A 72089-nucleotide genomic window follows, 5' to 3' on the forward strand; every position below is an offset into this window, starting at 1 on the left:
TGCCAACATGGTGAACAGCTTGCAGAGAAAAATCAATTTATTCAACAGGAAAATAATTTAGCAGGTATTAAAAATATTGCACCCTTAATGTGTAGGGTTTCCATGGATAGAAATGAGCAGGTTGAAAATTCTAGTAAAAAAAAAAAAAAAAGAAAAACATGAGGAAAGAAGAAAGCAAACAGAAGATTGTCTACAAAGACACAGCTTTTATTCAAAAGCATAATGCTTATTTTATGATTTGGTTCAGAAACCATTCTAGGATAAAGAACCAATTTACAAGGAAGCAAAATAACCTTTATGTTAATTACTAACAGAGCTTTTCCCAGATAGTATTGTGCTCAGAAAGTATATTTACTAGTAGAAAAGTAACATTTTATCATATGCAAACTTGTGTTACAGAAGCATTTTTAATACTTGGTTTTCTAATAAAATAGAATAAAACCCACATAGAGAAATTTTGTTAGTGACATAGTTTTATTTCATGTGGCCACGAATTAATAAAACTAAAAATGAATCTGGTGATAGTTTAGTAAATACTCATTTATTTACTAAATGATCACTCAGCAAACATTTATTGAGTATCAGATGCCAAACACTATTGTAGGGCCAGATATCATAGTGAACAAAACATTGTCAAACAGGGGACAGACAATAAACAAGATAAATAAGTAAAATATATATGTGAATAAATGATGTGTTCTAAGAAGAAATTATAAAACATGGAAAGACCCTATGAAATGTGAAGTTAGGCACTGAAATTTTAGATGAGTGGCCAGGGGACTCACTAAAAAGATGACTTTCGAACAAAATTATGATGGAAGTGAGAGAGGTAACTATGTCAATATAATAGGGAAGATCATTCTAAGCTGTGAGAGTGGAAGTACAGGGGACTTGTATTTAAAGTGTGTCTGATACGTTTGAGAAAGAGTAAGGAAGCCAGAGTTGCTGATATCCTAAGAGGGAGACATGAAAGCTGAGAGGTTATGTGGAACCACCACATGGAGAGTGGTATAGTGACGATATTAGGTTTTACTCTGAATTAGAAAGCCATGGAAATTTTTGGTGTAGAGGAGTGACCTAATCTGATTATAATTGAAAAGGATCATTCTGGCCACTGTGTTGATAATGAGCTGTAGTAGAACAAAGTTAGAAACAGAGAGTCCAACTGGTTGATTTTTTAAATATTCAGGTAAGAGACGATGGTGGCTTGGAATTGCGTGACAGCAGTAGATGTGATGAGAATGTTCAGATTCTGGATATATTTAAAGGTAGAGCCAAGTATATTTCCCTGTGGACTTGGGTGTGAGGTTCAAGAGAAAAGGCGTAGTCAGGGATGGAATCAGGTTTTTGGACTGAGTAACTAGAAACAGAAGATTGTCATTTCCTGAGATGGCAACACACTGCTGGAGAAGTTGGCTCAGTTTCAGACGCGTTACCTTTTAGAAACCTATTAGACATCCAGATGCAGAGATCCAGGGGGCAGTTGGAGGTCGGAGAGAACTGTGGGTTACATGTATAAGTATGTGTATCATCAGTAGACAGATGGAAATCTACAGCCTGATGACTGAATAAGATGAAGGGAGGAGAAACCAGCAGAAGAAATTGAGTAGGAGAGGACAAAGTAGGAGGAAGGCTAGTAAACCAGTCAAGCAGGCTGGCAACCAAGTGAAGTCAGTACTTCAAGAAGTAGAGAGATTCAGCTCTGAGACTGGGTATCTAGGTGTGCAATTTTTGAGGACCTCTGTGTTTGCTTCTTTTCCATGCCACCTTTGGGTTAGCCGGTGTTCAACTGTAGCTGGTTATGTCTGATGACTCACTGAATATGTATAAGTACCTGAGCACCAGGCTTGATAACAGTGGATAAGTGAGTTGGCTAACTAAGAAATTTTGCTACTAGGACTGTTTGGATTAAGGCATTTCATACTACTGAACACAAATTTATTAAGTTCCTATTATTTTCAAGATGCTTGGAAACCAGAAAGATGAAAGAGATGTAACCACTATTCTTCAGAAACTCACATTCTAATGGAATTTATTAAAGATGATACACAGATAAATATAAAATGTAATGGATTTGAATCTCATTTGACAAAATTCACGTGGACAATAAGTGTAAATGTGTTTATTTTTTCTGTAATTTTACAACTATATAACTATACAGTTCTACAACTATAATTCTAAAATTCTACAACTTAATTTTGTATTTTGGATTCCCATTTGATCAAGTGATGAAAATAAAATCTTAATCAAGTCAGGACCATTTCCTTTCTTCCAGGGGTTTTGTCATAAACCTAGGGTTTGTAGATAAAAATGCCTCAATGTCAAAGAACAAGGGGAAGGTATTTGTCCTTACTCATGAGCCCGTCCTGTCTGCATCCTCTGAGATGAAGATGTCCCCATCTAATCCTCAGTCACTGACCAATGCAGGTTGCCCTCGCATTTTCTCATGCTCCCTCCTGTAGGAATTCTCCAGGTCTGGCACTCTCTCTATCTTTGTGTTACTTATCCAGTCACTCAGAGGCACAGAAAACAACCAGCTGCCCTCCCTCACTTCTGGAGATTGTAAGAAATTCTGGCAGGCTGTTCCAGGCTCTCTCATCTCAGACATGGCACTTGAGCCTGTCTTTTGCTTCCACATGCTGCTGGGGACAAGGGGAGGTCTGGATATTGGGACTTGTGTGGATACTCACTGGAAAGAGGGAATAGATCTTGCTCTGAGATCTAGCACCTGCCTATGTCTCCCCAGTTTTCAAGCAAGGGTAGAAGGAAGAACACAGAGGGACACCATACATAACCTTTCTTGTTTATCCTCTAAGTATCCCTTCCTTCTTCTCAGTCCAAGTAGATTTTACTGAATCACTGAGCATGGAAAATATTGATTCTGTTTATCATGTGTTCTTCCAATTCCATTGTTTGACTTTTTAAACCTTAAGCTTTGTAAAGTCCAATGGCCTTTTGACCAATAAGGAATTTCAAAGGTCCTTTCAAAAGTTATTTCTTCTCTTTGCTCTTTATTTCTGACGTTGGTTATATCCATTCCCTGAAATATTAATGTGGAATGTTGTAGCTGCCTTATCTGGAAAAATAAGGTCATGGACTATAAAGAGCTACAGTTCATATCTCAAAGTATTATCCTACCATCTTTTTCCAACTAGTAAATACCTGCATTCTTGAAAAAAAATTTTTTTTTTTTAAATTTCAAAGTCCCCTCCATGCTAAGAAGGTGAGACCTTACTTGAGATTGTTTCTTCAGAATCTTACCTCCTACATTCAAATAGACAAGGATACTATTTTCACCAGGCCCTTCACGATTGGGTGGTAAGATTTGAAGTTGAGTGAAGTTTTCACCTCACTCTATTCTGGTCTTGTGAGATAATATGAAAAACATATATTGGTCTCTACCTTGGGTTCTTGGCACAGAGTTCCTAAAACCCTTGTAATTGCCTAAGTGATAAAAACACTGGGAGCATCTCTTATTCTAACATTTGTTCTTTGACCCTATCCCTAACACAGGGCTCCTAAAATCCTTGTAAATTCACAAGTGACAAGAGCACTAGGAGCATCTTTGTTCTCATAAGGTGACCCTGGGTGGGCTCCTGAATGGATTCTGGATAGGGCCTGCTCACCAGAAAGACCAAGCCATGATAGATGTTTGGAATTTTCAACCCCATTCCCCACTTCTCGAGAGAGAGAAGAGGAAATGAAGTTAATGATCAATTATACCTACATGAGGTAGCTGACATAAAATTCCTAATGCTATGGGAGTTCAGATCAGAGAGCTTCTGGGTTGGTGAACACATCCACACCGGGAGTGTGATGTACCCCCCCAACTCCACAGGGACAGAAGTTCCTGCACTCAGGACCCTCCCAGACCTCACCCTATGTACCTGTTCATCTGGATGTTCATCTGTATGCTTTATGATATCCTTTAATAGACTGGTAAACGTAAGTAAGTATTTTCCTGAGTTCTGTGAGATACTCAAACATATAATCAAATCCAAGGGGGAGGAGGTCATGGGATCCTTCAGTTTGTAGCCAAGTTGGACAGAAGTTGTGGGTAACCTCAGGACCTACTCTGCAGTTGTCACCAGAAGTGGAGGGCAGTCTGGTAGGACTACGCCCTTATCTTGTGGGATCTGACACTGTCTCCAGGTAAATAGTGTCAGAACTGAGCTAATTGTAGGACACTCATCTGGTGTCATAGAATTGCTTAATGTGGGAGAAAATCCCCACACATTTGGTGACCAGAAGTGACAGGAAAAAAGTGCTTTGTAGGAGGACTAAAAAAGATACACAGGAAGTGAAGGATTGGTAGTTTTTTCCAGCACAAGTCTCCATTCACGGTCTTAGGAGATTCCCTCCACACTTAAAAAATACTCTTATTCCCTTCCACCCACAGGAGCTGGACCGTGGGTGTAGGCAGAATTCCATGCCTTCCTACCACCATAGTTAGCTGAGACTCGCTTCTAAGAAAACTCACATGCTGGTCAATGATGCTTCTCAATTGTCTTTGCCTAAAATCAGCAATGATATGATCACCTGGATACCTATCCCAATCTCCAGCCATGTTTTTGTCTTCTTCTTCCAGCATCTGAGCCTCAGCTGTCTGACACAAGAAAGAAAATGACTTCTGACTAGGTTTTTGCAGGACCATAGGTTGTTCCAGTGACCTTCCCACTCTGGCTTTCTCCTGTGACCCTTCAAGTTCATCTTAGCTTTCCACATAACCAATGGTAAACAGGTTGTCTTTATAGATATAGTCCACTGCAAATTATTTGATTTTTTTTATAAGCAAGGCAAAAAGAAGAGTGTTGGTACAGTTTTTAAATACTCTCCTTAAGTTTCTCCTGCAGGACTGAGATCTGTCATGTGGGAGACCCGGTGGGGTCTCTGCTCCCACTCCCCACACAAGAACGCAGGATATGGTGAGGCCAAAAAGGAACACCCACGGAGCCATAGGTAGGGGAGTCATACCACTATATTCTCTCTGGCAGCACTATACTCTCACTGGAGGCTGGATCCACACTGTCCTCAAACCGCCATCCACGCTTGCCAGCCCAGCCGCCATCTTCTTGCTAGCCCCCATTCTTCTCTCTCTCTGCTAGTGTAGCCACAGCAGTTATATTAGTGGCCAATGGCTCACTGGTTACAGCTGACGGCCAACTAGCCACAGCTGATGGCCATGCAATCACAGTTGATGGCCATTTACTACCTGAGCCAGGCACCTGTCTATGTGAGGCCGGGAGCCTGGAAACTTCTTTCTGGGGCTCTGCCCCCACAGATCTAATCTCCCACATTTATTGGGGAGTAAAGAATTTATATAATTCACTAGCAGAAACTATTTTACAGGTGGGAAGAATCTAGTTAAAACTTTACTTCTGGAGTTGGTGCTGCAAGTTTTCCACTTCTTAGCTGTTTTCCCTTTTACTAATAATAAAAGAGCACAGTAGCAGAAAATTAAACTGGATTAAAGTTGCTAAAATAATATAATCTGAAAATCCATTTTGTTTATAGGAAAATGTCTTCTGAGCGGCCACATTGATATTTATTTCCTGTGCCTAAAAATTATTCAATTCTAGGATTATGAAATTCGAAAATTCTTTGATTCTAATTAATCAGAACATTTTCTTTTATTTTGCCCTGGAAACCCATGAAACATTATGTATTAGCTGTCAGTAGTTTTAATGCCAGTTTATTAGAGGCCCTGACTCTGTGCCTGCTGATGGTTATTGTGAAGGCTGAAAGGTTAACAAGAACGGGCTGCTACCAACGGCCTCACCAGGTGTTTTCCCTGCAGTTAATGGACTTGAGCCAATTGAAATTATCACTCTGGAAACTAGTCACAGACACTCTTAATCTTTGCTTAGAAACATTGGTAGAAAAAGAAAAATAGCTGGGATTTGTACTGTTGTTTTTCTCCACCAGCACATTTAGAACAATTAAAATATAGTTAATTTTCTATTTGTAAATGAAGGCTTGACAAATCCAAAAAGAAAGAAAGAAACCTTTTAAAATAATATGCATGTATAATATGTTCCATTAAAGTAATAACAGTCCCTTCAGTGATGCAATGTCTTATAGAACCTTTCCTCCTTTTTTCAAGGCATGTGGTTAAGGGCTATGTAGGAATTAGCATATCTAAGTTCTTCTAATTGCTGGATTTATAAATCTGAACAGTTGTAATGAAATAATCAGAATCAACCATATGGAACTGGAGCCTGTCACCATGGGCATTTGATGCGTGTTGTTTGGTGGGATTGAATATGTATTTATCCAATCTAAATCAGAGCAGATGGCAAAGCAAACAGGTAAGCACTTACTTTATCTTTCAGATACTGTGGTTCACTAATGGGCCCTATTTATTTGGGGAACTTCAGAACATCTGTAAAAATCAGATGAAAGACAAACAGAGGTGACTGAGACTTGAAGGAAGTGTGAAATTTTAGAGCTCTCATGCTGTCAGATGAAGACAGAGGGATTCTCAACCTCTGCCAATCCTTAGGAATTAAATAGAATTTAGGTAGCAGCATGTGAAATTAAATAATTAGCTAAAGAACATACAAAGGAAGGAAATGCTCTAATTGTATAAAATCCAAAACTGAGCAAGTGGGAACAAGCGTAAGAAGAATGGAGGTGGACTATGTAATGGAAGTGGAAATTATTCACGCCCACCCTAATATCAATGTGCTCATCTAGTGCCAAGACCTTGGTTTCTAAATACCATCCTCCACATAAAGGAACTAGAGTTTCTTGGAGAAATGGTTAAGGCAAGTGAAATCATTGGTGAGGCTAAATGTCCTTGTCATATCAGAAAGGAAAAAAATACACAATGGGGACATAAAAAAAAAAACAACAACAACAACAAAAAAAAAAACATAGGGGTTAGCTTGAAAGATCCAACAGACCACATTTGGGATGACTAGAACATTTCTTTAAAAAAAGAAAATAACAAATTATAACACATTGTATTTAAAAATGAGCCAGTAAAATGTCTGGGGGAAGGAATGGAGGAAAATCCCTTTGTAACAAAACAATGCTAGCTTTCATATGTAGAAGGATTGATAAAATTAGAGAATCACCGTTTTGCAAACAACAAAGTAATAATGTATTTCTACAAGAATCACCAAATGATGCTTTAAAAAATGGGGTGAAAAGACTCCCACATTCTCAAAGTTTCTCTACAGATTATTTATTGATTATGAAGGAGGAAAAAGGTATTTTTGCAACAATGACAGCATCATAACCAAGAAATCAAAGTAAGCCTCACCAGTAATGGGAAAAATGAGCATTATGTATCTTTTGATATGATACAATGGGAAGTATACAATACCACCTATAGGCATGATGTATTCCTGCAAAAATATTTAACCTGAAACTAGTCTTGAGAAAACAAACAAGTCCAGTCCAAATTGTGGAAAATTAAAACTATGGGCCCAGATTTGACAAACTTGTCCAGTCATGAAAGACAGAAAAATAAAAAAAGCAAGAAAAAGCAAAAGCAAAGTGATGATTATGTATTAAAGAAGACTAAGGAGACCTGAGGACTAAATGCAAATTGCAATCCTTGATTAGCTGCTGAAAAAATAAAGAAAAGCCACATTCACACAACTATAAAGGACACACATGGGACAACTGAAGAAATTAAAATAAAACTGTGTAATAGATAATATTATTGTGATGCTATTCAATTTTTTAGATATGAAAATGATATTGTGCTCATGTAAAAGGATGTCCTTGTTCTTATGATTGTTGAAGTATTCAGTGTAAAATGTCATTATGTTTGCAACTTCATTTCAAATATTTCAGCAAAAAAAGATAGAAATGAAAAATGTATGTATTGATAGAGATTTTAAAGCAAATGTGGCAAAATGACAAAGATTAGAACATCTAAAAGAAAGTTATATGTGTATTCATTATACTACTCTTTTAAGTTTTTGTAGGATTCTTTTTTTTTTAAATGTTGAAAAAATGATGCTCATCTCGCAGTGGCCTCATTAAGTTGTCCAGGAGGCACTGAAATCCAAAATAGATATAAAGTCTCCTGTACAAGCTATTTATGTACAAGTTCCCACTGGCACATAATAGTGCTTGGTCATCATAGGCCACCGCCAGTAGACAAAATAAAACCACAGTGTAAATAACATCAGATCAGACAGTTTAATTCCAATTCAAGTCACATCTGATTTTCTTTGTGCGCATTGTAGTAGGTGACCCAAAAATCCTCGTGAGATACAAGATACTGTATAAGACTTCTTGGTATGACATGATGGTCAGTTGGTTAAAACTGATGGTAGATTTCCCTAAGGTACAGAGTAATTTCAGAATAAAACAACACATTTTAAAAACAAAAAAATGTTGTTTAAATTGCTAAGCTGCTAAATACAAACAGATCCACCATACGGCTCTAAAACTTCTGAAAAATAAATTGTCTTTTCCTTCAACCTGGAGAGTTGAATTTGAAATAACCTGATGGTTTAGAAAATTATTTATTCATTCAACAATTTTAGTTGAACACTCTTCTAGGTGCTATAAGGCAGAGATAAACAAACATGAAACACAATGTCAGTGCTATGAAAAAAGAAAAAGAAAGCAAGCAGAGGCAAGAAGAAAAATAAAGCAGTGCAACAAAGGGACAGAAAATGATGAAGGATTACATTTTTGGTACAGTGATCAGAGAATGCCTGTCTGAGAAGGTATTGCTTGAATAGAGACAAGAAAGGTTCTGAGCGAGAGAGCCAGGTAAACATTTTCATTTGGAGCACTTCAGGAAGAGACCCTGATGATGTAGTTTGCTGGAGTGTAGCAGTACCTCAAGACGACATGCATGGCTGAAGAGGAGTGAGCAAGAGAAGAATGACGGGATTGGGGAAACTTTAACCTCTGTGGTTCCATAGTTATATTATTTTTAAAAGCATGCCACTGGTGAACATGGACTTCATGGCAAGATAAGGGACACTTTCCTCCAAGGAAATGCAGCTCATACTGGACTTAGTGAAAGAAGCATTTGTCCAGTTGCCCTCAGCACCTTTTGCAGACACGAATGTACAATTATATTCAGAGATCCTGGGTAGAGAACCAAGAAAATAATAGGCAGGAAAGTAGGTCAATGCAACATACATGGGAGATGAGTCTCATCTGAATGTTCACTGTCCAAAGCTGTAGTGGGAAGAATAACCCAACGTTATACACAATGAAGGTATAGATCACTTACTTACAAGATTATTCTCTGCTCGAACATTCCTCCTATTTAACATTTTTCACTACAATTAGTCAATTCTACATTTTTGCCTGAGAGTCTTCACTGCAAATAGAATACAAAGTATTTTTTTAAAGATACTGAATTTCTAGTAAAATGTGCAAAATTTCATGAAGTTAATGAGAATGACATTGGAGATTACTTGAATCTGAAGAACAATTATTAACAAATTAGGAAACATCCAAGTCTAGTCATTTAACCATTGAAGATGAGAGGTCAACAAGGATGATAACACAATTGCAGTTTAAAAGGAAATAATCAGAATATGAAAGGAGTTAGAGAGGCTTTGGGAAAATTGACGAATAATTTTATAAAGTGACACTCTAAGTGATGATCTACAAGTCACACAAGAAATAATAATGTGCTACAATTAGTTAGGTCAGGAAAATCACACCAAGGGAAAAATGATCCTTAAATAATGCCTTGTTCATTCTAATGTTTAGAATAGATTTGTTATTCAAATATAAATTAAATATAAGAAAAAAGTTATTTTCATTTCTCAAGACACATTCCCAATCAAATATGTTAATACCATTAACTATGTGAGCTTGGTCTGTTTTTAAATTGCCTTGACTTTAAATGGCCTTTCTTAAGTATCAATGATTCTCTGATGATTGGGCCTCTTATTTTCTCTGCTTTGTACATCATCTCTAATTCCACCGTCCCCACAATGTATCAACTTCACTCCCCAGCCTCATCTTTTTCCAGAAGGATAGACTATTTCTCAGGCTCTCATGAACTTACAAATGACAAATATAGAAATATTACATTAAAAGGAGAACTTGGTATGTGTTGTAAGAGAAGCGTTAAGAGATTAGAGATTAAGATAATAGATCATCTTTATTTGAAGGCATCAGTCAGTACTTCATAAAGGAGGATGCATCCTAGAAGAATGAGTAGCATTTCCACAGAGATGAAGAAATGAAAATATAGTGAATGTTCAGGAAATAGTATACAGTCCAATTTGGTTTTGCATAACATGCATATGGAAGAAGTTGTATTTAAGGCTAAGAATAACGTTGGGGCTAGGGTTTGGAAGCTTTGAATACCAACCCAAGTTGTTTGGACTTTTTTCTTTTTCTTTTTTTATTAGTTTCAGGTGTACAAAGCAACATAATAGTTAGACATTTATACCCCCTTATAAAGTGATAATCTCCCTCCTCCCAGCTACTACCCCTCTGGTATCTTATATAACTTTTACAATACAATTGACTATCTTCCTTATGCTATAGTCCACCTCCCATGACTACATATATATTTTTTTTTCTTATACTGTTTGGACCTTATACAATGAAGAACAAGTGAAGTGGAATTATGTAGTTGGTATTATCCCTTTTTTTTTTCAAAGAATTTGATACTGTACACTTGTTTTATAAATTCAATTTCTGCAAACCTCAAGGAGAAAGCAATTTAATTTTCTTTACAGCCATGATTTCCATTGATTATCTTAAAGGAAAACGTATATATTTTAGTCAATTCTCAATTATCTGCAGAACATGGGAGTGCTGGCAAGGATAGCCCAAATCCATGTAAAAATCACATTGTCGGATTGGGACCAGTATCTGATTTCCTAGAGTAAGAAAAATTGTTAGGAGGAGCAGGTCCATAAAGCTGTTGTTCTGGACAGCAAGCAAATAGAGAGGCTTTCTCTAGGAGGAGTTATCCTGCCACATAAATATTTCTGTTCAATCGGCTCAAGGATTTGATCCTGTGCCCCTTAAGGACTGTTTCTGTCAACAGGACCAGGGTGATTCCATATAAAATGGTACAAAATACATTACACATTTTCAATAGAAAAAATAACATGGGACACAGATGATCCATGTATAAATATTCAACAATGCAAAACATTGCAATCATACTATGTATTATCAGCAAATATCTACACTTTGGTACTTTGAATATGATTGAAGATAATAAATAAAATTATTCTAAAATTATTCAAGGCTTAGCACTTCTGCTGAATTTTATTACTGATTTATTTATTCATTAATTAAACATAACACTGGAGCACCAGCTATGCAAAAAGCATTGCTATGAACTGTGAGGAGCAATGTCCATAATTATTTCCACTTTCCCAACAGGAAACTGTTACTATTCAATGTAGTTTTATGATTTTAAAATGGGAGTTTTAAATTTGAATAGCTGTACAATCTAAATTTTTCTAGCATTGTTTTATATGTTGAGGCTCAGTTCTCAGGTAAGTTTTCCACTTATAAGCAATGTAATGTTGAGCAAGCTTATACATCTGTCTGGGGATCATTTTCTCATCTGTAAAATAAAAATAATAAAAGCACATTATTCCATAAGGTTACTGAGAAGAGTGAGATTAGGCTTATGAAATATTTGAAGTCTAGCACTTAGCAATAACTCAACAAATGTTAGTTGTAACTATTATTTGTAATTATGATCATTATAATAAAGAGTGATGCCATTATTAAAAGTATTATTAGAAGTTCTTAATGAACTTTTAAGTATTTGAATTATTCTGGAAAACATAGATTCAATATGTATGTGTTTGTCTTTTGAGGCAAAAGGGGAAAAAAAAAACTATGTTAAAAATTACAATATAATATAATGTGTTTATAGCTTCAAGCTACAGAAAGGAATGGTTATTAAATTGAAGGGAACCAGAGACTCGAATGCCTAATTATCCCTTCTTTCGGATTAGTGTTTCATGAAATCACTTTTCCTGATTATTAATGGGAACAGGTTCATCTATAAGAATGGACCAAATGAATACTGAACAGATCCACTGACAGATGCCTTGAAAAATAAGATTATTCAGATGTTCAAGCCAGACAATTGAGGCACAGAATTCATTTTATAAACTCATCATAGTTGTGCTGGCAATAAAATCTCCCACCTGATTTTTATTTTATTTTTTTTTCCTTTGGTGGTTGCTGTCAGCTATTGTAGGTGCTGTTTTTTCCTATTTATTTGATATCCATGGGGCAAATGTTTTCATTCTGCTCAGTGAACTGTACTGAAATATCTCTTTCTGAAACCCTTCATGACTGCCTTGGAAAGGATTTAGGTCTTTGAAGCAAACTTTACAGAGAACTGATACAGGAAAAAATTTGTCCACCCCTACACCGTGACCATTCTAAGTCTCCAGATAAGTATATAGTACTATCATTTTATCATTAACAAAGACAATGCCTTATACTTGGCTTTTCTTTACTTCCGTAAGGCTGCTGGTTCTGGAATGTTCTAATACATCAGAGAATGTTAAAGTTATTACTCAAGTGTAGAGAAATATTAGTTTTTTCTATTGTCTTTTTGCATTTTAAAAAGCTCTAAGTAAAGAATACATGGCACTACAGTCGGAAGGGGTAGAATGAGTTGCATATAGGCAACTATCTCTATGTAACTGTCTTTTCCAGCCTCAGCCTATTTCAGACCATCAGATAAGATAGAGTAGCTATGTCTTCTCCTGAAACTATACTCACTTGGGACTTTATCTTGACATTTCTAACAGGTAAGTGGAGGGAAAAACCAAGTGTACATTTGCAACCAGATCTGGTTATTATACTCTGTATACTTCCAGAACCATCACATGTTAAGATAGGAAGTTAAATAATACTCTCCCAAATATAAATGAAAAACAGAAATCTGTTTTACTGGTTGGGAGCAAATTATTTGGGTTTAAACAAAACCTAGATAGCAACCAACCCAGCCTCAAATTTCTATCTGAATAAACTTTAAAAAGTTAGCCAACTTCCTTGACTCCATTTACCAATCTGTAAAGTGGACATAAAAATATGTCACAGGATTGTTATGAAGATAAATATGGTAATTTATTTTAAAGTGTGTTAGCTTTTGTGATGCCTGGGATTTAGTAAGCATTCAGGACTTGTGGGTATTCTACAGCTCTCTTCATGTTTTCATGTTCCAATTGTAAAAATAGACTTTTGAGTCAGTCAGACCTAGGTTCAAAGAATAGTATGTGTAAAATATTTGCAATAGGTTTTACCTTTCTGAATCTCAGTTTATGTATCTATTTTCTCAAATGCATTTTGAGGATTAAATAAAATAATTACCATAAAGTACGTGCATATAGCCTAGAACTTAATAGTTACTCTGTAAGAGGCAGTTTCTTTCCCCATTTCCATTAAAATATATCCCAGTGAATATATAAATTTAGTCAACATATAATAATTATAAATCTAAATAATACTGTTGACAACCATGTTTCCCCGAAAATAAGACCTAGCTGGACAATCAGCTCTAATGCGTCTTTTGGAGCAAAAATTAATATAAGACCCAGTCTTATTTTATTATAATATAAGACACAGTCTTTAATATAATATAATATAATATAATATAATATAATATAATATAATATAATATAATATAATTAATATAATATAATATAACCAAGTCTTATTTAATATAAAACCGGGTCTTATATTAATTTTTGCTCCAAAAGACGCATTAGAGCTGATTGTCCGGCTATGTCTTATTTTCGGGGAAAGATGGTAGTAAAAATCTATTCCCAACTCTATTCTCCATTGCCTGTCTACACTGGAAAACCAGTTGGAAAATAATGGCTCTGGTTCTGGTCAATGAGGTATTGGCACAGTATGCTAGGGTTTTCTTAGAAGGCTTTTCCTTTTTCCTAATAAAAGGGACAGAAGAGGCTGGCATTCCCTCCCTCCTTCCTCATGCTTTAACAGAGGTCATGATTTCTGGACCTATAGTAACCACCTCGAGACCAGGGAAAGAAAGCCAATATAATGTCAGGAAAGCAACCCTGACATGACTAAATATATAAACCAAGGCTAACAACTGCTTATTCAGCATTTCTTGTTAACCAAAATAATAACTGTTTAGTTTGGAAAGGTGAATGTTTGTTGGGTTTTCTGCTACTTTTAAAGTGGTGCATCCTAATAAAGATAGTAAATCTCATATCTACAAATTAGCCCCAAGAAACCAAAAGAAAAGAAAATATATAATCTTCACCCCAGTTAACAATTTTAATTAATTAATTAATTTTATTTTGCTACATGTGTTCCTGGCCAGATGCTTCCTTATTCTTTACTAATATTTTCTAAGACTCAGAAAATAAAATGGCATGTGTAGATAGCTATTTATTTAGTTCTCCTTCCTAATCCTTACATATGAAACTTCTTGTTCTTAAACTTTAGAAAGAGGGAAAGCTAGAATCATAAAACATTGACAACATTGAATCTTGAAGTAACTCTTTGAGTTGTGTTCTATTATTATCATTCCCATTTTACAAATAAGAAAACTAAAGAATCAAGAGGCCTGAATTCCCTTAATTTGTAAGAGGTAGACACAGGTAATATGGGTTCTACATTATAGTATTTGGTCCTCATGTTTTTTATCAGTAAAATAAGATGATTTGACTATATGTAAATTTCTAAATTTCTTTTCATGTCTAACTTTACACTGTTTTCAAAATATTAACTGCCAGTTTCTCCTAGTTCTGCTGTCCCCACAACCATCAATGGGGTGACAGTTTAGCATAGTCTATGGATTTAAACATTGCCTGGGTTTCAATCCTGTCTAAGCCATAGGGATGAGTCTACAGGAGCTAAGCAGGGATGATTAGGACTGGACACTGTGGACATAACTCATTCATGTCATCACCAAGAGTTAGGGCTGACTCAACGGCACGTAACAACAACTTAGCCAATTTCACTACATGTATGACCATGGGAAATTTACTTAAGCTCTCTAAGACTAGTTTCCTCATTTGCAAAATTGTATATGAAACCACATAGGTAGTAATTTGATTTGAGGATTCACTGAGATCATCCATATAAAGTACTAATACACAGAGCCTAGTGTATAAGGCTCAACAATATTAGTCATCATCTTTGTTGTTGCTGTTATGTTAATCTCTGACAATTTGATTTCAAGCAAGCTGGTGAGGATTTTCTTATGAATTAAAATCTATTATCATGAGAAAAGTCACTGACATATTTGATAAATTACATGAATCCTTATTCATAATATCATCTTATAAAGTAGTTTTCTTAACATGCATGTTCTCTTTTCCTGGGAATGCTGAAAAATAAACTTGAAATTTATTTTACTAGGCCTATACCAAAAGAAAAGAATATCCACAAATGATACCAACAAAGCAACTTTCCTTTAATTTCCAATACCAGTCACTAACTAGATATGTGAGAAAGTGGTAAAAACAGGACAGTTTCATATCAAAGATGACATTTAAAAACTGGATTCCATCCAATTATCAGTCAGATCTTAATAACATATATCCCAAGGGACTTAAGGAATTACTGAGCTACTAAGTATTATTTATGAGTTCTTGGAGGACACAGTGTCTCTGATAGCAATAACTCATCCCCTTTCTTTTAGAAAGGGAAAGGACAATTCTAAAAGTAATAAGCCAATCACCTTGACTAGTTGACCAGTGGATTTCTAACCATGCTCTCCAGAGCAAATCTTAACTTTCCCACAGGCTTATCTACATTCCTCTTTTAACATCAATTGAGTATATATACAGAGGGTGCCAAAAAAAAAAGCATACACATTTTAAGAAAGGAAAATTGTATTAAAATTGTAATACTCAATATATACTGTTAACAAAAGATGAATACAAGTCATGTTTGACTTCTGCAATTATAAGAGGTACTCAAAGTGGTTACCATCAGTATAATTTTAATACAGTTTTTTCCCTTTCTTAAAATGTGTATACATTTTTTTGGCACCGTGTGTGTGTGTGTGTGTGTGTGTGTGTGTGTGTGTGTACATTTTATAAACTGAATTTTGTTTTTAAGAAATGGTTTAAGGGCTAAAAAGGAAACAGCAAATGAAATTTTGAATTAGTATGACTGAAAAGACACAAGAAAAAAAATCACCCAAATCGCTTAAAATCAATAAAAAATAAACATATTTTATTTCCAAGGCCTTCCATTCAAAACCTTATGTCAAAGGAGACTGAGGACTACCAGCATGTGAAGATACTGGAAATGTGATTTTAGTCTTTGTTCTTTAATTCTGCCATTCAGAGTATTAATGCTTAACTACTACTGAAGTCCACAAAACACAAAGTTGAGATTTATCTAGTTAATAACACTGAGCTAACGAGCACCCCCACCATGATCTCCCACCTACAGAGTACAGCCACCACAGAGTTTTCCAAAAACACTTTGTGAGTGACCCTTCACAACGGCATTTTTAATGCCTTGTTGAGAAAGTATCCCTGGCCCTGTGGTAGGTATGGTTAGAGGAGTATCTGAGCAGTTTGCAACATTAAATGACTTTAATATTGCTATCACCCTGGGCCTTTTAACCTCTTCCTCTACAGTATGCCAGGAAAATTCTAACATTACAGGCTTTGATGGTAAGCCACCAACAGCTCTAGCCTATAATTAGCCAACTTAATTGATTAAAATCACTCCTAGGTGCTTAAACCAACACATTAAATTCTGTAATTTTTGTGGGTATATGCTTATGAATAATTTTTGCCCAATCAAATAACACCCATCAAATCCACAGTTACACATGCTCCTGATTCATGCTAGTACAAACTGATGTGGTTCTACAGTCTTTTGGTATGTATACTCTTCCCAAGCAGGCTTTGCATGTCTTTATCTGGTCCATGTTGGGATCTAACTCTTCTTATGGACAGAGGAGACATGAAGGATAGCTAGTGGGTACCAAGAATTGGCACTTCTTTGTGAGACACCACATGCAGCAGCAATCATTAACAGTTTTATTCAAGGGGAGTCTTACTCCCTCAGATGGGGTAGGCAGTTCAGATCCCTTTGTCATCATGAGATTGAGCCTTGAATTGGCACTATAACTTACAATCAGGCCTTGTCCTTGTTCTACCCTGTGACTACAGGAAATGAGAGAATCCTTCAAAGATGCCCTTGAAGAGTTTGGATTTCCACCTATCCTCAGGGTTGTATTTTTATGACCTTGAATTTGTCCCTTGTATGATCACCAGGGCCTTCAGACACAGCCAGCTGATCCATGATCTTTATAGTCACTGTTGCTATCATAGGACCAAGAGCCACGGCACTTGATCTTCCACTCCCTTGCTTTCTACTTGCACTTAAGCCTATGCTCCATGAGTGAAATTTTAAGTACCGTAAAGATGCTATAAGTCATGGATTACTAATGTCCTATATCTACCTACCAAAAGATTATCTGTGCGTTCCTCATATGTGTGGAGCTATCCAATCCAAGAACCAATTTTTCAGGCTACCCTCTACTCCCAGATACTTTATCAGCCATGTTCCTAACAAAGAGATTGCATGTGCAATCTGATTAATTTGTGAAAAGTTTAATAAAGACAACTTACAAAAGAGTGGGCAAGATATAGGAAAACAAATAAGGGAAGATGTAGTTCCTCCAGGGTTAACAACATTTGGGAACCATTATCACTTCAAAGCCGGAAGGGGCAGGAGGGTGAGCATTTATGAGAATGTGGAGTGACTGACTAGTTGGCCACCTGAAAGGATCTGAGGCAACCATCTGCAGGGAGAGAATTGACTGTGTAAATGCCTTGGCCTCACTCTGCTCCCACTCAGATTTCTGAATCTGAAGAAGTACATGAAAAGCATCTATCATGCATAATCTAAATAGGGAAGACATTTCAACCTGTATCTTGTAGCTGAATATTAGGAGCTCAGAGTTCATTCTAAATACAACGAAAGCCACTTAAAATTTGTAAGCTAAGTAATAGCATCAGATTCAATTGATGAGTTAAAAATAATCGTCTGGATGTTCTCTAGAAAATGGATTAGATAGGGTCAAGAGAAAAAATGGCATGATGAATTTGAGATTATTGCAATGGTTCAGCAAGAGATGCTTTTCCCTTTTATTAGAAAGGTAGCGGTAGAGGTGGATATAAGGATGTGACCTGAGGCACATTTTTGGAGATATAATTAAGAGGAATTAGTGGTAAATAAAATATGGAGAATGAGGGAGAAGATGTCAAATATGAATCTCAGTCTTCTGGACTCACTAACAAGCTAGAGGGGGGTGTAATTTACTGAGATTTGTTCAATGTGAATTAGATGAAAAATAAGTTTGAAAAAAAACAAATCCCTGAAGAGAGGGAAAAAAATGTACTATGTAAAAAGTCACAGGAGCTGCATAGTTTTCTAGGAACAAAACACATTTTATTGTCGTCTATTTCAGCATTTTAGAATCTAACCACAAATAGATAAGTCGGCTTTATGGCTCCATTCTGTCAAATGGCAAATGGGAGCTTTCAGGGACATCTGCTCACCTCTTTGAGATAAATGGTATTAGTAACTGAAGACAATGAAGTTATTTGTGACAAGTGAATATAATATTGATTTTAATCTATATTCCTCTGGTAATTTTTTAAAGAAATATCATAAAAAGTTAAGTTCCAGACCCCCAATCAATTGAAAATAACAACAGAATCAATTTATTGTTAACTAACCCATTCTCAATATTTCTAACTTCTGTATTTATTTGGCTGTAGTTTATGTATTCTCCATTAGTCAAAATGTTATTAATTTTTTCCAGAATTATGTACTCCACAGATTCCAAGGGATGAAATAGAGTTTAGTTTCAATGTCTGCCATATCCTACTCTCCAAATTTCTGGACATATCATTAGTTTTCCTGGTAAGAAGCAGATCATACTTTCTTATGAGAAAAATCTTGAATGACCAATGTTTCTTCTCTTTCCCACAGTGGTTACAGTTACTTACACTGGGATATCAGAGAATGGAGATTCCCAAGCCTGATAGTCCAGCTCCACACATTTGAGGAGCTGCTATTAGGTGGGTACAATAGTAATTATGGTTTAAAAGGTTAAAAATAATTGCAAAAACTGCAATTACTTTTGCACCAACCTAATACTTCCAATAGTAGTTCCTTCTGGTACCTTCAAGTATGTAATTTTGTCAATGGCTGTTGCAGGGCCTTTAGCAGAGACTCTTGAAAACTATCACGCCAACTAGAACAAATTCTTGTTCAAGTTCTTAGCAGTAGTAGCAGGAACAATGAGTAGAGCCTGTTGTAAGCAGCTACTATAAGCCACTCCAGTTAAGAAGATGAGTACGTAGGGTATCATGGCAAAAATGTTCAGAGATTGGTATGTCTAGAAAATGCATCATTTGATAAGTACTTTGCTGCCTTGAATGTTAGAATGCTCTGAAACAATTTAAATTCCTAGCTGTAAATTTTCGGTACTAAATAATCCGTGATGCTAACCCTACCAAAAGCTGCTGTGTGAACATCACCATCATCTCCACCATTACTATTTTGTAGAGGTCCTACATGTTTTCATAGAAATACAAAAGTCAAGGGGAAGGCATGACTCAATTTATTTTAACATTCTTTAAAGTTGACTTTCCTGGAGCACATATTCCCTGAAATGGAGAGTGCCTATAGTGTTTATAATGTGTTCTTGCCAGTGAAGGTCTGAGTCAGAAGAAACTTCTAGAAGTGTTTGACAAGCTGTTTGTGTTTAAAGGTTTCCTTTTAATTATGCTGAACAACCAGAAGAATTGAAATAGAATGTTATAAATACAAGCTTTTTTTGCAAGTTCCCAAACATGATGCATGTTTAGTGTGCCTAACTTTCTACAGCAGCTATAGAAAGAAATAAAATAAACCTAGACAAGCTCTTTCAACAGCAAAGAAATACTTTTTGATGGTAAATGGCAGCAAGACAATTTGGTCTTATTTATTTATAGTGAATATATAGAATTGCTTTTAGAAAGTAAACATTTTGCCCTTAGCAAAAAAAGTATATATAATAGTATTGTTTCACAGGCACCAAGGAGTGACAGATGCTGGTAATGTGGTCAGCTGCCTGACTGGTACTCAGATTTTCATAAGTTAATAAACTCTTTATGTTTACATTTTATTCTCCCACATTCTATCCTTAGTTGTCTTTCATTTCCACTTTCTTGCTGAAACTTATAAAGGTAAACCACCTTTTAAAATATGTGAAATAGCTCTATTTTGTTGAAGAAAATACAAAGGATCAAAAAAGATTGCTATGAACAATTATATACCAACAAACTGAATTACCTAGAAGAAATGGATACATTTCTGGAAACATAAAACTTACAAAGATTGAATCATGAAGAAATGGAAAATCTTAAAAGACCAATAAGACTAAGATAATTGAATCAGTAATCAAAAACTCCCAACAAAAAAAGTCCAGAACCAGATGGTTTCACTGGTGAATTCCACCAAACTTTTAAAGAATTAATAACAATTCTTCTCAGTCTTCCAAAAAAAATTGATGAAAAGAGAGTACTTCCATACTCATTTTATAAAGCCAGCATTATTATGATGCCAACGCCAGATAACACTACATAAGAAAAGAAAAGTTTAGGCTAATCCCTAATGCACATAAATGCAAAACTAGGAAACTAATTTCAACAACACGGTAATAGAATTATACATCATGATCAAGTGACATTTATCCCGGGGATGTAATTTAATCCAACATCTGCAAATCAATAAATGTGGTAGACCACCCTAATAATGAAGGATGAAAATCATATGATCCTCTCAATAGATGCAGAAAAAGCATTTGACAAAATTCAACATCCTTTCATGATAAAAACTCTCAGCAAATTAGGTATAGAAGAAATCAACATAATAAAGGCCATATATGACAGGCCCACAGTTAACATCATACTCAATGTTAACTCAAGAACAAGGGAATTGTGCCCACTCTCACCAACTCTATTGAACGATAATATCAGAAGTCCTAACCAGAGCAATTAGGCAAGAAAAGTCACCCAAATCAGAAAGGAAGAAATAAAATTATTTGCAGATGATATGGTCTTATATATAGCAAGCCCTAAAGACTCTACTGAAAAACTGTAAAAACTTATAAATAAATTTTGTTGCAGGATACAAAATCAACATACAAAAATCAGTTGTGTTTCTATACATTAACAACAAAATATTCAAAAAATTAAGAAAACAATCCCTTTTATAATAGCATCAAAAACAATAAAATACTTAGGAACAAATTTAATCAAGGAGGTAAAAGCTCTGTATACTGAGAACTATAAGACTGATGAAAGAAATTGAAGAAGAGACAAATAAACGGAGCTTTTCCATGCTCATAGAATGGAAAACTGGATAACCACATGCAAAAGAATAAAATTGGACCCTTATCTTACACCATAAAGAAAAATAAACTCAAAGTGGATTAAAAAATTAAATATAAGACCTGAAACTATAAAACATAGGGGGAAGAAAACACAGGGGGAAGCTCCTTGACACTAGTCTTGGCAATGATTTTTTAGATTTGATACTAAAAGCACATGCAACAAAAGCAAAAATGAACAACTGGACCTCATCAAACTAAAAGTGTCTGTACAGGGAAGGAAATAATTAGCAAAATGAAAGTGCAACTGGCAGAATGGGAGAAAATATTTGCAATTCATATCCTAGAAAGGGTTAATATCCAAACTATATAAGGAACACTTACAACTCAATAGTAATAAATAAATAAATAAATAAATAAAATTAAGCAAAGAACCTGAATAGACATTTTCCTGAGGAAGACATATAAATGGCCAACAGTGATATAAAAAGATGGTCAATATCGCAAATCTTCAGGGAAATACAAATCAAAGACATAATGAGCTATTACCCCATATCTGTTAGAATGGCTATCATCAAAAGATAACATGTATTGGCAAGAATGTGGGGAAAAGGGAACCCTCGTGCACTGTTGGCAAGAATATAAATTGACACAGCCATTACGGGGAAATGTATGGAAGTTCCTCAAAAAAAATAAAAATAGAACTACTTTATGACCCAGCAATCCTACATCTGGGTACATAGCCAAAGGAAATGAAATCACCATCTCAAAGAGACATCTGCACCCCCATGATCATTGCAGCATTATTTACAAAATGCCAAGATATGGAAACGAAATGTTCATCAATGAATGGAATAAAGAAAATGTGATACATATATACTGCAGAACATTATTCAGCCTTAGCGAAGAAGGAAATCCTTTAGAAAGAACATGGATGAATCTGGAGGACATAATGCTAAGTGAATACAAATATTGCATGATCTCATTTATATGTAGAATCAAAACAAACAAACGAAAAACTCCAACTCATATTAACAGAGAGTAGAGTGGTGGTTACCAGAGGCTGGGGTGTGAGGGAATAGGGGACTTTTTAAATATATATAAAAAAGAAGGAAAGAAAGTAGAATGATGGATGAATGGACACAGTTTCTGTTTTGCTATTAAATGAAAAGAGTTCTGGCGATAGACGGTGGTGATAGTTTTACAACAATGTGAACGTACTTAATAGCAATGAACTGTGCACTTAAAATGGTTAAGGTAGTAAATTTTATGTTATATGTATTTTACTACAATAAAAATAATGGGAAAAATACTACTAAAAAGTAGGAACTATAGAATTAACAGGACTAACAACAACAGTGATGATGATGATGATACCTATGATGATAAGGAAGAAGAAGAAGAACAACAACAACATGAGCCTTCACTTTAAAGAATGGAGAGGCTCTGATCATTTAAAAAAGTGTTGGGGGGAGGGGAGCGGGGAGAAATTGCTGAAATTAGGCTCAATTGGGACTTGTTTTATTAGGATTTAACCATGTCTGATATGATAGCCGTCAGAACCCAGACACATACTCACTATTGATAATAAAAATCAAATAAATAAATGCGAGGAAAAAACGAAGAGACCTTTTAGAAGTATGTTAGAACTGTCTTCAATACAGACTCCATCGGCTCGGCTTCTTGGCATTTAACTTTCCCTGCACAACTCTACCAATAAAAGGATTGACAAATCAAATTCACAATATTAAAAAAGGAGGATATTTGTTTAGAAGAAAGCTTTTTAGGTATATGCAAATATCCATTGATAGATAAAGTAAATTTTAATGGAAGAAGAACTTTGAAATTTTGTAACTGTTGTACTCTGCGTATATTCAGTCCTTTAGAATTTGTCAGCAGTTCATCCGGCCTCCTCATCCCAATCAGTTCGAGATTGTTTTTTAGGACACAGGCAGATCCAGGTTTTGTGTGGCTTCTATAATTTAGAGAGGCCTGAGAATAACAATAAAAAGGCATCTGTCTCTGAAAATGTGTCGCTAGTGTCCCTCTCACCAGCATCATTAGCTGCATGTAAACCTGCCTCTCCCTGCTCTTCATTTTATAATCAAGGAAGAATTGTTTTCTTCTGCTTGAGTGCAGTCGAGCTCTCTCTGAAAAACTAAGAGAATACTTTCCTTTTCCAACAGATCGTAATTGACCTTCCAGACTTTTCTTTTTTCCCATCAGGGTTCTCTGACCTTAATTTAGTAGGGGACCTAATGAACCCCTTTCTGTTTCATTCATTTGGTAACAGAGGCCACAATTCACTGTTCCTTAGAATCGTATCTTCTTGTGACTGCAGAGATTCTCCTAGTATCACATCATGACTCTCTCCCAAGTTTATAAAACGAAGATCACAAGGAAGAGGTAAATCGATGTTTCTATGAGCTCCCCCACCAAGGAGAAACAAGTTCAGCTGTTTCGGAGATGATGCAAAATGAAGCAGGTTTATATTTCCACTTGGATAGCTATAAATGGCAGTAGCATATGCACAGAAATTACTCACAGAATCTAAAGCACAAAGGAGAATATAAATTCCAGAGAATATGAAGGCAAGTGCAAGCCAGATTATTACTTGCAACTTGTCTTCAGACTCTAATTGCTGTATCATAAAATATGAACGATACCAAAATAGAGACTGGGCAGAAATGAGAAAGGATAGGAAAAATTAATATTGGCAAATAATGTTGGTACTTTCATTTAGTAGAAATTATTACCTTTAAGTAAGAGAGCCACATAGGATATATTTTAGATGTTCAAATCCATTTAAAATGAATTTTAATTCAACATATATTTTTTAATCAGCATTTTCCTATAGGAAAAGCTGTCATGGGAAATCTGGCTACATATTTCCAATTTCTTAAGTTCCCCACCTAGCAATCAAGAGCATATGCTAATCAATTTTAAATTGTTGATTCCAGACTAACAATGAGTTAATATGCTATATTTGGTTGCATATTATAAGGCTGACATGGAAAGAACTTTATTCAATATTTGTTTTTGTTATTATCTCCATACCGTCTTACTAAATAGAGTACTTATGAATATGGTAATGAATAATTTGGACTCACAGTTTGCTTTTGTTAAACAAAGCATCAGAACTGTCTCAGGAGAATCTCCGATTTGAGTCTCAGCTTAAAATATCCCTGTCAGTTAGTGAGTGTTAGACTCCAAGTTTCCTTCAAGTCCCTGAACTGAAACGTCATTGATGTTTTGGCATTTCCTTGAGAGACAAAGAGGCCACCTCCTGAGAAAACAATTGTAAACGGTTGAGCAAATAATTGCTGCCTTATAATACTACATCATGCTTCATGATCTCAGGGCTTATGTCTAGTAGATAACATCTGACCTGATGTTTCAGCAAAAATCCATAAATTCTGGGATGAAACATAATGTGTACCATCTCTTTCTTAAGAATACATAAATACTGTAAAAGTAGAAAAAAATACAACCTCCATTACTCTAAAAATGCACATGAAAGCTCAAGTGCAGACCCCCAGAATGTGCATGGGGTGACTTTTGGGATGACCGTCTGCAAAGAAACAGAGCCACCTCTCCCTGAAGCAACACAGGAAGCATAAGCTACTTACCTATTTCAAATCAGAGGCCACTGAATATCCCTTCTTGCTCCTCCTTTCCTCCCACTCCTTCTCTCCCAAAGAAAAAGAGAATGATTTCTGTTTAGTGTCTATAACTAAAGTCTTGGCTATTGCATTCCATCAACTTCTGGACCCATCAGGGGCACTCTATATACTATTCCACTTAAATGTAGTGTCAGTTTATATTTTGGTTCTTCCTAGTCAAAATTTGGGAAACCAAGTCTGTTTACCTATATTAATTACAAAACAGATTTCCAGGAAAAGGGGTCAGAGGATCTACCTCCTTTGACTCTCCCTTAATTAGTTGTGACTTCTCAAGCTCTATGACATGATATCAGAACCTTCATCTTCATGGTTCAGATCAGGTAGTATATGGAGGTAACATAGTGTGGTGGTTGGCAGTCTGATCTCTTTGGTCTGATCTCAACTCTGATGCATGGACATGTGTAATATTTGACAAGCTTCATAACTTCCCAAGCCTCGGTCTTTTCATCTATAAAATGCGAATAATGATAGAACAAAGCCCAGGCTGTGATGCTGGGAAGATTAAATGAGTTCATTCAGGTAAAATACTTAGAATAGCGACTTCCACAAGGTAATGCTCAATAAATGCTAGCTATTGCTGTTAGAGAAAGATTATGTTACAGGAAAAGCATATGGCCTAAAAAGCTCCTGTGTATATTCAAGGACTGTACCACATGTCTATTCCTTTCACTTCAGACATTCAAATTCTTGTCACATTTTCCCAAGTCTCACATTCACAATATGTCCTTTTCTAAATTCCCAAAACTCTTTGATCTCTAAAGACATCCAGGAGCTAGACAAAAGCTTTGGCCCAGGTGATTTTATTTATTTATTCTTAGAGAAAACAATTTTCAAACACATACTATGCCCATGCACTGTGTTAGACATTAGGAAACCGTAAGAAAAGAAATAAAAGACATTGTCTCAAGTCTCTTAATTGAGGTGGGAGGGTAGGGAATGGGAGGAGGAAAACAAAGGTAAACAAGCCAATAACTAAGTTTCTGTATCACCCTTTCCTTTAACGTACAGATGATAATAGTCCATCCAAATCGTTATCCTGTCCTGTGTCCTATATCCTAATTTGTTGTTTTCTGTTGTTGCAGTTGCTTTGAGAATCCCCAGTAAATTCTGGTACACACCACAATTCACTTCTGACTGTCATCAGTTATCTCTCCCTCCAGAACGCTGCCCTGGTTTCTATCACGTGGGACTCTCCCTGAGCCACTTTGTTTGCTATGGTCAAGTCTCTGATGTGCTTCTTCATCTCCAAGCATGAAGAGAGATAAACATGAAGGGGCTAAGAAGACAGGGACCCTATCTGGCGGTCTGTACATGATTATAACCCTAGAATCTAGCACAGTGCCTAGCAGGTAGTAGGCACTGTAAATACTTATTGAATAGATGAATGAATATATGAATTAGTGAATGAATGCATAAGACAATAAACAGGATTTTTCTTTTTCTCCCTTCTCCCAATAAGTCCTGGACCCCTTACTCTATATATGGACTCTGAAGAAGAAGCATCAAAAAAAACACAAAAAAATCAGTTAATATTATATTAATTTATGCAATGATACCCATTGCTTATAAGAAAAAAACAAACTTATTTTATATTATCTTCAGTATTCTAATATCAAACATCTCAGTGTGTCTGAGATCTCATATCTATATAAGTCAAAAGTCTCCCTGATGTAGTCCTTCTCAAAACAAAGCTAACATTCTCTTCCTGTCCTCAAAGGATGAATTTCAGCTTCCATTTCCCCCTTTCCTCTGATGTGGAAACAGTTGAAATTTTCAAAATAGCTCATACTGATCACTGTTACAGGATAGCAGCAGTGGTGATAATATTGATCATATAGTTAACATTTATGTGTTTTAAATATATTATTTCAATACTCCATAACAAGTTATCCAAAAACTAGAAATTATAACCCCCATGTATAAATAGGGAAACTGAGGCTTATTGAGGATGAAATTACAATGAGCAATTAGTGTAGCCACGACTCAAATCTGAGTGTGCTCACTATAAAGCCCCACAATTTATAAATATGTGATTACATAAGTGCAGATGAAGATGAGATTTTAGCAGACTGGTATGATAAATTGTATTATTGTACATTGCACATCACCCCCCTATCTTCATTACTTATCTATTTTCTATGATAGAATTATACTTCCCATCCCACTGACTTCAATCTGGTCATATGACTTGGTTTGATCAATGGAACGTGAACTGAAATGCTATTTGTTGTATCCAAACAAAAAAGTTACACACAGTTACATAATTTAGCGTAGCCTCTTATTCATCTTTTCTATCATAAGAAGGGGCATGCCCCACATGTGGGAGCAGATCCAAATAGCCACTGAAATTGAGGTTTTCCATTTAGAACATACTTGATTACTATTACTGGTAAATTATAAGTTTAGACTTAGCTGAAGAAATAGAAAAGGATGATGCAAGAAGTTCTATCAAACATGCATGGCTGTGAAGGAAAGGAGAAAGACAAAGCAAATGCCTAAAGAGATCAGGTGACATAAAATAAAAATTTTAAATATATTTCTTTTTTCAAAAGAGAAATTGATCTAGCATTATCCAAAAGAATGATTTTTCACTTAAAGTTCAAAAATAAGAATGAAGGGGGGAAAAAGAAGCACGCGTGAACCAGTAAGAAAGACAAAGATTGACTATATAGAAGATGCTCATCATAATGCACTAAGTACATTTTCTGAAAATATGAAATATGGAATTCAGGGCCCAAGTACTATGAATAGATATGGCTTATAATAACAATGTGTCAGGTATGATGCTAAGCACATTGCATTAAATGGGACTTTCCCATTAAATTCTCATGATCACTCTACCTAACTATGCCTCTGTTACAGATGAGAAAGCTGAGACCTAGAGTGAAGTCATGCAGCTCAGAAGAGGCAGAGATAAGATGTGAATACCAGAAGTCTGGCCCAATAAACTGTGCCTCTAAACACTCAGCAATGTTGTTTTCTTGTTACAAGAAAAAGAGGACTTTTCTTACATTGAATGAGAAAGACTGTAGGAGAGTTTGAGCTTATACAGATAATTTTATGAGTGAGAAGAAGGAAGGTAAGAACATTTTGCCTGATTTCATTGGTTCTCTTTGAAAGGTGAGGTAAGAGAATAAGGATACGAGTGGGAAAGTGTGATTGAAGATAGGGGTAAAAAGGGAAGGATTTACATATGAAATGATTCTAATAAAAAATTGAGGACTCAGCAGTGACACCCATCTGCCCAGTGAGTCACTTACTCCAATAGTGCCTAGGAACTCAGGTGTAAGAAGCAAACTGATTATAGGTCTGATGTAGAGTTGAAGGTCTGCAAGGCAGGTGAAGTGAAAGAACAAAGGAAAGAAAAGTCTCAGGCCTCCAGGTGTAAGAGGAAAGAAAGCAAAGGCAGGAGAGACTTATAAATATTCCCCAAAATGGCTAAGGACAGCTACTTCCCCTTCTTTTGTTCAGATAAGAGATGGAAGTCCCAAAACTGTTACCCTTATATTTTCCTCCATTATGTAATACTTTTCCTCATGTCCTCTATCTTTTGTGTATATAAGATATGAATGTATTACTTTTGTTTTTATTTTTTTCTCTTATTTATTTCAAAACTTCCTTCTATAGTCACGTGGCTTTACACAGTAAATTACAAGATGAGGTCTAAGCAAAATGATCCACTAGGTTCTTGGAGATAAGAAGCATACTCAGATCTATACTTACAAAAACAAAGAAACAAAACAAAAATAACAGAAGTGGATAATTTTTCAAGTTATATCAATCCACTGAAATTACACATATTACATTTAGAACATGTCTTGTAGTAAGTTGACAAAACGACACCATTGTTCACTCTGAATTCATAGCCTTTCTAATTTAATTCACACCTTCTCCCAATAAGGAGACCATGTATCTCCCCCTTGAGTTTGTACCTATCTTTTGATTTGCCTTGGGCAATAGACTACAATGGAAGAAATGGTGTGTCAATTCCAAGCCTGGAACTCAAGAAGTCTTAAATATGTTCTCAATTTTTCTTGAAATCCTAGTAAACATCATGGAAATAAACTCCGGCTCACTTAGGGAGGATGAGAAATCACATGGACTAGAAATGAGCCATACTACCTGTCATCCAGATGACTCAGCCTCTCGTCAACTTGACAGTTGACCACATACACATGAGTGAGCCCAGCTAAGACCAGAAGAACCTCCTGCTGAGCCCAGTCCAAGTTGTTGGCCTGCAAAATTATGACATCAGTGATTGTTGTTTTAAGACACTAATTTCAGGGTGATTTGTTGTGCAGAAAACCTTAACAGACTCATGGAAACTGCTGATTACCTGTGCCCTTCCAGCATGCCTGAAGGTGACCCCTGCGAGTTGAGGAAATGTATCTTTGTCTCTACTGGTCTCTTCTCTCAAGTTTGAATGGTCAGGAATCCAAAGGATGTAAGGCAATGGCTGATAGACCAAGGTTAAGAGGACACATGGTGCGATTCATCTTCTGCTATCCTGAAACCCCAAATCACACAAAGACAACTGTTAGGTTGGTGCAAAAGTAACTGCGATTTAAAAGGTTAAAAACAATTGCAAAAACCACAATTACTTTTGTACCAACTTATAATTCTGAAGTCTGCCTATACTAGAAGAGTCTGGTTCCCCTTGCACCTGGGATTTCATGGTGTGGAATTATAGTGTTTGTATCTCATCCTCATTGGTTATTGGCCCTAAAGTAGACTAGGCAAGGTGAACATGGACCTTGAAGAAAACAAGAGTCTCCTTCCCAAGAGAAATGATGACACATCAGTTTTCAAAACAGACTGTGTGAAACATGGACCAAACTGATTGTGTCCTCAGTGACAAAGTATGGTCACAAAAAGGAAGAAAAAAAAGAGAGAGATTCTCTCCACTTTGGATTGGACACAGAACCAATAAAGGGTCTCATAAGTCAGGGGTAATGCCCGGGAGCAGTGACAGAAGCTGACAACTGATGAGGGTGACAGTAAAGTCTGATTGAGGATGGCAAAGCTTCTTCAGAAAAGGTGTGCACCATGTTGGTGAGGATATAAAAAGTACTTTCTGAGAACACCAAAGGGCCAGAAACAGGGCCAAAAACAGCATTTCCAGAGAGCCAAGGACCTGCAGCTCTCAGTGAGCAAACCCTGAACAGAACTATTAAAATGGCCCTACCTGAATGCATAGGCTAGAGGTAAGTTCTGGAGGTACCTTAAATATTGTAGGCTATTAAATGTGGGTAATGCCTCTCAAATAATTTAAAATATTAACAAAGCCTGGAAAATAGTCTGTAAATTAGGTTTCTTATTTTCAAGATCAACAACCTGACAATGGTGAGAAAAAGAGTGATTTCTTGCCTCTGGAGGAAACATGAACTCTGTCTCATCTCCATATCCTCTCCTTGCTGCCTCTGTCACTCTAATAACGCCACAGTCAGTAAAGTCAGCTGGTGTCCCCAACGGTGAAATGTTTTCTTTAGTTTCTGATGGGATCACTTGCTCATCAGAGCTGCTCTCACAGGAAAGGAATGGCTGAGCGGTCCAAGAGGGCCACCACCTTTCCCATTGTGACTTGACACCCCACAGCAAGTATGCCACCCGCCCAGGTGCCAAACAAATGCTCTCATCCTGAAAGAGATGTGGATGTTTTCATCCTCTGCAATCAGCTTGTCGAGATGGAGGAAAGGAAGTCAGGTCAGAAAAGCAGAAAGAGCCTTCCAGAATACACTCTTCCACACCTTCTTGTCAAAAGAATTGTAACTGCTCTGTTTACTCTCAAAGATGTCAGAGGCCTCTTCATGTCTTGGTTTTACATATTGATAATGTTAGAGAAAAAAAAGAAAGACTGGGATATTTTTTTCTCTCTTCATTTTCTAACAGAATGTCATCAAAGAACTGTGATTTGTGACTTGTGACTCAGACAGATGAAGGCATTGCAGACATGGCCTGTGGAGATTTTACTCATACCAAAGAGGTGTTGCCTGGGCCTGTTTTCAAAATGCTGGTACAAAATTTCCCTTTTTAAATACAACACCTGTTGGCAGCTGACAGGATTTGTGGTTCCTCTGCCTTTGTAATACATAATGATAATACCGTAATTTCTTTCCATTCTTCAATGCCAGACTCCAAAATGATTTAAAACATACTGCATTCATAGATTCCTTTGTCCAGTACTGAAATGCACAAATAGGACACACAAATATGTATAGAAAGATTATTACAGTTTCTACTCAAGAAATAGTTGAATTCTCACTTTATCACCGTCATGCTATAGGACACTTCAAGAATCAGTGTGTTTCCAGATGAAGATAGGGAGGTTTCGTGTGTTGGTGTAGGATTCAATTGACCTCTGCCTATCAAAAACATATGATTTAGGAGGGAAAAGTTAAAACACAGATCCCCAGGCGCATGGTGAATCAGCATTTCCACAAATGGATTACAGTTATCAGTATGTTAAACAACACCCCCCCAAAAGATTCTTAAAATTGAATAAGCCAGATGCCACTTGCTGTATCTGCTATTGAGACATCTTCGGATGCCAAGATGTTATCATTATTAACCTCTTTCTTTATCCTTGTTTTGCATTTTTTGAAATGAAATGTCTATGTTTGCAAAGAGCTATGCAAGCTTGCCTTCCATAAGCTTTATAGTAGATTCCCTAATGCAGACGAACATAAAGAAAAGCATATTTGCCCACAAACAAAAATTCAACTCCAAGACACTTGGTAACTGAAATAAACTTGGCAGTTGGTTAGCGGAACAAATGAACTACAACTTGCCTTTCCCTAGTGAGGAAATAATTCCTCCAGGAGGACTTCAGTATCCTTTCCAAATTGATGGGAAAGTGTGCTTGACGGTTTAGCCATAAAAGGCTTATAAGATGGAATGGATAAAGGACAGCAGGCTCATGGAAAGAGTCTCACAGGTGGACAAAGGAAGATAATCTCCAGAGAATACAACAGTTTTCTAAGGGGCTTTCAAAGGTCCAAGACAACCTCCTGCAGTGTAAAGGGTTCTGATAACTTGAGTAGAAGCCTTGGATTCTGTGGAGATGCCGAGGTTGTCCTGGTGCCCACACCCCAATTTCTATCAACCTCCCAGCTTTCCCAAGTGTTTTTATGATAACAACATCCTTTATTATGTACAATTGACATTTTTCTATCTTTAGGTTAACAGTAAATAAATCATCTTTGAAAAAATCTATGCTATTTTTATTGCTCTGCAACATAAATCTAATTTTGAAAATATATTTGCTGGGTGCACACAGTTTCAAGACAAACCCACTCATTCTCCTTCCCACTAAGTCCCCTCAAGTGGAAATATGAAGTGACCACTGCCTTTGTTCTAGTCCTGGCTTAGAAAAATGTCTCCTTCTCTTTGGAACTCTTTTTTCCCCCATCAGGGTTGGCCTATGCATCTTCTATGGTCATATAGCTAAAGTGTTATCTTTTATTATCCTCTTGCTATAAAATAGTAACACTCTTATCACCAAACCCAAATCCCAAATCATCTTGTGCTTTGCTCCTTAATTTGCCATGTGACTCTGCTTGTTCTGATTTGATCTCTTGATAGTTGCTAATCTTCTGATGGAGCAGAAAAAAATTAATTCCATAAATGGCCCTCTGGTGATCAGGGGCTCTGAAATGTTAAGCTTTATTTGTTAGCAACTGTCAATTTCTTTCTTTGTACAAACCACAGATTCCATCTCTGTTTCTGTGCTGGCTCCTGGCAAACACTCACTCACTATGATCAAGTTAAAATTTGTATCAAAATAAACCCTAAACATTGTAAAGTCTAATAGAAAATTTAATCCATCTCTATTTTTGTGAGTTTTACCAATACTGTAAATTTTGTTTTTAACTGATGGATGCCATCCTGTGGGGAAACTTGGTAATGCTGAGCCATTGCTAACTGGCCTCTGGTCAGCTCTGAAGCAATTAGCAAAGAGATAAACAAGCATTTTACACTCCACTAGCACTGGGGTTGGGCTACAATAAATTCAGGCTGGTCTCTACCAAAAGCACCGACTCCCATTGGTGATAGCAGCCTAAATCATTTATTGAAAGGCTGCAAGCAAACTCAATTAAGGGACCGGGTTTTGTTCCACAGATAATTATATTTCCTACTACAAATACAAAATCTCATGTCTTCACAACGTTCCCTGAAAAGTCTGCACAGTGGTTTCCTTCCTTCAAAAAGAAGAAAGAAAAAAAAGTGTGGTGTTATATCTCCTCAACGCTGCTTTATAACTGAGCTTAATGCCCACCTCACCAAATGAATCAACCTGATTAGCTGTCGAGTACAAACTGCTGAGAGCCCACCATGGAGCGGTCACCTTTACACTTAACAGCACAGGAAAATTACAATTGAAAAAAAAAAAAAAAAAATTTAGTCACTTACTCTAAAATAGCAAATCCAGTCATTGTCATGAGTGTTGCTTAACACAATTTCATGCCCTCTCAGCCTTGCTCAGCTGCGTTTTCTCCTCGCTGTCTTTGCACAGAGGAAGGTGAATGATTAAAGCTGGCAGCCTCACCCCACACAGCTGCCTAGAAGCCCCTAGAAACACATGGAAAGTGCTGTCTTAAAGATGCCCCCAGAGGAAAGTGACAAGCTGGGAGTGACCCTTCAGAGTAGCCATATTTGTCCAAAGCATTTTCCCCAGGAGTAGGTAAACTGTAAATTACTCCTGGATTCTAAGTTTATTCTCCTAAGTGTGCATTTAGCTAGCATTCTGGTGATGCCGCTCTCATATATGACAGGTACTCCCTTGTACTAATGTGATTTGAATGGTTTCCCCACGTCCACTATTAGATTGTGAGCTGCTGGAAAGCAAGAAAAATCTTACACAACTTTAAATGTTTCATAAGGCAAAACAAAAACTGAATAGTGCTTTGCAAGCACTCAATGCTTAGAAACCTATTTTAAAAAGAGAAAAAGAGGGAGAGAAGCAGCTAAGACAGTCATTCCTTGTTTACGGAATATTTCTTTAAATTGTCTAATTGCACCATAGGAAAAAAAAATTATGTCCATTTTCAAAATTATCAATTTCCCCCTTAATAAAGAAAAATAAAAACCTCAACCAGGAAGTTCTGCAATAACTGTAAATACCCAGCATACATAAGAGAGAGAGTAAATAAAATACTGAACAAGAGTGAAAGAGAGGGCAATAGCTAGATTATCTGCTATCTTACATGGTTAGAACAGGGTTAGTCAAACTTGGCACAATTAACAAGTTAGGCTAGATATTTCTTTGTTGTGTGGGGTTGTCTTGTGCATTGTAGGATATTTAGTAGCATCTCTAGCCTCTTCCCATTAGATGCAAGTAGCACTCTCCTGCAGGTGTGACAACCAAAAAAACTTCTTCAAACATTGCCAAGTGACCCCTAGAGGGCAGAATGGGCCTGGATGAGAACCACTGGTTTACAGTTAATTTACAGTTAGGATGGACTCCCCAAAAGGAATAAAATGTGCAATAAATTTTTACATGGTACTCATATCTTATTCAGCTAACATCTTTCTGCATTTCACCCCATTTTGGGGGAATCGGATTAAGAATGTAAAGCAGAGGGAAGGTATACTGGGTCTTCAATATCACAACTTCTTAAACCCATTAAATATTCCTGAACTGAGGACCACTGTTCTTGAAACCGAGAGTCCTTATGACTTGGATTAAATTTACTTTTAAATCCCAGCTCAAAAATTCTCTCTCTCTCTCTCTCTCTCTCTCTCTCTCTCTCTCTCTCTATATATATATATATATATATATATATATATATATATATATATATATACACACACACCACTCAGAGACTTAGCCCTCCCAACCCCCTCACCCCTCCCCCCACCCCCCCAAGGCAGCAGATCAGCAGATGACAGCAGCCTGGGACCCAACAGTCACACAGTCTGGACCTCCGGCAGGCTAAATGTAACATCTTGACCTAAGTTATGTTTCAGCTCCTGAGCCTTAAGGTGGAATGATCCCTGTCTACTTTTCCATGAGATCAGACAGAGGGATCCAGAAAAGACCTCAGAACTGTCCTCAAGACCTGAAGAAATGATTCATTACCCTTACCTCACCTCCGACCAATCAACGACCAGCACGACACAGGACCCCTAACCCACAGTGTCTTGTGATTTAGTTCTATGTAATCTGTAACCTACATGTCATTGGAAAGTCAGGCTTTTGAACATTAGCTTCCCGTTCTCTTGGATGGCACCATTCATCAATGAAACAGCCGATCTTTCTCCACTGCAATTCTCAGTGTTCAGCGTTTGGCTCTGCTAGTGCAGGTGGATGAACTCTTTCTGTTTTACAACATTCTCAGCTCAGGCCTCTGACTCACTGGAAAACTTGGACTGCAATAGTGGCAATCATCAGATTGAGTCAGGGCCACCCAATGGCTAACACAGGCCTTCTCCACTTCAAGATTTTGAGGCTATCTGGATATTAAAAATAAAGAAATTTTATATTAAGTTTATAGAAAAAGGTTAAGACGCATAGAAAATTTAATTCAGACCCACTTTCAAAAGTAGGGAAAATTGTTGATCTCAAATACGAAATGTTCTCGGATACACCAGGCCTCAGAATTGGCCTATCTAAGATTGTATGGAGGAAGGACCCTGTTCCTTCCTCTTTCTTTCTCTCTGCTCAGCCACCTACACGGTGGATCTAGTTTTTCTCCCCTTTCTCCTCTCTGCCTTCTTAAGGTTCATTCTTCTCAATGTAGAAGTTATATACCAGGTGTGCCAAAAAATGTATACACGTGACTTATATTCATCTTTTGATACCAGTATATATTGAGTATTCCAATTTTAATACAGTTTTTTTTCCTTTCTTAAAATGTGTATACTTTTTTTTTTTTGGCACCCTCTGTACTTCCCCTTTCAAATCTCTTGGGAGAAGGATTCTAACAGCTCTTCCAGATAGTCCTGGAACTCAATCGAGATGGACCACTGAAGTCATGTCTATCCCTGAACCAGTGACGATGGCTCCAAGAATGAAACATACTAACTGGTTCAAGACAACTGCAGCCATTCCTGGATGGAAGGTAGAGCAAACAGAGGAGAGATAGACAGAGCCAGGAGAAAATCTGGGTGATATCTGAAAGGAAGAAAGGAGGAAATGAGTTCCAAAAATGCTACTGATACTATCCACTGTCACAGCTTGATTTGCAATATTTACATTAAAAAATAGCACTTTTAAAATAAAAATTACAACGCAACATATTTTCCTATTTGCAAGATAATTACAGGATTAGAATTTTAAAATAAATATCAATTCACAGTGTGCTACATTGTTGTGGTTTGGTAACAAAAGTTTAAAGTGTAGAATGATCATTTTTCTACTCTTTATTTTATGCATATTCTTTCCTGGATTTGAGATTACAGAAAAAGTTGTAAATCTGAGACCCTTTCTGAATGGAAGGCTCTGACCAAATTGCAAAATGTCAAAAGGCAGTCCCCACCACCACTATCACCAGACAGGGTTCCTACTCCTTTTAGTCCTTTTAGCTTTAGTAATAAACTTTCAAAGATAATCACAAAATTAGAAAGAGGCATATGTTCAAATGATGCAAAGAAATATAAATATCACTCCCTAGAGCATATTCAGAAAAGTAAACTCCCTGTTAGGGAGAATTACTTAATTTCCATGAAGGTGAGTGTTCTCCGCAGTAAAGAGCTTTGGAGACTGGAAAAAGGTGAAGTTAAGCTGCGCTCCCAGAAGGATTGTAAAAACAGTTTATTTTAAGTATGCTAAAATGTTAGGGTATTATCTTTCTAATAAGATGAGATCAAAGAGGAATCAACAAACGAAACTAAGAAAATAGATGCTGTTTCTGAGTTCAAAAGTTCAACAGTGTGCGCCTTCAGGCTTCCTGCTGACTCTGCGCCCGGATTGTACAGAGTGCTCACAATTTCCGGAGCTTGCAGAGAAGCCAATAAGGATTTCTTTGATATTTCTAAGCATAAAGGCACCCTCTGGCTTCCACATGGACTATATTCTAAGAGTTCAGGTTGCGAGTTATTTATTTAGGATGCAGTGTGCATCGTCCCCCAACACGAGCAGATACCTAAGTGGCTGAAGTAAAGTTCTGCCCTGACAATTTTGGGAAATGTAAATGGAATGCTGTAATGTTCCTGTGAGAAATGGATTCAGAATTTCAACTTGAAATGGCCTTTCCCATCAGAGTAGGAATACTTCAGTTTCCAGTCCCTGGGCCAGGAAACTAAGCTCCAAAAGAGGATAAAGGATAAAACATGGGGTTATAGGAAATCTAAAGGCGAAAACCTATGAAACCCAGGGAGTAGAAAATTTCCTTCTCTCCTCCTTCACAGTCCACTGTTTCCCTCCATAGCCCTGGGCCCTTCTCAAACTGATGTTTGAGGAATTTGCTTTCCTAGCTGACTGTTTGTAAAATAATACTTAACTCCTCTTCCCAGCTTTTCTTTTGTCATAAAATAAACACATCACCATTTTGAGATTTTCTAAAGGGTTATACTTTAGGCAAAAGTAGAGAGTAGCTATTAAAAAACGTATCTCCTCTTTTGACTTTTCTGGACTTTATTTTGCTTTGACTCCTGTAGATCAGTAAAACTGCCATGAATTTAAAAATATCAACTTTTTACATTGGTTAAGATAATAATAAGAAGGATCCCCTTACTAGCCTTACAGACATGAGATGGTTAATGAATATTCCAAAATCGCCAGGCCTCTGAAAAGTAGTTTAAATCACAGGAGAATATAGACTAAGGATGCATTACCTATTTCTATTACTGGATTTTAAATGGTTAAAAGTCATTTGATGTTGCTTAATTCAGAGCTGAAATGAAAGTTTAAAATTGGATATTTGACGTAACTGCAAATAGATATAATCAAGCCAGTCAAGAACTGGTTATGCTAGAGCATGAAAGACAATTTACCAACGGGATGAAAAAAAATAGCCAAGTGAGACAAGAAATGACCCTCAGGGACAGAAAACAAAGCTGAAGGAAAGTGTCCATGGCTTCTCTGGACACTCATGTTGTCCAGAGAACAGAAAAAAACTGACTAAGAAAAACAATTGTTTTGCAGAAAAAGAGGAAAGGCGACTAAAAGAAAAGGGCATGATTTCTTTCCTTTTCTCAAAAGAGATGGGTATCTGGCAAGTACTAGATTTCAGAACAGTCAAGACAATGAGAATAAAGAAGATGATTTATCTTGGCTCCCATCACTAGAAATAGGGGCAAGTATGCCCAGAATTGTTGTAGAAACATTAAGGATGACACCCACATCATCAGCCAGGTACCCTGGGCGGTATTATGAGCACTCTTAAAATCCAGAGTTTGCTGTCTTAGGGGAAGTGATGGTTATATACCAACCACTGAATTACTATTATCAGTTCTTTCATGCTAGTATGTATTACTGTCATTGTCTCAGAAAGGTGTTACTGTGCCTGCCTTGTATTAAAGAAATTCTCAAGCATACGAGAAGAAAGACACATGCCAAGATGGATAGTCCACGAAACTAATCTGGGAACATCATGTAAGAGCGCACAATAGTGCACATGATACTGACCTAATAAAGTTAAAGAACCACATTTCTTTCCCTACTCTAAAAGCACTCTCCAGATTAAGTGCATGCAATTATTGCAAGTCTGAAAAAACTTGGGGATTTTCTTTACTATGAAACAACCAACTACTTTCGGAAAATTTCTGTAACATACAGAACTTTTTATCAGGAGCAATTTATTGAAGTTGACTTTCCACAGTCAACATGAAACTAGAGTGAGACCGGAAAGGATTTATATACATATCTATTTTATCATTAGATGGAAACCAGCAGATGACACTGTGTTAGGCTTTGTCCCAGTCATTTTCATCGTGCAGTAATATCCTGTGGTTGGACCTTGGGGAAATACAAGATAGCATTTTGGTGTGTTATCTTATATGAAATAATTAAACATGCCAGGAAAGCTTGTTCTATTGCTGAATTTCTAACTATGATCACGTCTTTGCTCCCTGCTACCCACAGAGTAGAAATTCAACAACCACAAGAATCTATGCTGCTACCTGCTTAACCAGACAAGGAAAGAACCACTTTGGGTCGGTGGGGAGAGAACGTCCTCTGGGTGTCAGATTTCTGCACTGTGGTCAGGGGACAGCGAGAAGTGATCTCAGCGACAGACACAACAGTGATATGGGCATCTTGCAGTTAATCTAAATAATGTTTAGTGTTTCACATTGTGTACTTTACAGACATTATTTCACTGATCCTGAAAACATCTCTGTGAAATAAGCAAGTAGAGATGTTGCCATTATCTGCTAGAGAGCTTACACCTACAAGTAATTTTATAAAAACTGAAGTATTGAAAAAGCATAAATTCTGAAATCTATCTCTAATATTTAATTATCTGGATATGGCTTCATAATTATTAGGGATGTAACGCCTCTAAGTGGAGTTAAAAATCTACACAGTGCCATTACATGTGGAGAATCACAAAGTATTAAAACAGAATACCTAGAGGCCTGACTAAATAACTAATTAGCTTTGTGACCTTGGGAAGGTCATACAACCTCTGAGCTAAATGACTTTATTGTAAAAACAGTGGAGTTGAACTAGATCTCCATCATATCAGCAGTATAATGAAGTGTTTGCAAGTCTAGACTTTGGATTGAGAAAGTCTCCAGTTTAAATTCCTGCTCTGTCACTCGGCTGTGTGAATTTGAATAAGTTGTTTAAATTGTGAGCTCAGTTTCCATACCTCTAAAATGAGGGTCATAATAACACCTATCTTTTTTGACTTGTTTGAGAAAATTACATGCAATAAATGTAAAATGTTCAGCATAGGACCTGGTTTATACTAAGCATCCAATAAATATTAACTATCACTATTAGCAAATATAGTTCTAACCTCATGCTATTAATGAGCTTCTTTATTGGGTTGGTTTTACTTATTGGGTTGAACATGCTCTAGGTTCTATAGCTGATTCAGGCTCTGACAACTCATCCTGTAATGTTAGTTTTTAATAAATTTAGTAAGCAGTAGCTTACTTTGTCAGCCCTCCCTATCTCGCCTGTTCTGAAAGGGGAGTGAGTGGGCCTGGCCAGAAAGTTAAGGCAGATATCCAGAAATGCAGGCAGAGTGACTTAATCAAAGTCACAGCTGGTATGAATGTCAGAGCTTTATCTACTTTTCCAAAAGTTTTTGGCTTGCAGTTATATCCTTGGTCTATGCTGCATCTTGCCAACCCTAGTAATATTTCAAAGGTTGATTTAGATTTGGCTGCTCGAAGCATAGATCACTATTCCAATCTCTGTGACATTTCCAGCCCGGGGCCCACATTCTAACATCCTTAAAAGTTATAGCCATAAACAAAGCAGTGATACATTGCTAAATTAAAATGGGGAAGGAAGTATTATCCACATAGAAGTATATTTTAGTTATTTCACCATATTTAGGTCAACCCAAGTTGATTTTGTGGTGTTTCCTGATGCTATCTGTATTTTGGCACTAGGGGAAATGTTCCAAAGTGGCTCACTATGATCTAAGTCATCTGTGACAAAGTGTGTAATATTTCACTTCTATAATATTTCCACTAAGATGCCTATGAAGATTCAGAAGAAATAATACTGATAAACATAAAATAATAATAAACATAAGTAATAAAAATAATCATAATAAACATAAAGATGTAGAGCCAATATTCAAATTAGAAGCTGACAAGAATTTTTACTTTATCACATTAGGAAGTAGAAAGGGAAACTATAATTACAAAAAAAAAAAACAGTATGGCAGATATATGTTCCAAAGATGATCACATCAATATATCCCATTCCATGTATTCTTACAATGTTACACTGATGCTCCTTCATCAAGGGTGAGGTCTATTCCTCCTCCCCTGAATATAGACCTCCATAGAACTAATATAGAACATAGAGGAAGAAGAGATACTGTATAACTTTCACGGCTCCATTAGAAAAGTTCAAAACTGCTTCCACCTCTCTCTCTCTCTCTCTCTCTCTCTCTCTCTCTCTCTCTCTCTCTCTCTCTGTCTCTCTCTCTCCTTCCCCACTCTTGGAATTCAACCATCATGTTGTGAGAAAACTCAGGCCATGTAGACAGGCCACTAATTCATTTTCTGGTCAACAGTACCAGCTAAGGTCTAAATCAACAGCCAAAATGATTACCCACTAGATACATAATAGAGTGAATCTTCTGATGATTCCAGCCCTTAGACTTTGAGATGCCCCAGCTGATGCTCAGTGGAGCAGAGATGAGCTACACTAATAGGCTTTGTCCAAGTTTCAGATTTGTAAGCAAATGTTGTTGTTGCTTTAGGCCACTAAGTTTTGATGTGGTCTTTTTACACACCAATAGATAACCTGAAGACACTGACACACGCATTGCCACATAAAGAGAGGGATCCTGCCGTTTTTATATTGGAATCAGGCATTCTGTGTTCTTCTCTCACTGCTGGTTCCACTGTTCAGAGAAACAGATTCAACTGGAAAATTGGACTGCTCTCCCTCCATAGGCACAGTTACTATCTTTAGAGTTTAGCAGAGCATTACAACAGAAGCAATTTAATAGCATTCACTAATACTTACTAAGTGTTTATGATTAAGTAAGCATGGTGTTAATGATTTTACCTGCAGTTTCTCATTTAATACCCTCAATAACTACATGAAGTTTGTTAAGAGAAATTTAGAAGTTAAGAAATTTATCCAAATTCCTCAACAGAAGAGTACTATTTAAAACCAGTGTGTTTAACCAATGGAAATGTGAAAGCACTCTCCTAAACTCTTTTATCAATAAGGAAATAAAACTTCATTGGAAACCCTGTGGAAAATAATGACCAAAAAAAATGATAAAATAAAATAACACGTCGAAATTTATGGGATGTAGCCAAAGCTGTATTCAGAGAACCAGACTCAAATGTACTCAGAGTAAAATTAATAGATTTAGATGCTTCCACTTTAAACAAACAAAGAATAAAAATAAATGAACCAAGTATTCAATTCCATAATTTATGAACCAATCTAAGGAACCAGAATGGATTATCATACAAGTTACATCATATATTAAATAAAATAGAAAGGCTTGAGGTATAAAAAAATGCAAAGTAAATCCAAAAACAGTGTATCATGAAAAAACAAAAGTTGAAAATATCATGTATACTATTCAGGGTATGCTAACTGCTAGGGGAAAAAATAACTTAAAGTTTCAATCATTTAATAAAAGCTTATCAATTTCTTATGTTATAATATAACTAAATGGTGATGGGGGTTGGGAGGGTTCTGCTTCACAAATTTGGCTCTTTCCATTTTATGAGCTACCATCTTGAATACATAAACTCAAAGGATGCCCTAAAATAGGAAGAGAGTAAATGATTGTTCATGGGTAATTTCTGTGGTCTACAACTACAAGTCATACACAACATTGCTATACATATTCCTTTCACCAGAAGCTAATCATACAGCTGTATTGCAGGTAAGCTAGGAAACAGTCCATCAACATGCCCAAGAGGGAAAAAAAAATTGTTTTGGTGGACATATGCCATTGTCTCCGCCATGATCCTCCTTTGCAGTCAAGAAACATCCATTTCATTTTTTCATCCCACATGTAGAACACATTCATCCACTCCCATGGAAAACTCAAAGTCCTGCGCATTAGTTGCAATCAATTAAAGTTCAAGAACTCCTGATGATGCAAAGTCCTTTTCAACTTACCTCATGTTTCTTCTCATGATCTGGTGACTAATGAGCCAAAAAGAGAAATTATTTGCCTCCCTCTGACACTGGCTGCATAACTGTGGAGCAGGGACAGTGTAAGTGCAATAAACATTCTCATTCAGAAAAGGAAAGACTGGAAATCACAACACAGTCATTGTTACATAGCAGTTCTGAAATCCTATGGTACAAATATTACAAACCAGATTCTGTTCTTCAGAAAGATCCTCTTCATCATTCTGTTGATCCCTGGCTTTCTGAGTTGGGAACATAGTTCTTCCATGTCAAAATCCTCCATAGCCATATTTAAAATAAATTTTGGATATTTTGGTCACCTGGAGGCAGAAAAGCTTGGGGAAGTTACTTTCTGTTCATTGAAGGCTGAAGTTCCAATAGTTGATTTAAAGTTTAATAAGAGAGTTTTAGTCCTGCTATATTGCCTTTTTTAGACTTCTAAATTATTTGTTTCCAATTAGTATGCGGTACAGCAAGCATACTCCAAGTCCTTTCATGGCCATAGTTCCCAAATCTGGTGTATTTATTTGCATTTTTGCCAACAGATCCTCCAACTTTAGTGGCTGTTTACTTTAGGCTATTAGGATTGGCTAGGAAGACAATTTTTAATAAGCTTCTTCACTCACAAGCTTTCTCGGTCATATTTGGCATCAAATCCAATTGTTTCAGAACTAGAAACAGTCAACTTTTCCAACTCTTCAAGGACCTTCTTTTTTTCTGGATTTTCTCTATTTCCATTCATTTCTGCTTTCAAGTTTGCCAGTTCTTTCCTGAAGTCACCTTTATTGTTGCCAACCTCAATAAATACCAGCCAACATACACTAACAATTTTATTCTTTCAGTTCACTTTCCCTAGGCCTATGGGCTGAATAGGCATATGGTCTGCCTCCCAATGTGGCAGGTCTTACCACGTGTGTTGTCAGTACATTATATGAATTATCATATTTCCAGCCTTCAATATCTGTTTCTTTGAATTCTGTCACCAAAACGCTTAGCTCTTGCTATATATTTTAGATTTTTATGATAGCCACAGCTGACTTAGGAATAAAGCAGGTTTGTTGCTTAGAAAACAAAATATCAATTTTGCTGTCCCACCCAAATGTGAATATCTACAAAATAATGCATAGTTTTCTTGTGGACCAGACAGAGAAAATGGATTTGGTAAGCTTCTGACCCATATTTTCCAGTTAGAGATAGCTCATGTATCTCTTGCTCTTAGAGAGTTTACAATCTAGACAAGAAAGATAAGGACAGGAAACTATTCTAATCAAAATAGCATGGGAATCATTATCAGCACCAAATATGTGAAGTACAGATATTTAAAACTATGATCTGGACAACTGGATTCAAGGCCGTGATACCTAATGATAGCAACTGAAAACAAAATTGCTCCTTCCAGAAAAATGGGCACTACGAGGAGGAACTCGAGTTCTGGATGACTGGATCACCGTCGTCAGAGCAAAACCACAATCATCTTGTTTCAATTTGAGGAATGTAAGCTTCTAAATAGAGTTATTTATGACCAGTTTTTTATCACATTCTTACATCAACCCTAAGATCAAAATTGGTTCTAAAGTATAAAGAGCAACTGAATCTGTACATGAAGTTTAACCTGCCAAGTTGGGATGGATGTAGACAGAAACCAAAGCATTACACTAGCAAGCTTGGGAAAATAAATAAATAAATAAATCAGAGACAGTGTTAGAGGGAAGAGAAGATCCTTGGAAGATGGAACAGGTATTCAAATTTCTCTATCTTTGAAAATGTACTAATGCTGAAGATCCAGAGGTGACTAAGAAACATGATGGCATCCTCAGAGAACAGCAATTGCAAGGCAAGGACTAATTGAGGAGGCATTACTCAACCCAATAGAGTCAGCCCGTTTCATCATTTCCCCATCGGTGTGCTATAAATCTTTCATTCAAATGAGGCTCTCTAAAGTTATGACAAGAACAGTGAAAGAGCATAAGACAGTGTCACATTTCAAAGGGCACTAACTTTTATTTGGAGGGCAACTGCAGTAAACATAAAATAATTGTTGTTGCTTTAAATTGCCAGTTCAACTTTCTCTATAGATACTTTTTTCTTGCTTGGGCACCCATGCTTTTTGCCATTAACATTTGTTCTACTAATTAAAAATGAACGTACATCAAAAATAATAGCTTGCAGTAAATAGGTCTATTTCTTTCAGTATTTTATGAATGATATTACCATTCTCATATGCTGTGGCTTGCAATAATCATGTAATCTATTCTGCATCAGTAAATAGTAATTTATTATTCTGAAGCGTTAGTATGATTCATTTTGCCAGTAGTTAAAGTATCCACTAGTTAATGCTTTGCTGCTGCTGACCTCAGTAGATTTTTTTGGTAAAGCTTTATATAGCATTTATAGGTCACAAAAGTGCCAGCAATGTTCATTATGGTCATTTCCCAAACTATCTGACAGCAAAATGTTTTCTCTCAATTCATTTGTATGTATATCCCTTAATTAATGCTTCACCTCATGCCAAATTATAGTGCAATTTTTGTCACTTTACATGCAGCATGGCATTTACACAAATATCTCTGAATTAACCATGAACAATGCACCCTGAATTTGTACCCTGTGGCTTAAAGGCAGACACACAATAAACCTGGACCCAAATACCTGAAGACTGAAAAGCATTAGGGAAATTAGAAAAGTGAGAATCATTGCAAAAGTTGAAAATGTCCTCTACACCATCCTCAGAGACATCATGACTACTAATTGCTGTCAACAAATAGACCTTTTAGAACCAGTGTATAAATGCTTTTAGGGGTACTTTTAGAAGGTGATTTTGTGCATAGAAAATATTCCTCACCTGAAAGAAAGATAGGTTTTATTTTTTTAAATCAGAAAAGGTGTTTGAAAGACCCTTACAGGCTCAAAAATGGAGAGGTACATAAATCCATTATGAAAGAAGTCCTTTCTAGAAATGAAGGGTATTGAAATGATGTCATTTGACTGTTCAGGGTATGAACATGCACTGGGAACATAAAAGAGTTCAGTGAATAGAATTCAAAAAATTTAGGTCCAAACTAATTTCTGATTTAGAAACAGTAAAGTACTTTCTGTCATAAGGTTGACTTACATGAGATGCACCAAATACAAGAATGTTCCAATAGCCCCAATTTATTTAACATCTTAAGCACAATAAGAGCATAGGGCGTAGGGTTTAACACTTTTGCTGCGAGGTTCGTCTGTAGTTGAATGATATTTCCATGCCACTGACTGCAGCGTTTGTCTTTATCCCACAAGCTCAGTGGTCCAGAAAGGAAGTTTAGGAAGGCAGATGTATATTTTTCCACATTTTTGTGTTTTTCAAGAATAAATAATAATAGGAAATTTTTATACTTTAAAGGAATCATTTATTTTAATAAAATGTAGCACCTTAACTGTATTTACTTAAAAATATAAATACTATAATTACCGTGTTTCCCCGAAAATAAGACCTAGCCGGACGATCAGCTCTAATGTGTCTTTTGGAGCAAAAATTAATATAAGACCTGGTCTTATTTTACTATAATATAGGATCAGGTCCTATATAAAATATAATAATATAATATAATATAATATAATATAATATAATATAATATAATATAATACCGGGTCTTATATTAATTTTTGTTCCAAAAGATGCATTAGAGCTGATTGTCCAGCTAGGTCTTATTTTCAGGGAAACACAGTATTTTCTGTGAATTTTTGACACATTTCAGAGAACAATCTTGAAATCAATTAACGCAGTGAAAAGGTTAAGACTGTAGGCTCTGGACTAGGTCATTTGTGCTTGCATCTTGGCTCTTGCCCAACCCACTGTGGCACTTTGGGCAAATGACCTAACCTCTATGCTGCTTGAATTTCCTTATTAAGGAAGTGGGGGAGGTCTCATGCGTTTTTATGAAGATTAAATGAGTTAATACAGGTAAGGGAATTTAGAATGATTCCCAACACATAACTATTCATTCATTAAAAGTTAGCTATCACTAGTATTTCTAATCTACAATGAGATAACATCAATGATGTGAAGTGATTTCCAAGGTGCACAGTGGCTTAGCGGCCAACATGGTCCCCTGAACTCCAGATCCATTTACCTGTTAGCCTTCTCCCAAAACTTCCCACAAAAATTGAAATAAAAACAATCTGGGTTTCAGCAACATTATTAATTTTCAATTCTATTTTTATGCAGACCATTACTGGCTATTCCTACCCTACAAGTAAATTGTAATCATTTCCCAACTCACAAAATTCTTTCCCGCCGTTCTTTCCTTCACTCCAAAACATCTAAAAACCTTTTTATAATGGATATACAATCAATTAAAACTTGAATAAAGCTCCAGATCACATTTTCCTTGTAACTTGCCAAGCATCAACATTTACTCTGAGAAGGGCTAAATTGCAAATGCTACCCGGGCTACCTTTTGTGGTCCAGGCTTAAATCACTGATGACGTGTTAGGTATTAAAGCTCTACAACTTAGCATTGCAGGCAAGTGAAACCAGAACAATATGTTAATAGACCATTTACCCAGAAAATATCTGACCCCAAAATGTCTGACCATAAAGATGGCACACAGATAAAGACACACAGAACAAAGTTGTGCAAATTGACAGATCTAGCTCCTAGTCTTGGCTCTACCTCCAACCAGTTTTCTGTCAAATAAAAAGGTTAGAATGTTTGATAATTAAGTCTTTAAAGATTTAAGATTTACATCCTATGTTGGGGTTTTGGGGGGTTTTGTTTTTCTTTGGGGGGGTATATGTCTAATTTAAAACTCTATGTTGCTACTTGGTGATCTCATATATCTTTCTCAAATATTTTAGACATAATGGTTTTCTCTAAGAAAGGAAACAATATATGGCACTCCAAGCAGGAATTAGCTTGAAAATAATCATCTAATAAAACAAACTATTATGCAGAATACTCCTTAGCTGAGGTTTTCACACAGAAACCTTTAAAACACCTACCTAGATAAAAGAGAAAATTTAATTTGCTGATAAAATTAGATGAATTCATCAGTTAACTATGTAATGGACATATTTCATACATGAAGGACTATCAGCTAAATAAGCTTAAATATATATATATATATATATATATATATATATATATATATATATTTATTTATTTATTTATTTTTTTAAATAGGAGGCCCTGCTAGATTTCCTTGGGGGGAAAAAGACAATTGTAAAGTGTTTTAAAATTTATTGTGTGTCTTTATAACTTTATGACAACAGTGAAATATTTGCCATTTATCAAAATTATTAAGCTGAAGTTATTAACCTTGTGACAGTTTAACAACTATTCTTTTTTATGTTTTTGAAAAGGATAGAATCCCTTTAGAAACTAAGTTTCCCTTTGTTAGGCAGTGCTCATATGTTATGATAATTAAACAGCATATTCAGATGTTCCTAGAATGATCTATGTCAGTAAATCTGGGCATATTCTTTTCTGTAATAGTGCAATATTGCTAGGGTAAGTCCACTGAAACCACACTCAAAAGGAATTGAGGAAAAGTAAGAAGGCAATGAAATTATGTATTTTTATAGTCAAAGAATTTAGACAACATATAAAGATCTGCCCTGTTATAATTCAGACACCGATGGCAAAAATGAGCAAATGTAGTCATATATGCCTTCTGACTTGCTCCAGGAAGGACAGAAAAATAGACATTATTGAGAACAAGAGATAGATACCTAAATTTTCCATAAATACATGGTATTACAGAGTAAAGGAAAAATGAAAAAGCTAGGGAGAAACTGAGAACTATACAAGATTAAAATGTTACAAATAAATAGTATGGAAATGCTTTAAAATATTTATAACCTGCATGGTAACAAAAATTAAAGGTTTGTACTATTAAGCTCAAAAAGCTATATGAGTGTTAATATTTTATAAACCTAGAATAAACTCTGGAGATAAAAATCCTTTTGTGGGATTGCTTGATATCTTAACCTGGGATACAAAAAGTACTTACCTATTTTTAAAATGTTAAATTTATTCTTGAGTTCTTTTTAAATGATTTTGAATTGTTTATGGGCTCAGTTGGAAAGAGTAAATTGTTTGAGTAACAGTGTTTATGATGAGTAGGGAAAAGAGTGCATGGAGAATTCAAGATTTTTGTTATTCCTAAGTGATAGGTATTAAGCAGAGACAGGCTTGGTGAATGGTGAAAACAGTCACTCCTCAACATGAACATTTAGTTATGTTCTGAATCAAGTTTCAGAATTATATAGATCCTTTTCAAAATCAAAGAACTTTTTTTTACAATAACAAAGGAATACAACCTTCATTCAGATTCTGTATTAGTTTGCTAGGGATACCATAACAAGATAAAACAGACTGAGGAGTCAAGCAACAAAAATTTATTTCCACACCATTCTGAAGGATAAAAGTTTTAGATCAAGTTGTCAGCAGATGTGCTTTCTCCTGAGGCCTGCAGATAGTACCTTCTTGCTGTATCTTCACATAGCCTTTTCTCTATTCAAATGCATCCCTGAAGTCTTTCTTCTTACAAAAACACCAGTCACATTGGATTAGGGCCCACCTATATAATCTTATTTAATCTTAATTACCTCTTTAAAGGTCCTATCTCCAAAAACAGTCAGAATCTGAGGAGTATTGGAGATTAGGCCTTGAATATCTGAATTTGGGGGGTCCATATTTCAGTCCATAACCAAATAATTTAAGGGACTTCTGACACAACATCAAGCATAACAACATTTGCATCACAGTGGTATCAGAAGAAGAGAGAAAACAAGGAATTGAAAACCTATCTTAAAAAATAAAAATCGAAAGTTTACCTAACCTGGTGAAGGAAATAGACTTACAAGTCCAGGAAGCACAACAAAGTTCCAAATAAGATGAACCCAAAGAGACCCATACCAAGTTTGAGGTGTGTGATAAAAAAATATGGTGAATGTTTAAATAAAAAGAATTTATTACAGTAAAAGACACATTGCCATTAATCCTTCTCAAAATACTCCCTCTCTCTTTAAACACACTTATCCCATCATTCTTGTCAGTTTCTGAAGCAGTTCTGTAAGTCCTCTTTCATGAAGGGCTTTATTTGTACTGTCATATCTGCCTTGATGTCCTGAATTGATTCAAAACATTTTCCTTTCATGGTCATTTTGACTTTGGGGAAGAGCCAGAAGTCACACAGTGCCAGATCTGATGAATAGGTAGATGAGGACACACCATAATGTTTTTATTTAACAGAAACTACCATACCAGAAGCAATGTGTGACATGAAGTGTTGTCATAATGGAGGATGAAGTAAAGACATAAAAGAAAACTTCCAGAATTGCTTCAGAAAGTAGCAAGAATGATGGGACAAGTGTGTTCTAAGAGAGGGAGAGTATTTTGCAGGGCATTGATGGCTATGTGTCTTTTACTATAATAAAATTTTTTTATTGAAACATTCACTGTATCTTTTGATAACACTTTGCATATAATAATTAAAATGTGAAAGATTAAAAACAAAGAAAGAATCTTAAAAGTAGCAAGAGAAAGGGAGTTAGTTACCCACAAGGGAGCTCCCATAAGACTGTTGGCTGATTTCTCAACAGAAATTTGCAGGCCAGAAGGGATTGGCAGAAAATATTTAAAGTGATGAAAAGTAAGGAACTACAACTAAGAGTACTCTACCCAGCAAGACTACCATTGAACAACAGATAAAGAGCTTTCCGGACAAGAAAAAGCCAAAAGAATTCATTACCACAAAACCAGTATTACAAGAAATGTTACAAGGACTTCTTTAAGAAGAAGAAGGGGAGAGGGAAGAACATAAATATGAATAATAAAATGGCAATAACTATGTACCTATCAATAATCACTTTAAATGTAAATAGAATAAATTCTCAAACCAAAAGACATAGGGAGGCTGAATGGGTGATAAAACAAGAGCCATATATATACTGTCTATGAGACACCCACTTCACATTAAAAGACACACACAGACTGAAAGTAAAGAAATGGAAAAAGATATTTCATGAAAAAAAAAGAAAAAGCAAAAACAAACAAAAAAAATAACTGGTATGTCAATACTTATATCAGACAAAACAGACTTTAAAACAAAGGCTATAATAAGAGACCAAAAAAAAAAAAAATACCATACTGATAAATAGATCAATCCAAAGGGGATATAACCCTTGTAATCAATTATGCACTCAAGATATATAAAACAAATATTGACTGACAGCAAGACAGAAATCAAGAGCACCACAATCTTACTAGGGGAGTTGAACACCCCCACTGATATAAATGGATAGAGCTTCTAGACAGAAAATCATCAAGGAAACAGTGGACTTAAGTGACACAGTAAAGTAGATGGATTTAATTTATATTTTTTAGAGCATTTCACCCTACAGCAACAAAATATACATTCTTTTCGAGCATACATGGAACATTTTCCAAGATAGACCGTATGTTAAGCCACAAAACAAGTCTCAATAAATTTAAGATTGAAATTATATCAGGTGTCTTCTCTGACACAATGGCATGAAACTAGAAATCAACTACAAAAAAAACTGAAAAACACACAAACAAATGGAGGCTAAATAGCATGTTACTAAACAATGACTGAGTTAACAATGAAATTAAGGAAGTCATCAAAAGATAATTTGAGACAAATGAAAATAAAAACACAACAACCTAAAATCCAGGACACAGTGAAAGCAGTCCAAAGAATGAAATTCATGGCAATATACACCTACGTCAAGAAACAAACAAAATATCAAATAAACAATCTAACCTTACACTTAAAGGAACTAGAAAAACAGCGTCAAACAAAGCCTAAAGTGAGTTAGAAAGAAGAAATTAATAAAGATTAGAGTACAAATCAATTAAATAGAGTATAAAAGAACAATACAAAAGATCAGTAAAACCAAGAACTGATTCTTTCAAAAGATAACAAAATGATGAACTTTTACCCAGGCTGACCATGAAAAAATGAGAGGACCCAGATGAATAAAATCAAAAATGAAAGAGGAGAAGTGACAAAGGACATCACAGAAATGTAAAGTGTTATAAGAAAATAATATGAACAATTATACACCAGCAAATTGGACAATCTGGAAGAAATGGATAAATTCCTAGAAATCTTCCAAGACTAATTCAAGAAGAAACAGAACACCTGAATAGGCCAATTACTACTAACAAAATCAAATCAATAATCAAAAAACTCCCAACAAACGAAAGTCCTAGAGCAGATGGCTTTACAGGTAAATTTTACCAAACATTCAAATAAGAATGAACACCTATCCTTCGCAAGCTATTCCAAAATATTCTATTGAGTGGAAGGCTCCTAAGCCCATTTTATGAGACCCTCATTACCCTGACAAAGGCATCACACAAAAAAGAAAATTATAGGCCAATATCCCTGATGAGCATAGATGCAAAAATCTCAACAAAATATCAGCAATCTAAATTCACCAGTACATCAAAAAGATCCTACACCATGATCAAATGGTATTCATTCCTGGGATGCAAGGTTAGTTTAATATCTGCAAATAAATTAATGTGACATACCACATAAACAAAATGAAAAATAAAAATCATATGATCATATCAATAGATACAGAAAAAGCATTTGACAAAATCCAGCATCTATTTATGATAAAAACTGTAACAAAATGGGAATAGAGGGAACATATCTCAACATAATAAAGGGCATATATGATAAACCCACAATAACATCATACTCAATGGTGAAAATTTAAAAATATTGTCCTCAAGATCAGGAATAAGACAAAGATATCCACTTTCACCATTTTTATTCAACATAGTATTGGAAGTCCTAGCCACAATAATCAAATAAGAAAAATAAATAAAAGGCATCCAAGTTGGAAAGGAAGAAGTAAAGCTGTCATTATTTGCAAATGAAATGATATTATAGAGAGAGAACCTGAAAGATTCCACCAAAAAACTATTAGAACTGATAAATGAATTCAGTAAAGTAGCAGGATACAAAATTCATATTCAGAAATCTGTTGCATTTCTATATGCTAATAATGAACTATCAAAATGAGAAATTAAGAAAACAGTCACATTTACAATTTCATAAAAAAAATTCCTAGGAATAAATTTGATCAGAGATAAAAGACTTATACTTGGAAAACTACAAGACATTGAAGAAAGAAATTGAAGAAGATACAAAAAAATGGAAGCATATACCATGCTCGATAGGAAGAATTAACATCGTTAAAATGCTCATGCTACCCAAAGCAATCTATAGATTCAATGCAATCCTTATCAAAATACCAATGGCATTTTTAACAGAACTAGAACAAATAATCCTAAAATTTATATAAAACCACAGAAGACCCCAAAATAGTAACGGCAATCTTGAGAAAGAAGAACAAAGTTGGAGAATATCAAACTATTCTCCAAGGCTATAGTAATCAAAACAGCATGGAAATAGCATAAAAACAGACACATATGAGGTCGGAAAATTAAGTTTGAGAACTTGTTGCAACGATGTTGCTAACCTTTTTTGATATCAGAGGGATTATTCATTATGAACTTGTACCAACTGGAAAAACAGTTAACTAAGTTTACTATTTGGAAGTGTTGAAAAGCCTGCATAAGAAGTTAGACAACCTGAAATTTTTGCCAACAATTCATGGCTCTTGTCTCACAACAATTTACCATCTCACAGGGCACTGTCTGTGAGGGAGTTTTTAGCCAGTAAACAAAAAACTGTATTGGAACACCCTCCCTACTCACCTGATCTGGATCCCAATGACTTTTTTCTTTACCCAAAGATAAAGGAAATGTTGAAAGGAAGACATTTTGATGACATTCAGGACATCAAGGGTAATACAATGAGAGCTCTGCTGGCCATTCCAGAAAAAGAGTTCCAAAATTACTTTGAAGGGTGGACTAGGCATCAGTGCATAGCTTCCCAAGGGTAGTACTTCAAAGGTGACTGTAGTGATATTCAGCAATGAGGTATGTAGCACTTTTTTAGGAAGAGATTGCGAACTTAATTGTCAGATGTCATAGATCAATGGAACAGAAACCCATGCTTATATGGCCAATTAATCCATGATAAAGGAGGCAAGAATATACAGTAGGGTAAAGACAGACTTCAATAAATGGTGTTAGACAAAGTAGACATATATACTTGTATGCAAAAACGTGAAACTGTACCACTGTCTTACACCATACATAAGAATAAACTCAAAATGGATTAAAGATTTAAATGTAAGACCTGAAACCATAAAAATCCTAAGAGAAAACATAGGTAGTAAACTCTCTGACATTGTTCTTAGTGGCATTTTTTTCTGACATATCTCCTCAAGTAAGAGAAACAAAAGGAAAAATAAATAAATGGGACTACATCAAACTAAAAACTTGCACAGCAACAGAAACCATCAACAAAAATGTAAAGACAACATATTGAAAGGGAGAAGGTATTTGCCAATGATATATCCAATAAGGGATTAACATCCAAAATGTATAAAGAACCAATGCAACTCAACACCAAAAAAACTAACCATCCAATTAAAAAATGGGCAGAAGATGAGAATAGATATTTCTCCAAAGAGAACATACAGATGGCCAATAGACATATGAAAAGATGATCAATGTCACTTATCATCAGAGAAATGCAAATTAAAACCACAATGAGCTATCACCTCACACGTGTCAGAATAGCCATCATCGATAAATCCACAAACAACAAGTGTTGGTAAGAATGAGGGAAAAAAGGAACCCTTGTGCACTATTGGTAAGATTGCAAATTGGTGCAGCCACTATGGAAATATTATGGAGGATCCTCAAAAAATTCAAAACAGAACGACCTTATGACCCAGCAATTCCACTGCTGGGTATTTATCCAAAGAAATCCAAAACACTAATTTGAAAAGATACACGCACACGTGTATTTATTACAGCATTATTTACAATAGCCAAGATATGGAAACAACCTAAGTTCCCATCAATAGACAATTAGATAAAGAAGTGGTAATATATACAATTAAATATCACATGGCCATAAAAATAAATGAAATCTTACCGTTTGTAACAACATAGATGTAACTGGAAGGTATTATGCTAAATGAAATAAGTCAGACAGAGAAAGACAAATGCCATATGATCTCACTTATACGTAAAATCTAAAAAACAGCATAAACAAACTGAAAAGAAACTGATAGATGCAGGCAATAAGTTGATGGCTGCCAGATGGAGGGGGTTCAGGGAATGGGGTGAAAAAGGTGAAGAGATTAAAAGTAAAATTGGTTGTTATAAAACAGTCACAGGGATATAAAGTACAGCATAGGGAATACTGTCAATAATATTGTAATATTAAGTATGCATAGTTCCAGGTGGATATTAGACTACTCAAGGGGATCACTTTGTAAAATACGTAAATGTCTAACCATATGCTGCACACTTGAAAGTAATATGAAGTAATACTGAATGTCAACTGTACTTGGAAAAAAATTTTAAAGGGGGGAGAAGGTGAAGGGGAGTAAGAGATTTCCAGGTATAAAACAAATAATGTGCAGCATAGGGAATATAGTCAATAATATTGTGATAGCTTAGTATGGTGTCAGATGGTTGCTGAACTTATCATGGAGATCACTTCTTTAGGTATCTAAATGTTGAATAACTATCCTGTACACCTGAAACTGATAAATATTGTATGTTAGCTATATTGTAATTTTAAAAATAGTGAATTCACAAAATAAAAATATTCTAGACTAAGCTAAAAAAATCTTTCTGATTTGCCAAATCCTAAGAACCCTAAATATCCTTCCCAGATCACACGGAATATAACTCTTTTTCTTTCTTTAACTTCCATAAAGAACATAAAATTCAAAAAAATAAGAAAGAAAGAATGATCTTAAATGTTGACCTCAGATGAAATAACTCAGAAAGGGAGAATAAGCAAATGGCATTAAATTTTTAAATAATACCTATTTTAATTTTAATAGTACACACACAAACACACTCATACTTTCTAAACATTTGCAACCTAGAGTACACTTCTACGTTGTCCTTCAAGTACTGTAGCAAAAGTAAGAGAAAGAGAGAGAGCGGGATAGAGAGAAACAGATCTAATAATATTTAAAAGTTACTATTTTGTAACTACCAATTGTACTTCTTAATCCCTTCATCTTTTTCACCACATCCCCTAACCCCCTCCCATCTGGAAAGCATCAGCTTGTTCCCCTGCATCTATAAGTTTCTTTTCAGTTTGTTCATTTATGTTATGTTGTTCTTTAGATTCCACATATAAGTGAGATCATATGGTATTTGTCTTTCTCTGTCTGACTTATTTCACTTAGCATAATACCTGCCCGGTCCATCCATGTTGTCCCAAATGGAAAGTGAAAAGCGACTTTCAGATAGGTATTACATGATTTCTACTTGAAAATTAATGTCAGATTACTGCAAAACTTGTTCCTGAAAAGCTCACACTACAAAACTGACACTTCATTCCTAATTGAGCTTTCAAGACAACAGAACATTTTCAGTCTGATTTCTATTTTATGCACTTACTTTTTTCCTCTACATTTTTAACATGCTGAGATACAGTGAAGTTAATGAGATCAACAATATCAATGCCTGTGATCAAACTACTAACCAATTCGTGTTTAAACTAGAGAATGGCTGCTTAAACTACATTTTCCCCATACTCCTGACAACCAGAAATTGTCAGCCCGTGAGCATATTTCTTCTACCATTAGATTTTACGCCAGCTACTAATTTATCCATGAACTGCTAGCATGATTTGAAATTATATAATTAACCCTGCACTAGTGGGTGATACTTAGCATTATTGATCTTGAATTTATTTTTAATAAATTACAGTTTAGTGATAGAAGTAAAGATTACACTCAGCCTTGTTGAGTACTTTACTGCATTGATTTGGTTCTGGTCACAAATTGAGCTTTGTTCTACCATTACATAAATCTATAGATGTTTCCTCAGCAAGCAAGGACACTGAGAATAATTCAATTGATAATTTTTTTCAAGTATAGCCTTCTTAGTATTTTAATAACTTTAATATTTGAAAGCCTCACTAAAAACTTTCTTGTAAACATTGTGTCCCCTTTGTTTTCCTGATCTCTCTCCTTTCTCTCACCCACATTCCTTCTGTCCAAACATCCCTCATAGAATAAAGAAGCCTCACAATTGTAGTTTAAAGGATGGAGAAAAAGCATGAGACTAGCCCTTATGGATGGAATTTGGGGACCACAGGATCGATGTTTATCAGTTTCAGTCAGAGGCTGTTTCAGAATTTCTATACAGAACTGGTTTAGAAAAGTAGCCTGGGGGGAAAAGGCAATGGGAAAAGGACTTACATTAAGGCTGTACTTACATAGTGATTAATTATTTATTTGCCTAGGTGCTGGCTCATACTGACGGAGATCTTAAGATTCTCCTACTCCCCAAACCACCCCTATTGCTGCCCCTGTCTCCCAACTCCAGGAATCACATGCCACTGAGAACTGTGACAGAGAATGCCAAGTGACAGAGTAAAAGCACAGTGAAATTAAGTGCCTGTGTTACATAGCAACAAGTATGCAAATCAAGAAAGTGGGATGAATTGAATTAGAACTGTGTTTGGTGCTTCCATAGAAAAGCCCAGGATGTAGTGTGTATAAGAAAACCTAATCTAGGGAAGGAAGTCAGGGTAGAATTTTCTAAGGAAGTTAAGACCCAAGTAGTTTTAGTTTACGTGTATATTATACACATTCACTATATGCAAATGAGTTGATTCATTGATTCAACAAAAATTTCTCAAAGCCCTAGTATGTGCCAGGGAGTCTTCCGTGAGATGGGGATGCAGCAGTAAATAAAACAGACAAAAATCTCTGCCTCTATGTAATATACATTCTGAACTAAAGGACAAAAAATCAATCAGTGGGATATGGGTTTAGTGCTTATCATTAAGAAAACAAATAATGAGGATGAGGCAGATGTATTCTATGGAATACTTTGCTGCAGTTAGAAAAAAATAAACGTTTTATTGATAGATTTCTTAAAACACAGTATTGAGTAAAAAGAGTAAGATATAAATAAGCTCTAAAACATAATACCATCTAAGTAAATTAAAAACACCTCCCACAAGAAACAACATTTTCGGACTATAAGGATTTATACATATCTACCTCAAAAAGTAGGTGAGAGGAGGGAAATGGAAAAGAGAGAATCAAGGACGAAGAGGGAAACAACAATAAAACCAAACAAAAAGTAGATTTTACAAAAATTGATAGTAAGAATGTGCCAGAAAATTTGAAATATGATTACATTAATGCTTTGAATTCAAGATTCCAAGGATAAAAGAAAGAGTAAAAAAAAAAGAGAAAATAGGTATGGTTTCCTATTTTATGCTTTCACTTTAGTTACTTTGTAATAAATGTATACTGTTAAATGTATAGTTACTTTTAAAATATATAGTAATGTGACCTCATATTTGCAGTTTTCCCCTTTAAAAAAAAGTGAGAAACTGGCCAAAAATTAAATTCAGAAATACAATTGCAAAGAACAGGTCTTTTGTGGTCCATGCAGGTAAAATAGAGGAACACAAAATGCATACAGTTCTTGGAAGTGGGCATTAACTATTTCCACAATTATGGTGGTTTTATTATGCAGAAATCACTTTCCAAAATGACAAATGATTGCCCCTTCACCTACAAAGTATCACAGTTATCCCCAGGGAGACTAGAGACCTATGATCTAAACTATTTTAAAAATGTAAGCTGTTAGTCTTAATTACCTCTATAATCCACAAAACTTCAATTTTGTGGGTCTCTCTAAAAACACATCGTGCATACATTTTTAGGTGATTGCTCCATATCCATTTACCTTTTTATTGTGAACAGGAGTACAATTCAGACTACAGTTTTCTGGACTGCTTAGGGAAAACTCAATGTGCCACACACAGTCTGCAGTGGCATCTTAAAATTGGGTCATTTCAAGTGGTATTTCCTGGCCACCACTGTTTTTCCTGGAGTTAAAAAGACCCAACCGATGGGGCCTTCACCACTTTGTTGAGTTTGCACAACTCTTAATTAGAAGTAGGAAAATTATTCTGCCCTTAATTGGTTGGAACACTGGGATTCCTCTCGCCTCCCTATACGGGGGGCATAAACATCCATTGCCTATTTAGCTAGTTCCTCATCCTATTTTATAGCTGATAAAGATGCAAAAGATTAATGTTGAAAAAGGCTGATTCTGCCACACACACAAAAAAAAATCCATTTCCTCTCATTTGATTTTAGATGTGAAAGGCTTTGAATGGTAAAAATAATAGTAATAATAATTACTCTAACAAGATTTTCCCTTCCTTTTCCTGTGGGATGTAAGTCTATGAATTCTGAAATAATGATAAGAGAAACCAGCAGAAATGAAAACAAAAGGACCTGAGCAACCTCATCTTGTGAGATACCCTGATCAGTTTTGGAAGCAGTTGTCCCAAATCAACAGTTCTCAAACTTTTTAGTCCCTGAGTCCCTTCACGTTATTAAATAAGTATCAAAGACTCCAAAGAGCTTTTATTTATGTGGGGTATATCCGTCAGAAAGTAAAGCTGAAAAGTTTTTAAAAACACAAGAATGCACAAGCACACATTCTATTAGCGGTCAAAGCAATGATGTCATCACACAGCACATAGCTTCTAGAAAGTTCTATTGTACACTGGTGTTAAGAATGAGAGTGAAAAAGACAAATAACATCCTAGTGTTGTTAGGAGGATAGCTTTGACCTTGAAAATCCCCTGAAAGTTTTAGCAACCTGCAGAAGTCCACAGACCACACTTTAAGATCCACTTTTCTGAATGAATTAATACTGAGATATATTAATACAGGAATTATACAGCTTTGCATATAGGGATATTGAATGTCTTTTTTTTCCTCCAAAGTGATTAGGGTAGGGCCAGATAGAAGCCTAACGTGAAATCTGCTTCGGACACTGTGAAATAATAGAAAATACGTATATTGGTTTCTGCTGCTAGTTCCAGGCACAGAGCTCCTGAAACCCTTATAACTTACTGAGTAATAAGAGCACTAGGAAGGTCTTTTGTTGTGATATTTGGTTTTTGAGACTGGTTCCTGGTTCCTAACACAGGGCTCCTAAATCCCTTGGAATTTCCTGAGTGATAATGAGGTGATTCTGGGTGGGCTCATGGACAGGAGCTGGTGGGTCATCAGAGAGACTAAGCCATGTTTATCAGGTTGGGATCTTCCACCCCACCCACCATCCTCTGGGAAGAGGAGAGAAGTTGGAGACTGAGTTAATGATCAATTATACCTATGTGGTGAACCTTCCATAAAAATCCCCAAAGTATGAATTTTTGAGAGCTTCCAGGTTAGTGAACACATCCACATTCCAGGAGGGTGGCTCACCCCAAGTCCATGGGGAGAGATCTGCCATAGACCCTTCCTGATCTCACCTATTATCTCTTCATCTGATTGTACATCTGCATCCTTTATCATATCCTTTATATAATAAACCAGTCAATGTAAGTGAGTTTTCCCTGAGTTCTGTGAATTATTGCAGCAAAGGATGGAACCCAAGGAAGGGGTCGTGGGAACCTCAGATTTGTAACCAACTCAGACAGAAATCGGGGGTTATTTGGGGACTCACTACTTGCCTGAAGTGGAGGGCAGTGTTGTAGAACTGAGCCTTTATCCTGTGGGGTCTGCTCTAACTCCAGGTATAGAATGTCAGGATTGAATTGAATTGTAGGATCCCCAGCTGGTGCTGGAGAATTTTGTGATGTGTAGAAAAACCCTTACCTTTGGTGTTGGAAGTGTTGTGAGTGTGGTAATTATGTTGAGTAAAAAAATGGAGTTTTTCCTAGACAGATATTTTTCTGATAAGGGCATTCAGTTCTCTCTGCAGCAGGTAGTCCACTCCATTTTTCCAACTGCCAGGCAGCTGCCCCCTCTGTCCTCCTTCCTTCCCCTTTCTCCCTTTAAAGACAAATGACTTTAAGCTAAGGGAACACACTTCTATTGATAAAAATTTCTGAGGCCAGAGATTGGTGCAAAATATCATCTGGCAAGAAATTTTACCTGGCAAAAAATTATGCCAATAGCAACTACGTTTTTCCTAAATACAAGAATAACCTTACCTTGAAAAATGCTTTGATGCTTTCAAATATCTATAAATCTAGCTCAGGGCTTGGCACATAGCAAGTCCTCACTGATGTGAAAGAGAAATCCAGTGAATTCACCATCAATCTCTTTGTGTAAAAACAGATATATCTGAAGGATGCTGGAATTCCCTCAAGGTAATAAGATGCAACCTCCTGGGTTTCCTATGCATGAAAATGCACTTCCAGTGCTTTTGCAAACTTAAGGCAGTTTCTAAAGGCCCTAAATTGAGAGATTTAGATAAATTAGCACTATTTTTTTTTTCCATTCAATTCTTCCTTCCTACCTTTATTCTTCCTTCTCTCTCTCTCTCTCTCTCTTTTTTTTTCCCAACAAATAGTTATAATGCACGGTCTTAGTCATTTAGGCAGTTATAATACAACTACCACAGATTGGGTGGCTCAAACAACAAGCATTTCTTTCTCACAGTTCTGGAGGCTGGAAGTTCAAGATAGATCAAGGCACTGGCAGAATTTGTGCCTGGTGTGAGCCCACTTCCTGGTTCCTAGACGCCATCTTCTATTTGAAAGAAGGAAAGAACTCTCTGGGGTTTCTTTTTAAGGGTGCTCATCCCATTCATGAATGCTGTAACCTAATAACCTCCCAGAGGCCCCAACTCCTAACACCATTACCTTGGGGGTTAGGGTATCAACATATGATTTTGGGGGAGACACATTAAATCCATAATAGGCACCTACTATGGGCCAGTCACTGTTCTTGGTTTGCAATTATGATTGACTGAAACAGATCCCCCTACCTTGGAGGTGCTTACTTTTAATGACACGATATCTAACAAGCATATTGAATAAGTAAACTGTATGATATTGAAGTTGTTTTGTACTGTGTTAACTTGTTGCAACATGAACCTCGTTTCTCAGAAAAACCTTTAATGTATGATGTGGGTTAGAGTTGGCCCAAATTCAAATTTGTGAGAAATTAGAGTTCTCCAGAGAAACAGAACCAATAGGATTTATACACACACACACACACACACACACACACATATATGTGTGTATATATATATATATATGAAAAGATTTATTATAGGAATTGACTCATTTGATCACTGAGTCTGAGGAGTCCCATGCTGTGCCGTCTGCAAGCTGGAGAATCAGGAAAGCTGCTGGTGTAATTCAGCCTGGGTACAAAAGGCCTGAGAATGGTGGGGAGGGGAGCAATGGTATAAATTCCAGTCTGAGTCCAAAAGCTCCAGAACCAGAAGTGCCAATGTTCAAGGGCCAGAGAAGATGGATGCCCCAGTTCAAGCAAAAAGAGAAAATTTATCCATCTTCCACCTTGTTTCCCTATTCAGACCCTCAACAGATTGGATGACATCCGCTCACATGGGTGAAGGTGATCTCCTTTACTTAGTCTACTAATTCAAATGCTAATCTCTTTCAGAAACACCCTTCCAGGCACACTCAGACATACTAATGTTTTACCAACTATCTGGGTATCCCTTAGCTCAGCAAAACTGACACATAAAATTAACCATCAGAGCAGAATTGAAGTACTCTCTGCAGTGGTTCTGACTGGATAACGTGGGAGGCAGAAACACAGGTAGAGGTGGTTCCAGCTGGTCCTCCCTCATCACATCTAATTCATTTTCCCTTCAGGAGGCCCTGTTAGCCAACAGCAACCCTGGACCCACCACCAGACACAGAGGAGACAGCGTTCTTCAGACGCCTACACCAGCTCCCCTTTGCATATCTCTGGATGTGCTGGTTCCACAGCAAGTGCAACCCATATCGCACTAGCACTAGGAAGGCTAACTGGTGACTTTGAGATTGGTCTGGGCTAAAAACAGAAATTGGAGAGTCACCAACATAGATGATATTTAATGGCCTTGTAAAGCATTTTACAGTTGACAAAATCATTATTATCTAATTTATCACACATCTGTGAAGCATACAGGACTGGTATCTTGATCCCTGTTTTATAGATGAGAAAATTAAGTTTCAGGAGTCACATCATCTATAAAAAGTAAAACTGATACACAGACTTTCTGCTGACTTTTAGTCCTCCATTTCTTTAGGACATATATTAAGAGCTGGTTGGTGACTCAAAAATTGAAACTCAGAGATTATCTTTTTTCTTTCTTGGCAAGACTATTATTAATACATTTATAACTAGATATAGGCCACACCCATGTATGAACTCCACTCTACAAATATCAATGAGCAATGTCATTTACCAGCGTTTTAGTGCTGGGGAAAAATTCATTTCATTTCGCAGACATAAATCATTTCATTCTTATAATTCCCATTACTCACCATGTTCTACTCCACAAAACTCCCTGGTTTTTCCACTCCTTATTCCCTTTTCAACATCAGAGCCCTACCTGTCCCACTTCCTACATTGTACTCTAATTTTACAAATGTTCCCTCTACGCTTATATTACACTTTAGTTTCCAAAACAACTTAACACCAGCCTTGCTCCTGTAACCACATGTTGTCACACTGTACATTTGATGCTGTCTTCTATGGAAAACCAGCAGACCAACCTTTCTCCAACACCAGGATCTAAGTTGACCCTCTTTAAATGCAACAAGAAATAAAAAAAAAAAAACAATGTTTTCCTGAAAATATTTTTCCTGTTTTAAAAACATGTTATGTGAGGAGAGAATGGGGCATATTGTAACGGACACAACACTGGGGGGTGGGGGTCAAAGTAGCTGGATTCTAGTCCTGTTTCTACCACATAATACACTCCCTTGGGGCAGGATTTTTCATTCTCAGCAGCATTGACATAGTCTGGGTAATTCCTCATTGTGGGGCTGTCCTGTGCACTGTAGCTTTAGCTGTGTCCCTGACCTCTACCCACCACATGCCAGTAGCCACCCTCGCCCAGTTGTATTAACCAGACATGTCTCCAGACATTGCCCAATATCCCCTGGGGGCTATATTGCCCCTAGGTGAGAACCACTGAGCTAGTGAAATAGGTCTAATTCCTCTTTGTAAACTGAAGAGGTCATAATATCTATGCCACAATGTTGTTAAGAAAATTAAATGATTATACATGTTAAATTGCTCTACAGACATTTATTAGTATTGACTAACTCACTCATAAATAACCATTTTCCTTCTATTTAACCACTTGCTTGGGGTTTTCTGACTCATCTAACCATAAACACTAATTAAATATTCCATCCAATATTGATAGCTATAATTTAATCTTTTTTATCCACAAGATAAGGTAAATAATCTTGGTGTGTGCTCTTCCACCAAGAATAGAGTCAAATTTGCCATTCAATTCAAAAGTTACTCCTCCAATTACAGCATGAAATTTGATTTAAAATTTCGTATTCAATTTAGAAACACTCACTGGGGTAGACAACTGCCACTACACTTGACAGCACCTTTTAAATTTTGGCAGCTATTCCGCTAATCTGCATGACAATTCCGTGGAGGATGATCCACCATAGCGAGAAATGGTCTGGACAAGCTTCTGAGTAGCAGGAGGTTCCAAATAGCAGGGTCTCTGCCAAACAGATATCAGCAGAATTCAAGCTCCCAACCTTGTTGCAACTATGCACAGGAGCTGCCTTACCGGCGGGGTTTCGACATGCCCCTCATTAGTTAAGATTTCATACAAAGACTGTTCAATAATAAATCCATTTTTTTCAGAGGTCAGTATGTATTGGCCCTTCCAAAACCACGCTGGCATCAATCCCAGGACATAGTTTATTGCCTAATAAGCAAGTGAGCTTTTCAATTATTTCCTCTCCCCCAAATCTCACTCTTTGTGATTTGACTGTCTTGCTGCCAAATCCCAGAAACCTGAAGCTAGCAGGCAGGAAAGGGAGAGTTTTCTTTTTTTTAAGGAGACATTCAATGAATGCTAGACAAAAATTTGGAAAGAATGAGAGTACTTCAACCTGATTTGGTAGTGGTCACTGAATGACTGTCACTGTGTCATTCTAACCCCTCTTTCCAGAAGTCTGAGTCTCTGTGAGTAGTTTCCTATCAACAGCTGTACCTCTTTCATTCCTACTCCCCACTTCCATTTTACCCAGAAAGCCCCCATTTAACTTCACCCACAGACCCTGGTCTAGCCACTTTGGAGATATTCCTGCATTAAACAAGGAGCTTTAGCTTCTCCTAAGGCAAATGCTCAGATTAGAACCAAAGCCGTCCTTAACTCCTTACGTAAGGGAGTGTCCCACCTAGGGGCTTTGTCTGCCTTCTCTCTTCAGATCTCACAGGTGCCTGTAAGATCAGATCTGCAGTCCTCTCTCCAGTGTCAGGTCTAACTTACAGCTTAACTTGCTCATTTCCTCCTTCTGAAATTTTCAACACTTATCAACCAAAAGAATTGCAAATGAGAAGGAAAATAACTCCTATATTGATACAACTCATCCTTTCAAAAGTAAGCTGCTTTACAAGTATTTTCTTTCTTGCACTTTGTTAACTTTTAATTGCTTACTAGAAACCAGTAGAGGACAAAGTTTGAAGAAGGTTGGAGATTTATAGTTGAATAAATTGTTATTCACATTTTTCCTAAATAACCTACTTTGGGGAAAGAGGTTTTCCAAATAGTGATGATGGCTTTGTATTGCTTCATCAATATTCTCTTCCTTCTCCAACCTGAACCCATGCCCTTCTTGGAATCACTAACTGGAATATAATATATGTAAACCAGTAAATACAATCAAGCTTAACATTCTGGTCAAAAATAAATCTAATTATAATAGCACCAAGTAGACACTTAGAAGATAGAAACAATTTCCTCATCTGAGACTGTGAGGATGCTTTGAAAAGCTAGTAAGATAATGTAAGTTGATGTATATAGAAAAGTATATCTATAACTATATCTGTAATATTTTGATATTTTGGTTACTAAAGACAATGGAAGAACTCTTTTGATAATTAGCAGAGCAGAAGGATAATGTTTGGATACAAGAACTATTATTCTCACTTTCTGACTTCTGAACACCAAAGAAAACTCACTGCCCGTGGTTAAGCTCTGAGGTGGGAATTTGAGACATTCCGAGCACAGAAATTGGGAGAGGGAGAGGGAGAGGGAGGGGGAGGGGGAGGGGGAGGGGAGGGGGAGGGGGAGGAGGGGAAGAAGAAGAAGAAGAAGTAGAAACAACCAGGCAGCCAGTAGAAAATGATGAGAGATTGTCTTGGCACTGCGTGGGGAGGAGTAGGCTGTCATAATAAGAGGCCTCACAGGGTGTCACTCATTAGCTTTGTGGGATAAGCTTCTTCTCCCTAGGCTCTGGCCCTCAGACAGGCCTCTAATTCTATGAGGACATCAAGAGCAGATTCATTGCTCTGGGCCAGATTCTTATTAACAAGTTAATGAAGATGATTTATAAAACCAGAATGCCAATGTGTTGTTATTCTATGTATTTGAACCATGGCAATTTAGCTAAGCTGGAACTACCTTTTCCATCATTCTCATCCTGTCCTGGCCAAAAGGAGCTTTTAGCATGAGTTTTGGAAGGCTGATTTGAAGCAGCAGCCATATTGCTTTCACCCTCAGGTTGGTTCAGGGGCAACTGGCACCCTTCCCTCTCTGGCTCATTGATACTTTAGCTGACACTCAATGGACATGGGACAAATCTCCCCTCAATTGCCCTTTAGATTCTCTGTCTCTTGGCCCAGGTGTATGTTTAGCTTTGTAACAAAGGGCATCAGTTTCTTATGCAGGTCACCTACTCCATCGAAGTTGGAGACAATGCAAGACCAGGTTCCAGTCCATCCTTGTGGACCCCAGCTTGAGCCAGTGGGTTCCAGTGTTTCCTTGCTCTCCTTCACTTCACATCTATCATATCCGTTCTTGACCACCTATCCTGCAGACTTTACGGTCCAGAATAGATGCAAAAACAACATCCTTACAGAGTCTGTTTAGTAATCCCCCACCATTGCATAAGGTATAATCTCTATTAAAAAATTGTAGTGGTTCTGTTTCTCTGACCCCATCCTGACTTATATAAAAAAAATAATTATTATGGGTCCTGAGTTCTTCAAGCCTATGTGACCATCACATTCCTTCTCTGTGGACAGAATTACCTGGAAATTAAATATAACCAGAAGTTTGCTTAGAGAGCTGGAAAACAGAAGACAGAGTTAATTAGATGAATCAAATGTTTAATGTATATTAGAACTGTTCTAATGTAGCATCTAAGACTCTCATCTCTGAACTGTGCTAGGATAGGCCTTGTCAAAATGTACCTCTGTAACTATTTTTTTCAATACTGTAAAGAGTGACCAATCTCTGATTATGGCCTTTTTCCTTAAATGTGTTAATCATTCAGTCGTAGTTTAATCTATGTTTTCCTGGTCAGCGTAAGGTGAGTTGGCGTATCTCTTTTCTGATCTATTACAATCCAACTACTGAAAAACTACAAAAATCCAAGTCTCTTTTCTACAGTTAAAATTCTTTACTTCATTTCCTAGGTTCTACAAATTAGAGATAAATTTAGCTTCTCAAGCAACCTCCTTTATGAAGTAAATACCCCCATAGAGGCTAGCAGATTTTTTCATCTTAGCGTGAATTAACTCCATCTGTTTGCTTTCCTCTTGCTGTGGTCAGCTGTGCTGAAAGAATTGGTGTTTTATCAGGGAGTTAGAAAGAATGAAAATTATTTTAGAACGCAGGGTTCTTTGAGGGAAGAGGAATGCAGCTGAGTCATCACAGGGGGAGACCAGCAGACAGGCAGTGTAATCATTAGGGGCTTCTGAGGAGAGGGAAAACTCTCAAGATACTTTTTTTCAATTCCAAATTGTGCAGTCATAAGTACTTCAGTAGACAATTTGGACTCAGCAATAGATTCTTCCGAAATTTCAGACCTTGATTGGGAAAATCAAATGGTTGAGTTCTAGTTCAAATGCTAAGTACATGAACGGCTCTCTCCCCAGTTATACATCAATGCCATCTACATAATGGTTCTCATTAGGTGTCTTTTGAAAGACTTTGGCACAAATGGGTGGCTGTAAGAGGTCTTGAAAATTGCAAAACCATCAAGCTGCAAGCAGCAATTATTGACAAAGTGTAAGAATCATTGCATTTTTGTTTCTGTTAACTTGTATACAACTTCCAAATTTCACGCCTAATGGATAGTTTTTCTGTGTCAGAACTCTAAATATTGGAGTTTATCTGATCCTTAAAAATAGTATTTTTGGCCTTGAAAAGTGCATGGAATTATGGTATAAAAATGAAAGAACAGAGATAACCATATTTTATAAAATTCCACTTTCAAGCAAACTTTATGAAGCCTTTTATTTTGTATAGAAACTTTGAAATAGCCTAAAGGCTTTCTTTGACCAGCTGTATATTTTATCTGTTAATGTCCACAGAGTGAAAAGATTCCCTCGGCAGAGGCACCTGCAGGATGTGCAACGATTCATTTTTACTCCGAATATCAGTTCTGTGGAAGCATCAGCTCTACTGGCTCATCATTTACATTCACAATGGACTTCTGGAGTCAGCAAAAGGAAACATTAGACTTGTTTGTGTTGTCAAATTAAAAAGGAGAAAGAGAATGGTTTAAAGTTCTGAGAGTCTCTGTAACATTTAATTATGCTTTCGACTGCAGTTCAATCAAAAATATGCTTTTGCAGGAAAATGGGCAAAGAAAAAAACATGCTTTGCTATTCAGATTGTTGCTAGGTCAACCACTCAATTCATAAGCTTAGAAAAAGCAGCCATGACGCAGTTACATAGGGTCTTTCTTTTGTGGAAACCAAAGAGCTTCACCACCAGTTTCATTATGATTTTATGTCTGCCATAATCCCAAGAGATGTTATCCTCCCTCCTCTCCTGACTGAGGAACTAGAAACTGTTAAGCCAACTAAGTTTCAGAAGTTAACTCGATCTGCAAGGTTGTGCTGTCAATAAGCCTAAGATCTCATGGGATAAATTCAAACCCAATATATATGAATGGAGCCATATTTGATAATGGAATGTTATACGGCTCAAAGAATCATCTTTTGATACTATTCTTAGGGGAAGTTTATTTTATTTTAGACCTTTTATATATGAGAATTTTATTAATTTTTAACATCACTTCTTTGAAAGATAAAGGCTGTGCTATAAAAAACAAGCGGTGGGGGGAACAGTCATAACAACTGACTGCTTCCTAGTGAAATTGTTTCAGATATTAGTCTGTTTCTATTCTAACTTCAAATTAACTCAATCATATGTCTGCTGAGGGACTGACAAGAAGGATTTCAATAGGTAGATGATGGCATGGGTAAAAAGAGTGTTTTTATAGCTGATCCAGCCATTGCATAAACATTTATTGAGTCTTTGCTATGTTTACTGCACCATCCTAAATAACATGAGATATTCTATATGGAGCTTATAACCCAGCCAGAAAGAACAATCATACTAAAGCTAAATAACAGAACGGTTTCTAAAACACTTATATTTCACAGAGAAGGTTTATACAAACTGAACTTTAATTAGTGATATCCCTTCCTCAAGCCCCTTCCCCCACGCACCCAGACACACACAGACACATGCAAATTATATTTGGATCCACTGGGGCAATAAAAAAAGTGTTCCTCTGGGGGAAAAAATCTATATTAGGAGTAAAGTAAACCTGTTAAAATTAAAAATCAAGTCTTTAAAGAAATTTTGAAGCAGTTCAATTAACCTCGTGGTTATTACTGTACTATGATATACTAAAAGAGAACATATGAACACTATGTGAAACTTCATTATAATTATTTGTCTCATTGTTTATATTTAAAATATCCTTTAAATAAAATATTCTTAAAAATACTATTGATTTGGGGGGAGACGTCATCAAAATGGCGGCATGAGGTGAGCCTCTGTAAAGCTCCCCTGGAATTTACAACTAATCAAACAACAATAACTCCACAAAGGACTCCCTGCACAGCAGACAGGCAAGACGAAGAGGCACACTACTGAATTCACCTAAAGGTGGGCGAATCGAGGGGGGTGGAGGAGGAAAGGAATAAGTGCGGAGACGGAGCCGCACGGGCACAGGACGCAGACCTAGCTCAGTGCTCCGAGCTCGCTGTATCCCAGAACTACCACAGCTACGGGAGAGGGAAGAACTCAGACTGCTAGAGCTCCGCTTATGGCCCACAGGGCTGAGGGGACAGCATATAACACAGCTGAACCCAATGCTCACGGGAGAGACCTCAGAGAAAAGACGGAGGGAATAAAGCTGAAAACAGTGGTTTAAGCCCTCACTGCCAAGCAGAGAACGGAAGCTTTAGGCACTGAGACTAGCCGCCTCCTCCCTACCCTCCCAGAGCTCACCCCACCCACACCTGTCCAGTGCTAGAAGCGGAACAGTATCAGTGTCAGATCAAAAGAACAGAATATTTCCTGTTCTGAGAACTGTGGACCACAGACACAGATTCGCAGCCCAACTAGTTCCGCCAAAGGGGAGGGAGCTGTGGAAGCAGGACCGGCTGTGGTGGTGATCACAGCCATTGCTCTGGGCCACCTCTCACAACTGACCCCGCCCCTGACCCCACCTATCTGGGTGGATCCCTGCAGGAGTAAACAGAACTGCTGAAACATATGGGCTCTGAATCTGGTGCAGGAAGAGTTTTGGAACTTCAAAAGCTCTCTGCATACCCAAAGGACACTGTGCCCTGTGACCCAGGTGAACTATTAACAGAGGATAAGCCTGTCCCCCAGGGAATCCCCCCATTGTGTGAGAAACTGGAATAGTGTAGAGAGAACATAGCACTACCGTGTGAGAGAGAAAAAAAAGCCTGCAGTCAGAGAGAAAATAAAACACACTACCAACAAGTACTGGAAAACAAAAGAAAGACCTCTTCCTATCAACCTGTTGCAGAAGCCACTCCAGTAGATGTCTAGAAAGAGAAATAATAAATCTGCAATTGCCATGAATAACCAAGGCAACAAGACAACTCAGGAAGAAAGTGAAAAGTCTCTAGAAAAGGAACTTAAAGACATGGAAATATGTGACTTAAATGACAGAGAATTCAAGACTGCAGTTCTGAAAAAACTCAACGAGATGCAAGTAAACACAGAAAGGCAGTTTAATGAACTCACAAACACAATCAAAGAACAACATGAGCATTTTATGAAAAAGACTGAAATTTTAAAAAAGAACCAAATAGAATTTCTGGAGATTAAGAACTCAATAGAAGAAATTAAGAATGAAATAACCAGCTTAGGTAGTAGAGTTGACCAGATGGAGGAAAGAATCAGTGACATTGAAGATAGAAACCTGGAAATGACACAGATGGAAGAAGAAAGAGACTTGAGACTTAAAAGAAATGAAAGAACTCTACAAGAACTTTCTGACTCCATCAGAAAGAGCAATATAAGAATAATGGGCATACCAGAAGGAGAAGAAAGAGAGAAGGAAACAGAGAATATATTCAAACAAATTGTTGATGAGAACTTCCCAAACTTGTGGACAGAACTGGATCCTCGAATCCAAGAAGCAAATAGAACACCTAATTACCTCAATCCCAACAGGCCTTCTCCAAGGCACATTGTATTGAAGCTGTCTAAAATCAACAACAAAGAAAGAATCCTCAAGGCAGCCAGGGAAAAGAAGACGGTAACCTACAAAGGAAAGCCCATTAGATTATCATCAGATTTTTCAGCAGAAACTCTACAAGCCAAGAGGAGTGGAACCAAATATTCAAACTATTGAAAGAGAGAAATTATGAGCCAAGAATAATATATCCAGCAAAGATATCCTTTAGATATGAAGGAGGAATAAAGACCTTTCCAGACATACAGAAGCTGAGGGAATTTTCTAATACATGACCTGCACTACAAGAAATACTAAAGGAGGCTATTCGACCACCATCAACGAACAATTTGTGGCAACCAAAACATACAAAAGGAGAGAGTAAAGGCCTGAACCGGAATACGGGAATGGAGAAAGTAAGCGTGCTGAAGAAAACGAATACTCTAAATATCAAACTTTCTTTTACATAAACTTAAGGGTAACCACTTAAAGAAAATCCAGAACTGAAATATATACTGTAATAAGAGAAGAAACAGAGGGAAACATCATAGAATACCACCACACAGAAAATAATAGACAACAACAAAAAGGCAAAGAAACAATGGAGACACAGCGTTACCAGAAAACTAAAGATAGAATGACAGGAAATCCTCACATATCAATAATCACCCTAAATGTAAATGGACTGAACTCACCAATAAAAAGGCACAGAGTAGCAGATTGGATCAAAACACTAAACCCAACCATATGCTGTCTCCAAGAGACACATCTCAGC

Source organism: Rhinolophus sinicus, linkage group LG01 (genome assembly GCF_036562045.2).
Source record: "Rhinolophus sinicus isolate RSC01 linkage group LG01, ASM3656204v1, whole genome shotgun sequence".
NCBI classification, from domain to species: Eukaryota; Metazoa; Chordata; class Mammalia; order Chiroptera; family Rhinolophidae; genus Rhinolophus; species Rhinolophus sinicus.